This window comes from Myotis myotis, unplaced genomic scaffold, assembly GCF_014108235.1.
Source record: "Myotis myotis isolate mMyoMyo1 unplaced genomic scaffold, mMyoMyo1.p scaffold_m19_p_1, whole genome shotgun sequence".
Classification (NCBI taxonomy): domain Eukaryota; kingdom Metazoa; phylum Chordata; class Mammalia; order Chiroptera; family Vespertilionidae; genus Myotis; species Myotis myotis.
The window spans coordinates 62385824-62457912 of NW_023416313.1; the positions used below are offsets into that span (position 1 = coordinate 62385824).

Sequence of the window (72089 nt, forward strand, 5' to 3'; positions counted from 1 at the left end):
TAGTGGAGGTACGGTTAATTACCCTTTTTGTCTTTTATTAGATAGGAGTATTAAATTAATTAGTTTCACACACATTCTTTTACATGTTAGAGGAATACCAATTTTAGTGGAATTTTTTATATAATCATGTTCACTTCAACAAGTGTTTTTGTAATTGCTCCTTGAGTCATCTCTATGATGTCTACGTTAAACTGTTCGTCAGATAATTCTAACATCTCTGTCATCTCCGTGTTGGCATTTATTGACTTTTTTTTTTACTCATTTTCTTAATTAAATACGAGATCATCCTGGCTCTTGTTATGATGAGTTTCTTTTGACTGAAACTTGAAAATTTGGGGCATAATATTAAAATAGTTTAGATCTAATTTAAACTTTCTGCTTCTGCTGGCTTCTCTGACATTGTTCTGCACTGGGGTGGGAAGCACTCCTTGGTCATGACTAGGATCAGATAAAAGCCCAAATTTTCCAGTTGGCTTCCAATGAGCCCGAGAAGAAAGGTTCTTAAATAGTCTCAGGTCAGGGTGAAAGCCCCACAACCTCTAGGATTCCACTGACTTGGCCCTGGTTGAGAGCAATAGGATTGCCTCACTGCTGCTGCCTATGGCCTTTACTGACACCTACTGGCTGGTGATGAAAGTTCTCTCTACTAGGTCTCTGGTACCACCACAGCAAGGAGGGAAAAGCCCTCAGGAGAGTTTGGGCTAGTACCCCCATCCATTACTGCTGGTGGGCAGGCCGAGGTTTTCATGCTGTTATCTTTACTGTCACCACAGCCGGAGTCTCATTGCCATCTAGAGCAGTGATGACGAACCTGTTGAGCTCGGCGTGTCAGCATTTTGAAAAACCCTAACTTAACTCTGGTGCCGTGTTACATATAGAAATTTTTTGATATTTGCAACCATAGTAAAACAAAGACTTATATTTTTTGATACTTATTTTATATATTTAAATGCTATTTAACAAAGAAAAATCAACCAAAAAAATGAGTTCACGTGTCACCTCTGACACGCGTGTCATAGTTTCGCCATCACTGATCTAGAGGGATGAAAGTTCTGGCTCCCTACTTGTCCTTCTCTGACTCCCCTGTAGCACAGTTTGAGGCATCTTGGTGAAGTTAGAAATTTGACTCCCTGTTCAGATTTTGCTGCCATCGATATGGGAGGGGCTGTAGATTTTGCGGTTTTGTTTGGTTGCAGTAGAGTGGGTATTTTCTCAAAGTTCTGTGTCTTCCTAGGCTTCCCATTTTTTGACCTTTTGACTAGAGAAATCCTTGACTAGTTAGGTCTTATTTTTTTTTATTGTGCCTATTGAAAATTCTGGGTTACCTTCTCCATCACCTATCTTGGATACATAAGGCAAAAAAAGAATCTAGGAACTTATAACTGTGTCATACTTTGGGTCCTGAGGTCCCTACCAGTCTGCCTTCTTCCCTACACCTTTAAGAGTTTTCTAATATTTGTTTTATATACAATGTTCAGGACTTTTAGGTATACTTACTGGGAGGAAGAGGGAAAAGTATGCATACTCCATATTCCTGGAAGCACAAGTCTTCTTCATTTATTTTATTAGTTCTCAACCTCTTGTCCTACTTCTCTGTGTGTATAAGAATAATAATATGAGATTGTATAATTTTTATTAGGTACATCATAATACACTCTAGAATGAGTCAAGAGTAGTCCATATTAACCATTCAATGTAGTACTTCATAGTTGGGCACTTATATAAGTCCACTGGATGACTAAGAGCCATTTATTTACTTATTTATTTATTGGAATATAAAGTAATGAGGACAGTAGTAAGAAAAGGCTTCATGGAAAAAGTCCTCAGCTGTGTTTAGTATTTCGGTAGTTTTGATGAATTTTCATAGAATTTTATTTTAATGTCACGTAATATTTCATTCTAATTCCTATAAACTATATTAAATGATAACCAATGTATAGCAAAGGAAAATGTGTAAAATATTCATAATCAGAAAATACTAATTAATTATTTTAATCATAAATAAAATTATCCCTAACCTGGCTTCCTGAACTGATAACACTAGAATTGTGAGGGGAAACCAAATATATATGACAAGATGAATATGGGATACAAATACATGAACCATGTCATGCCAAGTGTAAATCATTTATCGTTAAAGGTGGGATTGCAGTCAAGCTTCACCTCTTGCAATCTCAGGTAAGTCAGGGCACTTAGCCTGTCTGACCTTTATAAAGGTAACTTCCTTGAAATATTGCTGTAAAGATCTCAAGTGGTATTTTAGCTGTGTGTGTGGTTGGTGACATTTGTGGGGACCTCTTAGTTCTGGGAGCAGTGTGTTTAAATTGCTCATTTGCTTATCCCTAGTCCACAATCTCAGAAAAAGAGCTATGCTTTTTGTCATTTTATCACCATTAACTACCTCTATGAGTGAGGACTGGATTAATTAAATAAATGCTATGGGTCTCAAGTAATTTGTTAATCATCCTCAAGTATTGCTGGAATCAAGAAAATAATTTTGTAGTTTTTTGTTTGTTTTTTTTTGGGTTTTTTTTGTTTTGTTTTTTTGATTTTTTTTTTTTTTGAAATCTCCTTATCTTCAATGTCTATATAATATCACAGTGTTTTGGGGTTAATCTTTGTGACATATCCACATGTATTAGCTATCTCCAAACAGGAACATGACCTCTATATTTGTGATATTTGCTGTCTGACCTATTTTAACAGCAAGTTCAACTAATGAACATTAGGCAGAAATCACTGTCTTTGCACAATTATCAAATGAACAAATAAAAGTTTTATCATCTTAGCCCATATATTGAAAAATAGCTTATATTATGCTTCTCAAAAATGATAAAAATTTTTGCAATTTGTAGCTTTGTTCTAGAACCCATACAATTTGCACTATATGTAAGTATGGCTCAATTTATGTTTTAGATATTTTCTTTGAAAATAATGTGGGTTTTTAAAATGTGTGTGTACTTATTGTTAAAAAATACTTTAGTAACTTTAGACATTTTTCCAGTTGGAAGAATGTAAGTAGAAAAAGAAATTTTCTACAATATATACAATCATGTCTTACAAGAAAGTTTACGCAGACCTTTGTGACTTCAAAACAACCTTAAGATACATTATTAACATCTATTTGTTTATTTCAAAGAAATTACAAGAGGAAATTTAGCACAATGTACCTGCTTAAACTGATAGAAACCTGAATCTAGAAGCTTATCAAATTATTTTCAATGAAGGGATAATAATGTTCTTGCCTTAATTTTTTTTATTCCCACATAATATATATATATATATCTATATCTATCTATATATATATATATATATATATAGCTTTTTAAAAATTTTTTGTTTTATTGCTTAAAGTATTACAAAGAGTATTACATACGTCTCCTTTTTTTTCCCCCTTGACCTTCTCCCAGCCTCCCCTACCCCCTCAGTGTCTTGTGTCCATTGGTTATGCTTATATGCATGCATACAAGTCCTTCGGTTGATCTCTTACCCACCCCCCGCACCCTCCCCGGCCTTCCCGCTGTAGTTTGACAGTCTGTTTGATGCTGCTCTGCCTCTGTATCTATTTTTGTTCATCAGTTTATAATGGTCCTTATTATCCATAAATGAGTGAGATCATGTGGTATTTTTCTTTCATTGACTAGCTTTTGCCTTAATTTTTTATAAAATGATTCTAACATTACATTTTGGACATATATAAGCTTTACTATCTTTTGCTATGTATGTGGACTATCTAATTTAAAACTGCAAATTATATTGAAAAGATAAATGGAATAAATAAAACTTCTGTTTCAGTGCTAGCTATGCCTGTAGACTAGTGTTTTTTTGTTTGTTTTGTTTTTTATCTTAGACTAATCCTATTTTTACCAGCTTTGTTAAGGTATAATTAATATGCAACAAAAAACAAACAAAAAATCACTACATATATCCTCTATAAAATGAAGGGTTTTTGCTCACTCAATAAATATAAGCACACATTTTCAAAACGTTTTCTAACTCTAAATTATAACGTTCAATGAAGAAATAAATCATACTTTCTGATATTAATCATAATAAATATGTTCTAAATCAATGTAAACAGGATACATATCTGCAAGCATTTATTTACGGTAATTTCTCTCTCCAGAATATATTCCCAGCTTTCAAAGATGTTAATGACAATTGCCCCCAGAAGACAGATTACAAATATTTTGTTTCAAGCAATAAATTCATGTGATATTGAGACTGATATCTAAAAATTATGAACACATAGAGAAAGTACAAATGGAGGTGCAGAGTAATTAAGTCATATCTCTAACACATTCCATCATGTGGAGGCAGTTACAGACTGTATTATCAGAACACAACACATTTACAGCAATACCAGTGCACCATTTATGATGAAATCCAGTGTGACTGATAGTGCTAACCATATTAGAAACAAGGTGACTTTTTTTAAAATGCATATTTATCTGGTGTAACAAGGATATTTGTTCTGTTGCCATAATCAAGGTATGTTTTCTTTTTTTCCATTGTGGTTTTTGCTAATGTATCTTACTTTGGTGATTATCTTAAGTACTTTGCAATGTGCTGCCTTGTTAAACATTTTTAATTAACTGTCTAAAAACCTTGCTGGAATAATATATTAATAGCTCATCGAAAGAAATTAATATATTCAGTGCCTCTACAATACCTATTATACCTTAACAAGTGCTCCTTGGCAATTTATAGAAAATTAATTATCTTGCCAAAAGAATGCAAAAAAGTCAAATAGAAGACTAATTGAAATCATTATAACCTTCTTGTATAACTATACATATGATTGGCTAAGGAGAACAACTTGTAAACTGATTAATTATCAGGTCAATAATTCTCTATATTTATAATATCAAATAAGACATCAACTGTTATCAAAAATATACGTGGAACGGACACTCAGAGGAGGCGCAGTGCTGAAGTCAAATTCTGAGGTGCGGAGTGCGCGGAGCGGGCTGGCGGCAGAGGGCGTGGTTGGTGTTTTCAATCGGGAGGGAGTCGCAGACTCTGAGCTCCAGATCCGGGCGAGTCTTTAGGGACCCAGACTCAAACGGGAGAAGCGGGACTGTCTGGCTTCGGTCAGAGCGAGTGCAGCTTTCTCTCTGAGCTTTGCAGCGGGTGCTGGGACTCAGAGAGGCAGAGCCCCTGGGGACAGGACTGAGAGCCGCCATAACTGCTCTCTCTGGCCCACCCTGTTGATCCTGTGCAACCCGCCCCGCCCAAGCCCTGCACAGAGGCATTTGCCGGATAGCCTCAGGCAAAGGCTAGATTAGCACCTCCCTAGAGGACAGAAGTTCTCTCACTGCTGACACAGCTGATTCTCATAGCCACTTGGCCTGGAGGTCAAACCCTCCCTGGAATTAGCTACAACAATCAAGATTTAACTATAAGACTGCGAACAAAGACCACTAGGGGGTGCACCAAGGAAGCATAACAAAATGCGGAGACAAAGAAACAGGACAAAATTGTCAATGGAAGATATAGAGTTCAGAACCACACTTTTAAGGTCTCTCAAGAACTGTTTAGAAGCCGCCGATAAACTTAATGAGATCTACAAGAAAACTAATGAGACCCTTGATGTTATATTGGGGAACCAACTAGAAATTAAGCATACACGGACTGAAATAACGAATATTATACAGACTCCCGACAGCAGACCAGAGGAGCGCAAGAATCAAGTCAATGATTTGAAATGCGAGGAAGCAAAAAACACCCAACCGGAAAAGCAAAATGAAAAAAGAATCCAAAAATGCTAGGATAGTGTAAGGAGCCTCTGGGACAGCTTCAAGCATACCAACATCAGAATTATAGGGGTGCCAGAAGATGAGAGAGAGCAAGATATTGAAAACCTATTTGAAGAAATAATGACAGAAAACTTCCCCCACCTGGTGAAAGAAATGGACTTACAGGTCCAAGAAGCACGGAGAACCCCAAACAAAAGGAATCCAAAGAGGACCACACCAAGACACATCATAATTAAAATGCCAAGAGCAAAAGATAAAGAGAGAATCTTAAAAACAGCAAGAGAAAGAAACTCAGTTACCTACAAGGGAATACCCATACGACTGTCAGCTGATTTCTCAACAGAAACTTTGCAGGCCAGAAGGGAGTGGCAAGAAATATTCAAAGTGATGAATACCAAGAACCTACAACCAAGATTACTTTATCCAGCAAAGCTATCATTCAGAATTGAAGGTCAGATAAAGAGCTTCACAGATAAGGAAAAGCTAAAGGAGTTCATCACCACCAAACCAGTATTATATGAAATGCTGAAAGGTATCCTTTAAGAAGAGGAAGAAAAAGGTAAAGATACAAATTATGAACAACAAATATGCATCTATCAACAAGTGAATCTAAGAATCAAGTGAATAAATAATCTGATGAACAGAATGAACTGTTGATTATAATAGAATCAGGGACATAGAAAGGGAATGGACTGACTATTCCTGGTGGGGAAAGGGGTGTGGGAGATGCGGGAAAAGACTGGACAAAAATCGTGCACCTTTGGATGAGGACAGTGGGTGGGGAGTGAGGGCGGAGGGTGGGGCGGGAACTGGGAGGAGGGGAGTTATGGGGGGAAAAAAAAGAGGAACAAATGTAATAATCTGAACAATAAAGATTTAATTAAAAAAATATATATACGTGGAATATGCATTAAATCCTAGTTTTCTGAGTACTTTAAATCATATTTTCTTGATATATTTTTCAGTTAACTTTGTTTATACATAAAATATTCTATTACTATCATTGTCTATATTAAAAAGTTTGAATTAGGTGAAGTTCTTTTAGAGTGACCTATCATTTTTCACTTTTCTGAAATCCTTTCTCTCTTATACCCCCCATAGTTATCGTCATCTGTTCTCACTTTTCTTTGTCCCATTAAAAATATGTATGCTTGCATCATATTATGGTTTTCTGAAAGGTTGATATTGCATCCTTTGACATACAGTATTTAAGCAGTCTAGTTACTACATTTGTTATAACTTAATGCCTAAATGAAATTTAAATACTTATCTTTTTTAGATAGCATTTATAGACTAATGCTAAAATTGTTGATTGGAACAACTGTTAGGCCTGTGAGAGAGATGTTTCAAATACGAAGGCCCCTCAATAAAAACAAACAAACACCAAACCCTCCTCCCCCCAAAACACACTAGCCTTTGTTAAATCTATCCTGATGTGACAAGCCCTAGGCTAAGTGCTTTAGAAGAAGAAAAAGTCAATTATTCTTCATGTAACACCTATAGGATTTATCCTACTATTAATAAACTAGAGGCCTAGTGCATGAAATTTGTGCTGGGGTCCCTCAGCCCAGCCTGCCCTCTCTCACAGTCTGGGAGCCCTTAGGGGATGTCCTACTGATGGCTTAGGCCTGCTCCCCATGGCGGGTCTAGCCACGGACACTTGGAGCAGGCGCCCCGTGTGTGTGTGTGTGTGTGTGTGTGTGTGTGTGTGTGTGTGTGTGTCTGTTGGAGGCCTGCCCCCAGCCACATTGGAGGCTCAGAGCAGGTGCCCCGTGTGTGTGTGTGTGTGTGTGTGTGTGTGTGTGTGTCCACTGGGAGGGGGCCGGCATGGCCAGGCCAGGCCCTGAGTAGTACCATCACTGCTGCCACTGTCGTTAGCGTCTGGGATGCAGGCATGGGTTGAAAAGACTGAACCACACCCCAGGCCTCTCTGAGCCTGAGTTTGTTCATCTGGGAGTTGAAGCTGGAGGGGCCGGGCCCTGCACTCTAGGCCCTTCACAGAGACATCTTTTTTGCCCTCAGTCATCTTTCCCTTTCCAGGCCTGAGGACAGCAGTGTTCTTGTTTTGTTTTGTTTTTTTACCTTTTTTTTTTTTTAAGAAGGTGGAGATTTCTAGAAAAGACAAAATTACAGAGACAGAAAGCAGACCTGTGGTTGCCTGGGGCTGGGGCAGGGTTGACTGCATATAGGCAAACAGCGTGATGGAAGCTTGAAAATGGTTTGTCGGTGGTTGAGCTGCTGTGGAAATTCACACATCAAACAATATGCCTGTTGTGGGTGAGTTGTATGGCATGTAAGTGCCTCTTTGAGAAAGCTGTGTAAAGGCATACATCTAAAAGGGAACCCTCTTAAAACCACAGCTGGTGAGGGATTACCACCTTCTAGGAACTTGATAGAAAGTGTTCAGTCAATGGTTGTGAACTTGAAGAAGCTGGAGAGGGCGCTGAATTGGAAGCCTTTATGTGACCTGGGCAGGTCTCAACTCTGTCTGGGTCTGTTTGCCCCTCCGTGACATCCCGAGCTGATGCCTTCGGAGGGCTGAGAGGTGCGGGGGATGGCCCCTGCGGTGGCTGCCCTGCCCAGCGCTCTGTGCTGAGACCCTCGGGCTGTCCCAGGGCTGTTGTGCCTTTGCCTTTGCCTTTGCCTTTGCCTTTGGCACAGAGCACCTCTGCCTTCCTGCCTTTGTGCGGAGAACTTCCTCCCGCCAGCCCCTGGAGCAAACACACAGAGGGAACAGCTGGAAAATCCAGATTAGCCTGGCCTCGTTTTCCCCCACCCCTGGCTCCTTCCCTTGACTGGGACCAGAGAAGCAACCAGGAGACTGCCCCGGAGAAAACCCCTCAGACCAAGGGGCCCAAGCAACCCCTGAGTGCTGGTACATGTGGCAGGCTAGGCTTTCCTCTCCCCTCGAAGCCATGTAGGCTCAGAGCAGGTGCCTCGCGGGCGTGTGTGTGTGTGTGTGTGTGTGTGTGTGTGTGTGTGTGTCCGCTGGGGGCCTGCCCCCAGCTGTGTCTGAGGCTGGGAATAGGCGCCCCTCTGTGTTGATCCCTCAGGCTCCTGGATGTGCCTGTGTGTTGTTCTCTCAGGCTCAGAGCTGCCTCCTGAGCTGGTTGTGACCGTTAGGGAGTCTCAACCTCATTTGCATATTACTGCTTTTCATAGATAGATAGATAGATAGATAGATAGATAGATAGATAGATAGGGGATGATAGATATAGAATTAATAAGTGCAGAAATTCCGCCTCAGAGAAGTTAATTAAATCACTCAGGGTCACTTGTTAGTGAATGATAGTTTTGAGATTTTAACCCGTGTACTCAGTGTACAAAGATAAAGTACTTAATCACTTTCAATCAAGTTAAACTGTGTTGAAAGCTACTGAAGCTGCCCAAGGATAGAAACAGCCTTGCTTCCTGAGGGCTAATAGACTGATAGAGTTAAGCAGAAATTAAATAATGTTCATGCCATAGTTACCTGTGGATAGCATTTCAAATTTTGTCTTTATGGGTTCTTCCTTTCATTCCAATGATTGTCTACACTAAGTTAAATATCTTTTAAACTAAACCAGAAACATTCCATAGGAAAACTGGTGGTTAGAAACTCTTTACAAGTTGATAGGCAAATATATTTATAAAAAATAAATAGAGTAAGATCAGCTTGGGTACTCATGCCTATATTCACAAGTGTATTCACTTGAGGGGTTACTTTGATGTTGTGTAAACCTGTCATTAAACAATGCATATGCTGTATAGCAGTTTGCCTTCTTCAAAGGAATGTGTGTATACATTTGATACTTTATTTTTTTAAATATATTTTGATTGATTTCAGATAGGGAAGGAGAGGGAGAGAGAGAGAGGGAGATAGAAACATCAATGCTGAGAGAGAATCATTGATAAACTGCCTCCTGCACATCCACACTGGGGATTGAGCCTGCAACCCAGGCATGTGACCTGACCAGGAATCAAACTGTGACCTCCTGGTTCATAGGTCAACACTCAACCATTGAACTGTGCCAGCCAGGCTACATTTGATGCTTTAAATGCCTGTTTATCTTTCATATAACCCTCATAAAACTTTAATAATAAATGTTTAATGTACTTTCTGTTGCTATTTTCATACTCTAGTAGAAAGGAATATTTTGAAATGAAAACTATTTACACAAATATATCAGATTGCATATAAATTTATTTCTATTTATATATCTATATAAAGTTATGAATTGCATGTACCTAGCACCTCGTTAGGTACTTGAAAAAAAAGACATAGTCACAGGAACATATTTAATGCATAAACGTGTGAAATAATAAGTGAATTATGTTTTTGATATTTGTTAGAGTTAAGTGGAACAAAATTCCACTCTAGGTAGTTTATTTATTTACTAGAGGCCCGGTGTATGAATTCATGCATGGGTGGGGTCCCTCAGGGTGGCCTGCCACCACCCCCTGACCTGCTCCACCATCCCATCTGTGGGGCGATTGATCAGGGCCAGGCCCCCCACCTGGCTCCCTCAGCACCTGGGAGCCGGGTGGTGGCTCTGCCCCCCACCAGCGCTGCTGGTCGCAGTCTGTTGGGCAATCAGCAGGGCAATTGCCCCCGCTTGCACCGACCTTGGCCTGGTGCCCCCTGCTCACCTGTTCCACCATCCCGCTGTGGTCCCGCTCTCATCAGGACCCCATCGTGGCTGGCAGCGCCTCTACTGCCACCTGCTGCCAGCGCTGCATTGCAAATGCCCACCATGCTCCATGTCACCCCCTGGTGGTCAGTGCACATCATAGCAAGTGGTCATAGCAAGTGGTCAAACTCTTGAATGAGCGGACAATTTGCATATTAGGTTTTTATTATACAGGATTATAATCTCTAATGTTGAAAGTATTACATACGTCCCCCTTTTTTTCCCTATTAACTCCTTATAGTCTCACCCCCACCCCCACCCTAGGCCTTCACCACCCTATTGTCTGTGTCTATGGGTTATGCATATATGCATACAAGTTCTTTGGTTGATCTCTTCCCACCCATCTACCAGGCCTTCCCTCTGAGATTCCACAGTCTGTTCCATGCTTCTATGTCTCTGGATCTATTTAAGAAATAGAAAACTTGTTTAAGGATATTAAGAGATATTGATTGGATATTATTGTAGGATATTTAAAGTTTTAGGAAATCAGTGACATGGGTGAAGAAGATGCTAGTTGAATTGCTGGAGCAACTAACCAAATCACTCCTGGAACCTGCCTGCTAAGGAACTTTCTTTTAAGATCATAAACTTTTAAGCCCTAAAACCACATTTACATTGTCAGGAACTACTAAAATCAAAATTCAGTATCAAGCCCTGGCCAGTTACTGGGTGGTTAGAGCAGCAGCCTGCACACTGAAGTGGATTCTCAGTCAAGGGCAGGCACCTGGGTTGCAAGTTTGCTCCCCCGCCCTGGTCAAGGTATGTGCAGGAGGCAACCAATCAATGTGAGAGGTATCTTTCTCTCTCTCACTCTCTCTAAAAAAATAAATAAAAATCAATAGAAAAAAATATCCTCAGGTGAGGATAAACAACAACAAAAATAATCCCCTATCAGGAAATCACAAACATATATACCTAGAGACATTTAGGACACCACTATGATGGGAAAAAAAAAAAAGAGTTTTTGCTCTTGTCTCCAGAACTACATTGTATCTTTTATAATCAGGACCAGTAAAATGGATGTTTGTACCATCTCTCTGCTTTCCTGAAACCAATTACTGAGCTATAGTACAGCTATTGATGTGTTGTGTGAAACAGCAAATGCCTCAATATCCATATTTGCCAGGTGAAATAGCAAAAGAAGCTGCTCTATGGCCTTGATCTCATGTCTGTCTTTCAGTGCCTTGTATGTGCATGTGATCATCCCAATCTGTCACATCTACAAACCTGAATCCAAATAAGCTTGGAAATGTAATTTTTATCTTTCCTGCCTCTGTTTTCTAGGAAGAAAAACTAGAGAAGGGTGAAATGGATGTTGAATGGATGACATGGGACACTCATTCTATGTTATTAATAATGAATTATAGTCACATTCATTTAATTTGCCTTTACTTTCCTTAGTTTTGGGTTTCCCTCCAAGATTAAGAATAAAGTATATGATCCAGCAGCCCCTCTTCTGGAAAACAATTGCAGTGTCCTTCGATAGGCAGATGATTGAATAAAGAAAATCTGATATTTTTATATATAAAGGAATACTACTCAGCCATAAGAAAACATGATGCACTGTCATTAGCAACAATCTGGATAGATTTTGAGAATACCATGCTAAGCAAAATAACTCAGACAGAAATAGTCAAGAACAATATGATTTAACTCATAGCTATATATGTAATATATATCCCACATTCAAAGGCTATTAAATCTCATTGTTTACCCATATCTTCAGGAAAAAAAATCACTTCTACTGTTGTAAACAACCTGCTTCCCTATTTATAATGGCCTGGCCCTCTAGCAACTTCAGCACAAAATTATAGCTAATTTGCCTACAAACATCAGGTGGTCATAATAATCTGGCACTCAGTGTAAATAAAAGGCTAATGGGCAAAGTGTCCCCTTGGGAGATCAACCAGGAAAACCGGAGTTTGATCGCTCGCTATGATGTACGCTGACCACCAGGGGGCGGCAAGGAACATGGCAGGTGGCCAGCTGTGTTGGCCGGTCACTGAGGGAGTGAGAGAAGGAGGAGATGGGAAGGTGGAGAACCTGATTGGCCCTGATCGCCAGCCAGGCCTAGGGACCCTACCCGTGCATGAATTTCATGCACTGGGCCTCTAGTATGGGATATAAAACTGAAAGCAACAAATGAACAAACAAGGAAAACAAATTGCCTTATGATCTTGGAATTTATCCAAAGAAACTGAAAACAATAATTCAAAAGAATATATGTACCACCATGTTCACTGCAACATTATTTATGATAGTCAACATTAGGAAGCAGCCCAAGTGTCCATCAGTAGATGAATGGATAAAAAAGCTGTGGGACATTTACATAATGGAATACAACTCAGCTGTAAAAAAAGAAGAAACTCTTACCCTTTTCGATAGCATGGATGAATATGGAGAGCATTGTGCTAACTGAGATAAGCCAGTCAGAGGAAGACAAGTACCATATGATTTCACTCATATGTGAAATCAAATGAACAAAATGAACTAACAAACAAAATAAAGGGTGCCCCCAAAATGTATACACACTTTGAATAATTATTAACTCCAATGGGTTAAATCTAAAAAAAAGAGACATCAACTGAGCTATCAGCTATTAAAGTGTGTATACATTTTGGGGGGACATCCTGTAAAAACAGACTCAGAGAGAGTAGGCTGACAGTGTCCAGTGGGGAAGGGGGGGATTGAGCAAAAAAAAAAAAAAAAGACCAAAAAAAGAGAGAAAAAGCTCACGGACATGGACAGCAGTGTGGCAATTGCTGGGGGAAGAGGGAGTGGTAGGGTTGGTAAAGGAGAGTATAGGGAGGATAAATGATGATGGAAGGAGACTTAACATGGGATGGAGAGCACACAATACAGTGTACAGATGATGTGTGTGAGATTATACACCTGAAATTGTATAATTTTGTTAATCAGTGTCACCCCAATAAATTTAATAAAAAGAAAAGGGAAAAAAAACAAACAAAACAAACAAAAATTCATAGACACAGACAGGAGTATGGCGGTTACCAGAGGGAGGTGGGTAGGGGTAGTAAAGAGTAAAGGGAGTAAATATATGGTGATGGAAAAGAATTGACTTTAGGTGGTGGGCACATGATGCAATACACAGATGATGTATCATAGAATTGTACACTGGAAACCTATATAATCGTATTAACCAATGTTCCCTCAATAAATTTAATTAAAAAGAAAGACAATAAATTACATATAATGATGACTTATCATTTTGGTACTGATCTCTTTCAAACTTGCATTTCTCTTCTATTTTGTTTTCCCAAGTTCCCTGCCTTTGCTTCTGTATCATTAGAGTGTAGAAGAATTTAGTACCACATAAAAGCTGACATAAATAATGTAGATAAGTATTACCTAGCAGATAAAGGATCTCAGAGCCAGAGCAGTTTCGGTGCTGATGAAGCAGTTCAAACATGTTATCAAACGCCTAAGCTCTTCCTTCTTTGTGCTTTATAACCTGAAAGTGTTGAGTTTGATTCTCAGGCTTGCCTCTCATAACCTGAAGACCCAAAATGAATGTTGACGGAGCTTGTTGCCAAAGGTATAAATTAGGGGCAGCTTCCCCTTACATCTTGGAAAGTCTTCCTGTGAAACCCAGCAGCTCCCATGTCCTAGAACTGAGTGAAATGCCAGAGTACTTGTAAAGAAACACTTGGAAAGCCATTGCATTTTTGCGTGAAAGAAAGGCTGCATGCTTACTTGGTTCTATCCTGTATCCTTAAGATCATTATAAAGCTTGATGTGGGTAAAATGCATACTTTGCACAAATCAGCTTAACAACTCAGCCCTTTGTATTAATACAAATCACTGTGCCTAGCATAGTTCTTTTTGTTTGTTTGTTTATTAATCCTCACCTGAAGATATTTTCCATTTATTTTTTAGAGAGAGTAGAAGAGAGAGGGAGAGACACAGAGAGAAAAACATCCATGTGAGAAAGACACATCAATTGGTTGCCTATTGTATGCATCCCCACAGGGGTCATAGATCAAACCCACAACCCAGGTATGTGCCCTTGCCTGGAATTCAACCCTTCAGTCCAAGGGCCAACGCTCTATCCACTGAGCCAAACCTACTAAGGCCTAGCATAGTTTTGATGTAGAGAATATGTTCAGAAATGCTTCCATATTAATTGCTTATAACCTAAGATAATTGATCATTTTTTGTCAATAGTGTAGATAGTAGATGAATTTCTACATATGTACAGATGTGACACAATTGAACCTCTCATATAAAAGCATATAATAACACATCTATTTTTTATTTGTTATTTTTAATATTTTACATGTATATGTATAACACTAACATACAGTGAAAATTTATATATATGTATATACACAAAATATTAGCCTTAAAATTATTTCTTAAATAAGTAATTTATATGTAGTACACCAGTAGTTTAAAGTGACTACTGCACTGTGCTACTTGTTTTATTGAGTAAGGAATGACTTTCTTTTTTCTCTTTTTTTCCTATGCCCTTTTAATAGAAACTTTCAATACCCGGGACTCTAGGAATTTTGTGTCATTTTGGTTCAATGCTCATCTAGATTCAGATATGATGATGCAAGGTTTTGTGCTGTTTGAAGAAGCTGGGGTTCATCTTGTGTGATGCTTTGAAAATGAGAAGAAAGGGCTTTCCTATATTTGGAAGTGTCCTGGCAATGAGCAAAGGGTAAAGAAAATCACTGCAGAATGCTGTTTGTTCAATTCAGAAAGCAGTCTGCTATTTTATGAGCCATTTTTATTCTTTGACTGGCTTCCCTGGAGAGATTCAAATAAAGAAGTTTGAAATACACCAGGTTGAAAGGCTGAATATGTCAAGAGTATGGATCACTGAAGCAAGATCTTCATCTTGCAGCTTAATTTTCTGGCTAGAGCACTTTACAAATGAAAGGAGACACTCATGATTACTGCTGATGCCTCCGACTGCAGGCACATCAATGAGTCTCCAAGGGGTTTGAAATATTTCAGCACATTGAACATCAATGGGGAAGCCTCTCTTTACAGAACAGGTGCTACAGACCTTACCAAATTTCCAAATTCCTCCTTTCAGTAATACAATATATACCTTTTTACATTCTACAGCAGGAGCCATGGCAAGCAAACCGTACACAGATTTTGTCATTTTATGCAACGTGAAAACCAACAGCTTTACTGCACAGTATGGGCTTTCACATAGGCAATATACAGCTCTGCATCCTTTGAATATTTCTATTTCTTATTATTTTTATGTTGTTAATTCTCCTGTAATTTTTCAAGCAGAATGCACATGTACCGAATTCTATGGCGTTTGGCAGCTGAGGCGATTCAGTAAGTGTGTGCCATAAATATGTAAAGTTCAAACATATTTTTATGCAAATTGTACTGATAGACAATAAATGTACTTTTCAACTCTACCAGAAAGATCCTGGCATAGAGTAGTGAGTTTGAAGTTCAATGTAGGAAATTAAAAGCTTTAGATTCATATGAGTGTTTTCATCTCTCCTCCAACTAAAAAATAATTACTCTGAAAAACATGTGAGGCAAGGTTAGATAGTGAGATGTTACAATGGTGAGATGAAAGAATATTTCCCCAACCCGGAATTATGTTCTCCTTGCAAAGAAAGGGAATTGCTAAGTTTTGTCAGGCAAATGCCCCTTTGAATTTTAGAATTTAAGTCTAAATAAATCCATAAAAATAAATATAAGCCATGGGCAGAGACTTTGAAAATGGAAGATGACCAGTAAGAAATGGGAAACCACACATAAATAACATTTTGATAGTATTGTCACAAAATACATATGAGACCCAAAAGAATGAGTCATCTAAAGAAGTGAATAGGACTACACTGTGAGCTTTTTGCAAAGCTCAGGTATAAAAAATGGCATGTGCAAAGTGTAGGAGGAGGAAATCAATATAAAAGATAAATTTTAAAATAATATACAACATCTAATAAAGATGTCAGGAAAGCTATAGGTAAAACAAGAGATGAAAACAGAAAGATAGGAAATGGTTAGAAGATAAAGCATTAAAAAGGACTGCTCTGATCCCTTGGGATCAATGGTAAAATGTTGATGATGAAACGGGAGAAAGTAGAAGGCCACTGATATTTTCTGCCATTCAATGGATTATCACTTGTTTTATTCATTTACATATTTGTTTTTTATTGTGCACACACTCTATGCTAGACAAAATATAAGGTTCTATCTGGGAAGAATAATGCTCATTCAAACTGAAAATATAATAAAATAAACATGTATAAAATAAGTTTAAAATGTATCTTTAATGACTAGTAATAGAACACATAACTTCTCAAGATCATTGTCTATTATTATAATACCAGAGGCCTGATGCACAAAATTCGTGCAAGGGGCTTGGCCCTCACAGCTCTGGCCAGCCCTCGCAGCCCTGGCTTTGTCAGGAAGGTTGTCCGGAAGGACGTCCAGAAGGTCGTTAGGCTGTTTGGTCTAATTAGCATATGAGCTCTTTATTATATAGGATTATTTAGAGCCAGCATTTACCTAATATTATTTGCCTTGAACTGTGCCAAAGTATTAAATGTATTACCTCATTTAAGCTTTATTTCAAATTGTTAACCTAAGTTCAAAATGAGGTACAAAGAGGTAAATTTCTAAAACTGCTGTTTTCTTCAAAGCAAGGGTCTACCTCCCTTTCATTTTCTGGGTCTCCTCCAATCCCTGACCTTACTTGAGGTCTACCTACCACTATGGAAACTACAAAAACGATAAACTAAAAGCAATAACACAATCGTGGGGAAATTTAATATTACCGTCACTGTAAAAATATTGAAAGATGCAGAAATGGTCATTTCTATATCAAAACACATTTTTCTCTGGATTGGCTGATGAAATAAAGGATAGTTCTAAAAGCCTGATGTTTGAGAAATAACTTTTGACTTGCTTCAGGGCCCAGTGGAGAATGGGACACCATTCGGCCATAGGACCTAAACTGCCTCTTTTGAATAAGATGCATATTGTACACCTTGCCTAAGGTCGGCTTGCCTATTAGGCCTTCATAATTACGTAGGGACAAAAATGAGTCCAAGCAGATAACAAAGGCACAAAGTAAAATTCACCTTCTCTCACTCCATGTAGGCCTGGATCCTGCCACATTGCAGCCACAATTTCAGGCCATAAATATGACCTCCTGCAGAGTTTCCTGTAACCCTCGCAAAGAGAAGGAATGATTTTAAGCCTGGCTTACCACTGGCTCTGCATGATATGCTGCCACCAGCTCTAAGTGGACTGCTGCGTGCCTGTCCCATTCAGGATTGTCCCTTGAGGAGAGTGGAGAGTCTACCTTTCATAAGGCTACCTTGTCCACTTACCCTAGAAGAGAGGGTGGCTTCATATAAGGATATATTATGGCTTATGCTTGGTGTCTAAGCATAAGGATGACCCAAATTATCAGGGACTTGTGAAGAACAAGACTGGACATTTAGTAACAAGGAGATTTTAGAAAGAGGTATGGGACTGTATTTCTGAATGACTCTTACCCCTGTTTTTTATATCTATGCTAGCACCACAATCTTCAGATACTAACAAAACATTTGTCATTTTCTAGAACAAAAGATATAAATCAGTGAACTGATGCCTTTAGAGTTTGAGTCTTATGTATCATACAGAGATCCAGTAAAGAATAATGTAATGACTTATTTATTGAATTAAAATACATCCTAGATTGCTCAGAATAATCACTGTAGTTAGCTGTTGAGTAATTATCAATAGTGTCCTCTCACTGGTAAAGATGGTGATTTTTAATGGCAAATTATGTGGTACCCTATCTAATAAACACATGTTTAGAAGCATCTAGGTAAGAACATTTTATATTGCTATAGAGAGTGCTAGGTTATAGTGGAAGACTACTGTAAACTTATACAGGTGACAATGGGCTATATAAAGGTTCTCATCCCTCAGAATGAAAGTTAGGTTTGTCTTACCAAAAAAGGAACCCTGGCCAGCAAGATACTACTAACCAGTAAAGAGTACATGCAATGGACAGTGAAAGGGGGCATTATGCATCAGAGCTATTGCTTTGTGACCAGTAGCAAGAACAAGAACTCTTTGGTCAAACCTTTGTCAATCTTTCATCTTGCTATATCATGAATAGTAATGTTTTAACTAATATTTTTTCTGTCAATATTATATAAAAACAATGTCCAATGCTGGATATCTTTACAAATTAGTTCATGAAGTGCATAATATTTAGAAGTAACTTTAACAGAAGTAGAGGAGATGCTGATACCCTGAAATTGGAGATCAAAACAGAAGTGAATTCCTTTCATTCTCCTTAGGAAAGGATGTTTGCATTTTGTTTACAGGGGCCTTGTTTTCATTGTTGTTATTTTCAGATGTACTTGTGAAAGACTAAATATATATGAATGTTACTTCTCCAGAAAATGGACATTTTTTTTTTATTTGAAATGCATGCATTCCCACTTTGTATTGGGGATGGGGCATCTATTGAGACTCCTGCCTCCCTGTATGAAAGTTGAAATGGGTTATGTAATCCTTGGTCCTTAAGGAGCAGGCACCTGATCTAGCTTGGCAATAGTTGCTCCAACTCAGTGTATTGACTATTTCAAACAAACTATGCAATCATGTAAAAACAAATGGATATTTATTTTAAAGTGTAATAAACTCCCAAGCAGCAGTATACAGAACTGGAGTACTCACTGGTAGCAACAATAGCAAATTCTCATTCCAACCAGGGTATTGCCATGACCTGATCTTGGCTGTTGCTCCTGCTCCCATTGCAGCTTCCCATGGAATCTTTGAATGGTCAGATGGTTTTTCAATAAATCTCCTCTTTCCTTGGATTAGCTAGAGTCGATTACTTTTTGTTTACAATCAAGAAATCTGACTGGGGGAGACAACCAAGATGGTGGCATAGGTAAACACATGAACTTGCTGCCACGCACAACCACATTAAAACTACAACTAAAAGACAAAACAAATATCATCCAGAACCACAGGTAGGCTTGCTGAGTGGAAATCCTACAAATAGAAGGAAAGAGAAAAGTGCATTGAGTCCGGTAGGTGGTGCAGAAGTGGGGAAGTATAGAGGTATGGAGGTGCATGCGTGAAAGGGGCTGGCAGCTGGTCTTTTTCAATCAGGAGGGAGATACAAGCTCCCGACTGCTCTGAACTCCGGTTCTGGGTGAGAATTTGGGGGCCCAGACTCATACGGAGAGAAACTGGACTGTCTGGCAACAGGCTGGAATGTGAGGGCAGCTTTCTTGCAGAGGTGCTTACAGTGTTCATTGTTACTGCTCAGGGCCGCGGGACAAAGACTCTGGGACCGCTCTGAGGCAGAGCAGACTGGCACCATTGCAGTTTGCTCTGCCCTGCTGATTCCCTGAGACCCTGCCCCACCCAATTTACAACCCCACCCAAGCTGTGAGCAGAGGCTTTTGCATGTGAATGGCCTGGCCTTTCTCTGCCTAAAAACCTGTAAAACTGTAGCTGGGCCAGAGAACCCCAGAACTTCCAAAAGAAGGCCTAACGCTTCTTAGCAGTCTGCATTGCTTCACAGAGGCACCTCATCTGGCCACCTCCAAACTCCAGTCAAAGAGGAGGAATTTGCAGATCTCTCTGTAGCTCCTGCTGGGTGGCCTCAGGCAGTGGATGACTTTGTACCTCCTTGGAGATCTAAGAGCCAGTGTACCCAGTGGTCAGAGTGAGACCATCCAGATTACAACTCTTCACATCCATAAGAGACACACTCAGGGGGCAGACTCAGTGAGCACCAAAGCCCCACTGAAGCAAGTCCTGCCCCATAAGGGTGTCTCCAGCACAGAAGTTCTCCCACCATAGACACAACTGGTCCTCACAGCCAATTGGCCTGGAGGTCAATTCCTCCCATGGATACCAACAGCACTCAAGGCTTAACTACAACAAGACTGTGCACACAGCCCACAAAGGGGGGCATCAAGAGTGTCCACCTCAGGTAATTGGGGAGGCTGAGCCACTGGGCCCTAAAGGACACCTAGCACACAATGCCACTCTATCAACACAGGGAAGCAGCCAAAATGCGGAGACAAAGAAACAGGTCATGAATGACAGAAATGGAGGAAAGCAAACTACTAGATATAGAGTTCAAAACCACGGTTATAAGGTTACTTAAGAATCTTCTAGAAATCTCTGAGAAATATAGTGAGACCCTCAAGGATATGAAAAAGGACCAATTAGAAATTAAGCATACACTGACTGAAATAAAGAATAATATACAGAGATCCAACAGCAGACTAGAGAATCCCAAGAATCAAATCAAAGATTTGAAATACGAAGAAGCACAAAACACCCAACTGGAAAAGGAAAAAATAATCCAAAAATATGAAGATAGTGCAAGGAGCCTCTGGGACAACTTCAAGCGTACCAACATCCAAATTATAGGGGTGCCAGAAGAAGAGAGAGAGCAAGATATTGAAAACCTATTTGCAGAAATAATGACAGAAAACTTCCCCTACTTGGTGAAAGAAATAGACTTACAAGTCCAGGATGCACAGAGAACTTCAAACAAAAGGAATCCAAAGAGGACCACACCAAGACACATCATAGTTAAAATGCCAAGGGCAAAAGACAAATAGAGAATCTCAAAATCAGCAAGAGAAAAAGTTAGTTATCTACAAGGGAGTACCCATATGACTGTCAGTTGATTTCTCAACAGAAACTATGCAGGCCAGAAGGGAGTGGCAAGAAATATACAAAGTGATGAATAGTAAGAACCTACAACCAAGATTACTTTACCCAGCAAAGCTATCATTCAGAATTGAAGGCCAGATAATGAGCTTCACAGACAAGAAAAAGCTAAAGGAATTCATCACTGCCAAACCAGTATTATATGAAATGCTGAAGGGTATTCTTTAAGAAGAGGAAGAAGAAGATAAAGGTAAAGATAAAAATTATGAACAACAAAGTGACAACAAATACATATCTATTAACAAGTGAATCTAAAAAATCAAGTGAATAAAAAATCTGATGAACAGAATAAACTGGTGAATAGAATAGAATCAGAGGCATAGAAAGGAAGTGGACTGACAATACTCAGGGTGAAAGGAGTGTGGGAAGAGACTGGACAAAAATCATACATCTATGGATGAGGGCAGTGGGTGGGGGTGTTAATGGCAGGGGGTGGGGTGGGAAGAGGGGAGCTATGGGGGGGAAAGAGGAACAACTGTAATAATCTGAACAATAAAGATTTATTTTTTTAAAAAAATAATATAACCATGGCCCGGCCAGCATGGCTCAGTGGTTGTGTTGACCTATGAACCAGGAGGTCACGGTTTGATTCCTGGTCAGGATAAAAAGAAAAAAGAAAAAAGAAAAAAAAAAAGAAATCTGACTAATACATAATTGTGGTAAAAATAATAAAAATACATGTATAGATTTTTCTACTATAAGCAAAAATTTCACATAGCTTTAATATAGTAGCTTACATACGGTAAGATCTAATGCTTTTAGCTGATCCAAGAATTAATGCAAAGAAAAAATATAATGTATCTTACAGAAAGACTAGTGAAAATATAAGCTATGTTAATAAACATGATACACAAGAAAGATGCACTAGTTCTAACAACCCATCCAGGATCAGAGATTAGAAGTTACAGAGCTGATGATTTCAGCTAAATACCATATAGGCTATTGAATAAATTGGCTTTAATGGAATTATCTCACATGGGGGAAAGTGCAGTGAAATGAGACTTTGTTCTAGATCTTATTCCCATGTCTAACATTAACTGTCCACGTGATTTTCAGCAAATAACTTCTCTAAATACAGTGCCTTTACTTATATTATAAAAACCTATACGGCTAAAACCAGTCTTCTCATTTTATTGGTTTCTTATTTATGAATTAAATAAATCTTTGACACAAGCTCACTGTACTTAGTTTTGTAAGAGTTTTTAGATTAAAAAAAAATTATCCTTTAACAGTAAGATGTCCATATGGACTCTTCTATAGCCAATTAAACTGTATAGCCCCATAATTACATCTCATGGACTGTTTAAGTCCAGGAGAGTATTTTCTTGATTCCAGAGTAAATCGCAAACAGCAAAAGAATTTTACTTCTGCTGCCTCTCTCATTCTGTATTTTCTTCAGATTCGGTATTTTTTTTTCTGTTTTTGGCCAAGTTTAGTTTTTATTCTAGTCTGAATTTGGCTTCATCATAGGTGGCAACAGTATTTGGGAATTAGATGTTATTTTTCTGATTATTGGTGATTTCTGTTGAGAAAAAAAAAAAAAAAAAAAAAAAAAAAAAAAAAAAAAAAAAAAACCCAAACATGACCTGTCAGGTGAGAGATGACTGAGGATTTGTTTTGTTAATCTTTCTCTGATCATCTTTTGCAATAGATCAACTCCAAGATGTCCACTAACAATTCTCCCATCACTGTATCCCCCTATTATTTCTTTGTTCAAGAAGTGGAATCCTTTAACATCTTTTTGAATCTGGCCTTGTGACTTGCTTTAATCAATAGCGTGTGGAAGAGTGTAACTCACCTGTTTTGGGCCAACCTGGTGTGATGTTTGACAGCATCCCTTTTGCCCTCTTGATGCAATAGTTCAACATTCAACAACTCAAATTACCCTGCTAGAGAGGGAGATGCCAAGCCACATTTGTCCCAGCCACTTGCTTCTTAATTCTGTTTAATATGGTAATTATGCATTTAGGTTATGTTAAAAACAATAATATTGCAATTATTCATTTTTGCCTATTTTAGAAAGTATAAAAGGAAGCGTGTGACTATAGAGGGTTTTATTATGTGGGTTCATGGTCCTTGCAGTTTTGCTGAAATGTTTATGCATGACAAATAGTTCCCAAAAATCAGCTTAAAGTTGTTGGTTATTTTCCTTAGAGACAAGTTAGTTACTTTGATTAAAACTTATAATATGAGGGGTTGAGACTATGATATGAAAAATAGCAAAGAGTGAATATATAAAGGATAATGAAGGCAACTACTCCTGACATTAATATCATAATGTGAATATGATAATGCTGTCATTTTAAACATACTTTCTTTTTATTTATTTATTTTTTTTGGTTGATTTTTCTTTGTTTTTTTTTTTGGTTTTCTTTTTTTTTATTGCTTAAAGTATTACAAAGAGTATTACATATGTCTCCTTTTTCCCCCCACCCTTGACAATTCCCTGCCTTCCCCTACTCCCCAGTGTCTTATGTCCATTGGTTATGCTTATATGCATGCATACAAGTCCTTCAAGAAGTGGGATCACAGGGTCAAATGGGAGTTCCATTTTTAGTTTTTTGAGGAAGCTCCATACTGTCTTCTATAGTGGCTGCACCAGTCTGCACTCCCACCAGCAGTGCACGAGTGTTCCTTTTCCTCCACATCCTCTCCAGCACTTGTCATTTGTTGATTTGTTGATGATAGCCATTCTGACAGGTGTGAGATGGTACCTCATTGTTGTTAAACATACTTTCTTCTATTTTTCTTATAATTCATTTTTTGCTACTTCATATTCTTAATAATTTTTATTCATTCTCTTCCATTTATATGGAACAGCTAAATTAAATTAAACTCCTGTATGCACTATAAAGATAGATGCAATGACTCACTTGGACTTCATAAAAACCTTTTTCTTATTTCTAATGAGAATTTAATTTTTGCTCTTTAAAAAGAGGAAAATTATGCTTCTATATCTTTGTTTTGAGCACTAAAACCAATCTATTTTCTTGAATTTACAAATAAAAAATTTAGGCTTAAGGAATTGCATCAATTTTCAAATTTTCCACTTGAAATCTTCAGTAGAACTATTTTTTCCTCTATCCAGAAGGTCATTGCCATTGACCTAGATCACAGCTTCGGGGGCGCTCCACATGGAGCAGTGAGGCAGGAAAGGGACACTGATCTAGCACCCAGTTCAGCTGAATCAACCTTGGCTATCATTGGAGTGGCAGAGTCGCAGCCAGATGGGCTCACATCCAATTTTTTTTTGAAAAAATATATGTTTTCCTTTAATCACTGTAGCTATTAGAAATATCAAAGGTCTGATGGACACAATTTCTGCTTAATAAGGTCAACAAGTCTGCATGATTTTGGTGAGCACTAGTATATGTTTTTATGCCTGGCACTTTCTAATACCTGCCCTTTTCCTGAGCAGTGATAAACATATGTAATATTACCATCGAAAAGATGCTTATTTCAAATTCATTGTCGATTACTTTTCTTTATAAATAATATATCAATTTCTTTACAATACTTAACTCTTACTATAGTTCACATGATATGTATTTCTCTCTTTGATCATAGAAACAGACAAGACATTTTTCCACAGGGAGGCATCAGTCTTCTGGATTGCTTATTTGATTGCTTTAACCTTTAACCAGTAAACATCTGGCAAACCAAGGCATTGTTGCAGTACTAAATCTGAAAGCTTTTGTTTTTTAAGTTTCTTTTCATTCTGATTTTTAAAAATCATTACTTTCTATGGAGAGGAAAGAAAAAGCTATTACTATAGAAAAGCATGATTACACATTGTGAATTTTTAAAATATGGAGCGCAAATCTCAACATGAATATAGATGCCTACACTATCAGAATAGTTATATTTGGTTTTGTTTTTCCAGCTTCTGTTAAAATATTTTCACACTCATCACTTTAATTTTAAGTTATGTCAACCAGAGAGACTTTCTCATAAACTGAAGTTCTCATTTGGCTATATTTCACTCACACTGAAGAATAACAGAATATTGACTAATGGTCTACTAAAATCACAAATGCATATTTGTAAATCTAAATTAGTGCTGTTTAATGTGCGTATGTTACATTTATGTGCAAATGTATGACCTTACGTATCTCTATTCTTACAGCATATCTTTATCTACCTGACTACCTATATCCATATTTGTGTGTGTGTACATACAACACATAGACACACACGCACATACTTCCAGTATTCCTTTCTCTGTCTATAATGAAATTACTAGATATAAATGAGAAGGCACTCAATTATACTTTGAAACTATTTCTAGATGTCATTATTAATCATTGTTTAAAAATCATTCCTTTACATATATATTTCAATATGCACATATATGTATATGTATATATGTGTGTATTAATATTCTCACTAAGCATGCTAGACACAAACAAGTTGCTTAGAATCATAGGTATGGCCAAAGAATAACTGTTCCCTTTTTTGTTACCACATTCCCCGAGGACTCTATTATTACTTCCACTGGGACCAATTTAAAACTATACAGCGCTCTTCTCATGGATTGAATAAGGCAATGTATCACTGTTTAAGTGTGCTACTCAAAAATTTGGACCCCAGAGGGAAAACTAGGAAAACTGAATAAACTAAACCAACCATCATTCCCACCAATATTCTTTTTACTAAGTTTTAGAAATAACTTTTCACTAATTTATTTATAATGTTTAAGATATTAAAAACAGGGAGTCAGGAGATTCAATTAATATTCTTTACATTTTTTCCCTTTGGGAAAATACTTAATATTTGTACCATGTGAGATATTATATTATAGTAAACCCAATAAAGAAAAAGCAATTTTATTTAAAAGCAGATACTAACTAGCACATGCAAGTTATTTTGTTATCTGTTTTATATACATAAAACCCTTAAAGGATCATAATAATATTATGAATTTAGCTATTTTTCTACTTTACCAAAGAAGCAGAGATTCCAATGGTATTGAATCACTTTCTGACTCTAAAATTAACAATATCCTAAGAAACATAACTTGTTAATTTCTGCATATTCCTATCTTTACACAATAATTGCCTTACATATTTTATATGCATACATCCCTTTACATAGTTAGCAATTATTTAATGACTATTCAATAAAATGCTAAAATTCACTTTACTGAGAACAAGCAGCAACCTCCTTCGCATTGTCTTTGCAGAAATATGACTCCAATATCATGCTCTGTCCCCTTTAATTTTGTTCATAGAACTGCTTTCTGAACTTGTCATATTTATGTTATGTATTTGTTTTATTTATTTTTTTGTATTTATTGTATGTTCTCCACAATAGATTTTAGGCAATGTGACAACACAGGGACTGTGTATCCAGTGCTTGGAACAAAATAAGTATTCATGAAATACTTAGTGGTAGACAGAGTAAATGAAAGAGTGTGTAAATCAGTCCTAGGAACTGTGATAAATGAAGTTAGATTGTTTTTTAACTCTGTAACGGTGCTTTGCTACCAGCTGGTAGACAGCAATTCTCAGGAGCTCAAATTGCATAAAACCAGGAAGTTTTAAATTAAAGGTCACCTTCTGGTATGCGATCCACACGTACTTAGTTCCAAAAGTCTGGTTTAGGGGGAATTATGATATTCCAAAGCTTTTCACTAATTTTCAAAATTGCTCATCTTGTTTACCAAATATTAAAAGTTGTCTATGGAGACTTATAAAATGTCAATAGCTCCACCTCATCTTTAATTCAGGATTGTATCAAACCCCAAATCTTGCTTTGACTCTAACAAAATTCTGCATAAATTAAAAATATAACTGCACTGGTTTTAATAAACAAGAATGAAATAATGAAAAAAAATCTTGTTTTATTGTTAAACACCTCTGAGTATACAAGTAAGCAAAATTAAATCATTTAATGAAATAAAAACAAACAAGGCCTATTTCTACATAATAATGTATCATGTGCTGCAAAATTCATAGTTAAGCCACTTAGATATATATACTTATATTTACATAGTACTATTATTAAAGTGTCATAATTCAGTTAATGCTCACGTGAACACCTAAAACTTGACATGGCAAGTGCCATCTTATTGGGTCATTTTGTAATAAAATGCTAATTGAATGCTTACCAGGTACCACAGTGAGCAAAAAAGACATGTTACCTTTTATTCTCTATGATAGAAACACATTAACCAGTGACACAGATAAACCAAGTTGTTTTAAACAGTATAACCCAAAAAAAGCACAGAAAAATATATAATCAGGGGAAATAATTTTGTCTGAGAGTTCAGGGATGCCTTTCTAAGAAAGTGATTTTTTAACTTAAACCCGAAGAATCAGTAGAAATTAACTGGGAAAGAGACCCTGAAATGATTCTGTATTACGGAAAAAGAAATCAGCCTAGCCAAGGAAGAGAGCTGAGAACCCAACCTTTCTAACATTTCTAACATAATGCAATCTTATACAGTAACAAAGGGAGTAGTTGCAATTCATTTATTTTGAGTAAATGAACAAATTAGTCAACAAAGTGGATGGTTTTCTATGTTAATTAGACTATTTGTCTGGCTATTGGAACAAATAACACTGGCAGAAAGTAAAGTATTGCAATAGTTGTGCCATAGAACACTTGTATGCCAGGAGACTATGGACTTGGTACCTCAGCTACTTGCCCAGCGTGCTATACAGATAGCATTTCTAACTGTGCAGTGTAGGAAGCCATCCATTGTCCTCACTAGCAGAGAAGTGCAAACACGGATCTCGGAAATGCTGGTGAACCTTGAACCCACGGCAAGGGCCAGAGTTATGCACCGATTGCCTAGTCCAGACAATGGGGGCTCAAGCTATTTCCTGAGTAAATCCTTCTAATATTTACTGACCTATAAGATAGTCTGTCTGTTACTGCAATTGCCTGCCTGACTAAGAACTAGATGTGTATCCAAAGTTGAATAAAAGGTTGGCGAGGCCTGGGCACCAGTGGAAGTCCTTCCCCTTGAGTTGGGCTTGCCTGCCTGGCCCCCAATATTTCCAAATTATTTCTTGTCTCATCTCTTTCATTTGTGTGCGGCCCCTCTTCCAGATCCTGAACCCTGAATCACGCGTGACGTGGGGGAACATTCACAGTGCCACAATGTGAAAAATGGTGTGAAGCACTGGCTTATACAAGATAGAGTTTTATTTACCTCTTAAATAACAATCTAAGCATTATCACTCCCGGGCTGTTACTGTAGCACCTCAACATCCAGGATCCATGACCATTTAATAATCTCACACTGACATCTATATAAGCACTGCCTCAGACAAATGGTCTGAGATGGCACATGGCTATCTATATCTGTACTGCGAATTGAAGGCTCATCCCTACCCTGTATAGGTATAGTGCAAGAGTTGCACACATCACTTACAGTCATATCATATAGGCCATAAATGGTCACTGAGCATGATTAACTTCAAAGGAATCTGGGAAGTGTACTCTTTCTTTTGGGCATCTTGCTCCTAGCTGCAATCAAAGGGTTTGTATTGATAATGGCTCATTTATCCCACAGGCATTATTGAGTGACTTCTAGGTATCAGTGCTTTTCTGAGTAGAGATCCATTAGAGACCTACATCAGTGAACAAAATTAAAAAGTCTACACTTAGTTTTACATTCTAATAGGGAAGACAGACAGTAAATACTAAACATCAAAAAATAGGTATGTTAAGGTGTTTTCTAGAAGATTATGAGTACTATAAAAGGATAGAGGAAGTAAAGGCAATCAGTAGTAGTATGCTGGCAAGTGTTTACAAATCAGTTCTGGGGGGAAAAATCCTGATTTATAGTGTTGTCCAATTTCCATGTTTTAAATACTCCCACCAATTTTAAGCTACCAATGTGATGTCAACCTACTTGAAAATTTTCCAAAATGTTGATTACTTAACATAAGCTTGCAAAAGTAGGCTCCCGCATGTTCCTGAAATGTGAGATTTTGTGATCAGGAAAAGATTTAAAAAAATATTACATCTGGATATAAGAGAGACAAGTGTCTCCGGGAAGGAAGTAGCTAACAATTAAAGAGTTGTCATTGAGGTATAATAAACAGAACAGCATGGCTTGTGCCATGTAAATTAAGGGGAGTGACATAGGAGATGAAGTTAAAGAGGAAACTGAGGCCAGATTATGGAGAGCTTCTTCTTCTCCTTCTCCTTCTCCTTCTCCTTCTCCTTCTCCTTCTCCTTCTCCTCCTTCTCCTTCTCCTTCTCCTTCTCCTTCTCCTTCTCCTTCTCCTTCTCCTTCTCCTTCTCCTTCTCTTCTCCTTCTCCTTCTCTTTCTTCTTCTTCTTCTTCTTCTTCTTCTTCTTCTTCTTCTTCTTCTTCTTCTTCTTCTTCTTCTTCTTCCAGTGGACTTACAATTTTCTTTCTTTTTTTAAATTAAATTTATTAGGGTGACATTGGTTATTAAGATTATATAGGTTTCAAGTGTACATTTCTATGATACATGGTCTATATACTGCACTGTGTGCCTACTACCCAAAGACATATCATCTTTCATCTCCATTTATTTGGCCTCCTTCACTACCCCCTCATCTCTCTTCCCTCTGGTAATGACCATGCTGTTGTCTGTCTATGAGTTTTTGTTTGTTTTTCTTGTTTGTTAGCTTGTTGCTCTCAGTTTTATATCTATATATGAGTGAAATTATATAGTTCTTAACTTTTTCTGATTGCCTTATTTAGCTTAGCATGCTATTCTCAAGGTCCATCCATGTTGTTGCAAATGACCATCAGCAGATGAGTGGATTAGAAAACTGTGGTACATATACACAATGGAATACTATGCTGCAGTAAAAAAAAGGAACTCTTGTCTTTTGCAACAGCATGGATGGAACTGGAGAGCATTATGCTAAGTGAAATAAGCCAGTCAGAGAAAGATAAATACCACATGATCTCACTCATTTGTGGATTATAGAGAACAACATAGACTGATGAAAAGGGACAGACCCAAAGACTGAGAAACAGCAATCAGGCTTTCAATCCCCAGAAGGAAAGTAGGGGAGGGCGGGGGTAAGGGGAAGAGATCAACCGAAGGACTTGTATACATGTATATAAGCCAAACCAATGGACATGGACAACAGGGGGATGGGAGCATGAGTTTGTGTGTGGGGGGGAGGTTGGGGGTTAATGGGGGGGATGAGGACACATTTGTAATACCTTAACTAATAATAAAAAAAAAAAAGAAATAAAAAAAAGAAAGAAATGGTTAGGAAGCCACTGAGGAGATTTGAGCAGAATGGCATTATCTTACGAATAATATTTAAATGAATATTATTTAAATATTTAAGAATATTTAAAATGATTTCTCTGGGTGATTCATTGAAAATAGAGTATAGAGAGCATTTAGAAGGGATTAGTAATAAGGTTAGTATAATAATTGAATTAAAAGATAAATATGGTTTGGGCTAGTGTTGGATCAGTGGATGTGAAGATAAGTGAGGACTCTGTGTTTAGAACGTAGAGGTAATAGGATGTCATGAGTGACTAAGGATTTTGATTTCAGCAACTAGATGCATGGACAAAACTGTACATGGTCTGGCAACCTAAAAACTAAGCTCTTTTTCTCTCTATCTCCCTACCTTTATTAAATATACAGTGACAAAATAGAAATAGTATAACTATAAGAAAAACTTCCACATGGAATAAGGCATAATAGAGAACACGTAGCACTCAGTCATCCAAAGCACCTATCACATCCTGCTGAGAGGCCTGCAAACCCCTGAGCAACAATAGAGAAGATGCCTGGGTTGGTCCATATCATAGCCTTGGGGTCTATTTTCTGTCACGTCCTCCCCTATCCATCATCTTCATTGCGAGGAGTTTCTTCCTTACCTATTACTCCCTACCTCCATAGTCGAGTTGGCCAATGGACAGTATATGCTCTCTCCTTAAGGGTTTAAATTATTCCACAACTTACTTCGTGTTGGTACAATCTCTGGGACCTAGGAGTGATTTTGACAGTCAAACAAGTTTAGGTTTTTGGAGGCTAGACATATAATTTTGGTTGATAATGTAGTTCCTTGAAAACATAGTAGGTTTTGTGTCTATTTACTTCTGTACAGTACCATAAATGAAGAGACACAGGCAAGGTTATGTCTAATCCTGAACAGTTACCTTACTCCTGTTCTGTGCATTCCTTATTCCCCATTCCTTCATGGAGGCTACCTTGAAGCTGTCTGAAATAAAGGCTTAGGTAGGATAGAAATCTGAATTGCTCTGTCTGAATTTTGAAGTTTAGCTGCTTTTCATTGCTTGCAAAAGAACTCATATTTAGGCCTGCAATGTGTCTCTCACATTGATGCTTCTCTCTCTCTCTCTCTCTCTCTCTCTCTCTCTCTCTCTCTCTCTCTCTCTCTCTCTCTCTCCCCCCTTCCTCTTTCCCTCTCTTCCACTTTCTCTAAATATATATATATATATATATATATATATATATATATATATATATATATATATATATCTCAGTGAAAACAGTATCCTGGAGTGAGGATTAACAACATCAAAAAAAAAAAAAAAAAAGAGCTCTTATTGATGTTGTTTAAAAGCGTGAGGCCACAGCCTTACTTGCTTCTAATGTTGCTTCTTCAGTCACTTATTATTACTTTGGTTTGGTTTACACAAAAAGTTTGCTTTATTAACCTCACTAGAGTTGAAATGATCAGAATTTTGTTCAAAATAGATTATAGGTTGAGACTAATACAATCTCCGTAATCAAAACTGCAGTCTCTAATATCTCCCCCTGGAAATTTAATGTCTCTGTAACTGGACCTTGCTACAAATGTTAATAAGAAACCAACACTTCCCAATATTATGATTTTTTTTATTACTATAGTATCCACTCAAGCTACAGGCTTTTTTGGCCTGTGTTCTGACTTCTGAAATTTCCATTATCACAGAAAGGTCTGGTGGAGAAGGCTGGTTACTCACGTTCTGCTTTGCACAACAAAGGTAACTGACCTCTGGCCAGCAGCACCTGTGTCCTTGAGACCTGCCACATAGACACCTTGTAACAGCAGCCCTACTTTTGGAACCAAATTCGTTTTTTTAAAAAAAATATATTTTATTGATTTTTTACAGAGAGGAAGAGAGAGGGATAGAGAGTCAGAAACATTGATGAGAGAGAAACATTGATCAGCTGCCTCTTGCACACCTCCTACTGGGGATGTGACCACAACCAAGGTACATGCCCTTGGCGGGAATCGAACCTGGGACCTTTCAGTCCACAGGCCAACTCTCTATCCACTGAGCCAAACTGGTTAGGGCTGGAACCAAATTCTTTATAATTCTGTATATACTTACAAGTGATATAATCATGTAAAGCTAAAAATAGATTTTAAATTTACATGTTTATTTATTTCCCGCACAATGGCACAAATGAAAATTCTCCAGAGATAGGAACCCAGTCTTCTGTGTTTTTGTTCTGTTATCATCAGGATGGTGCCTTGTTTACATGCTCAAGGAGATTCCTTAGCAGAATCTTCCAGTCAGCCAGAAGTGGGAAAGGTCAATAGTACACCCATTTCCTTAGGTGTACACTTTGAAAGTTGCAATTCACCTCATGTTCTATTTGTTGGAACTCAATCATAAGGCTACTCCAGGCAATCAAATGTGCCTGAAAAGTGTGTATTTATTTTTGATAGATAATTGCAGTTAAAATTTAAGACTATACTATTAAAATTAAAAAAAAACACACACAAAATAAATGTTAGGTCATATGCTTAGTTTCAATATATTTTTTTCTAGAGTCTAGATAAGTTGATGTGCATTTTAAATAGAGTTGATGCAAACAACCCATCACTTAAAAAGAATGTTGCAACTTCAGGATTAAGAGTCTAGGCCAGCGATTTTCAGTCTTTTTCATCTCTTGGTACACATAAACTAATTACTAAAATTTTGTGACACACCAAAAAATATATTATATTTTTGCCCGATCTGACAAAAAGTTAGGTATAATTTTAATTAATTCACACTGGATGGCTATTGTTGTGTTGTCTGTTGCCACTTTTTTATTTGATAATCTAAAGGAAAAGAGGTCATTGCCCTGATTAAATAGTCAGGTACTGCATATTTTAAAAATTCTGAGGCACACCAGTTGAAAATCGTTGGGCTAGGCCAAAGTGTCAAATTGCTTAGTTTCTAAATGGATTTTTACCACTTACATCCAGTACAACATTTATGAAATTATATAATTATTTTAAGCCTCATTTTTTAAAATCTGGAAATGAAAGTAATATATAGTAATATGTATTTTTTCTCCTTTAGTTTGTAAGAAACCAAATAAAAAACATCTAATATATAGAGAGCATGAGCACTTATTATGTGCCAGCTTAATTTCCATGCATTAGTCATTTAATCCTCAATTTTTGTGCATGAGAGACTGCTGTAATGATTGTTTTACAAACAAACTGGTCAGCACACCCAGTGTCACTGGGGTTTCAGAGCTAAGGGCTAGAGTAAGTGCCTGAACTTCCGTGTCCTCGGCTCCAGAACTTGCACTCGTACCCAATACACAGTGCAAAGGATTTAGCACAATCTGTACATATATGTGCTACACTGTTATTGCTATATGTGCTAGGCAGAATAACACCTTCTCCCACCAACATGTCCACCTTCTATTCCCAGAACCTGTGAATATGTTAGATTACATTGGCAAGAACAAATGAAGGTTGCAGATGGAAATTGCTAATCAATCATCTGATCTAATCTAATAAAAGAGAAACATGCAAATTGACTGCACCTCTGCTACTCCCCAAGCCACGCCCACCAGCCAATCAGAGCAACTATATGCAAATTAACCCAATCAAGATGGCGTCTAGCAGCTATGGAGCTGGAGCAAGCAGGAGGCTTGGTTGCCCCGGTGATGGAGGAAGCCAAGCTTTCCACCTGCAGCTGGCCTCCACTCAAGGCAACAAAGTTTCAATTATAGAAGATAAATAAATCCCAGATACCTGCTTCCAGCCAGCCTCCACTGGAAGCCTGGGTGGCTGGGGGCTGTGGCCAGCCTGTGAACAGCCATCAGCCACTCACCCAGGCTGGCCAGGCACCCCAGGGGGAACCCCTACCCTGAAGGAGCTTGGAAAGCTTGAAAACAGCCATCAACCCCTCATCCAGGCTGGCCACACCCTCATGGGGTGAGGTTCCCCACTGGGGGGCTTGGCCAGCCTGAAAACAGCCATCAGCCCCTTACCCAGGCTGGCCAGGCACCCCAGTGGGGGCCTCCCACCCCAAAGGGGGTATGGCCAGGCACCCCAGGGGGGACCCTTACCCTGAAGGGGTGTGGCCAGCCTGCAAACAGCCATCAGCCCCTCACCCAGGCTGGCCAGGCACTCCAGCGTGACCCCCACCCTGACCTGGGACACCCTTCAGGGCAAACCAGCTGGACCCCACCTATGCACCAGGCCTCTATCCTATATAATAAAAGGGTAATATGCAAATTGACCCTAACAGCAGAATGACTGGGAATGACTGGTGACTATGACACACACTGACCACCAGGGGGCAGACCCTCAATGAGGAGCTTCCCTGTGGTGGTCAGTGCGCTCCCACAGGGGGAGCTCTGCTCAGTGAGTGCTGGGAGCCGGTCCATCCTTGCTGTTTCAAGGGACCTGGCATATATGGCATACTGTACTTAATATGTTTGCTCACCTTCTTGGCACTATGTGTTTTAACCAAGGTTACCTCTCTGAGAAAGGTTGTTTCCCCAGATAGGGATTTCCCCCTGAAGTTAGGGAGGGAATAAAACCCCTTAACTAAGTGCCAGGTGGGTAATTAATCACTTTAACTATGAACAATCATGCTTAAGCTACATAATCTTTACTCCCTGGAATGGAGATAAGAAATGCCCTAACCTTGGGAATAGAGATTGATAGGATTGGAATCAACTGGTATAAATACAGATGTAACAAGACAACAGTTCACAGAACTTAGAAGACAGAACCAAGAGAACAGAACCTAGACACAGAACCTGCACAGAACCTAGAGACAGAAAAACTTCGCTGGAGAGAACATGGCAAAAGATCCTGGACAGAAACTGGCCACAGAACCTAGAGACAGAACCTAGCGAGAGAACATGGCAAAAGATCCTGGAAAGAAACTGGCTACAGAACCTGGATAGAACATGGCAAGAGAACCTGACTAGAACCTGGTGACTGAACCTGGCTAGAGAACCTGGATAGAACCTGGCTGGAGAACCTAGCAAGGGAACATGGACACAGAACCTGGCTGGAGATCCTAACCAGAACTTCACTGGAGATTCTGAGCAGAACTTCGCTGGAGATCCAGACCAGAACTTGACTGGAGATCCTGGCTAGAGATCCTGGCTAGGCTGCTGATCAACTGAACGCTGTCTCCGTGTCATTCCTTCTTCGCCGACTCCGTCCACTCCTTTGGGTACCCTGGACCCGCTGGGGTTGGACCCCAGCAAGTGAGAAGCCAGGCTAACGGCTGCCAGCACAGTGCTGGTGGTGAGAGCCTCTCCCGGTTCCTCGGCAGCGCCAAGGATATCCGACTGCATCCTTATATATATACTTTTATCGATTTTAGAGAGGAAGGGAGAGGGAGAAAGAGATAGAAACATCAATGATGAGAGAGAATCATTGATTGGCTGCCTCCTGCATGCCCCACACTGGAGATGGAACCCACAAACCAGACATGTGCCTGACATGGAATTGAACTGTGAGCTCCTGGTTCATGGGTTGATGCTAAACCACTTGAGCTATGCCAGCCAGGCAACAGTCTCTCTATTTATGTATATAATTAGCTTTCCTTTTTATGCTACTATTTTTGTTTTGCTCAGAATGTATCATAAAATATCTAATTTTATTAACTGATCAATAATATTTTAAATAAAATATTAATTTTAGTTATAAAACATGTGTGAAATGAATACTGAAAAAGTATAGTTGTTATCTTTTGGGAGGATGATTTGCTCTTTCTTTATGTTTTTATGGTTTTGTTAAAGATTGATGCCAATTTTCTACATAATCTCAAACTTTCTTGAAACTTAGAATCTTCTTAATATATTATTGCATTATTTTTCCCATGTATAATACTTTTAACTGTTTATATTTCTTTTTCCCTTATGAAGAATTACCATTTTTTCAATTTCATTAATCATTTCAAGAAAACAACTTTTAGATTTATGAATCAAATATTCTTTTTTGTTGTTTTTGGTGTAATTGTAAATTAATTTGAGTCTTTATCTTTATTAATTTCTTCTTTGTTTTTCTTATACTAGCTTCGCCAATTAAATGGTTCTTTGAAAATATGAACTATGTTCATGAGTGTTAAACATTCGCAGTCTGAATGTCTCACATAGACTTTATTTTGAATTTTCATTTTAATTATCATTTTACCAAACATAGAATTCCAGGTTAACAAAGAACATTTTCTCACAATTTTTAGGGCATTAATAACCTAATATTTTAAGAAAATATAATACTTATTTTTCTTTTTTTAGAATTTTAATGTTTTTCTCTGAAACTAATTTTTTTTATTTGCTCCAGGCATTCTAACATTTTATTAGATATATATATTTTTTAATATATTTTATTGATTTTTTTACAGAGAGGAAGGGAGAGAGATAGAGAGTTAGAAACATCGATGAGAGAGAAGCATCGATCAGCCACCTCCTGCACATCTCATACTGGGGATGTGCCCACAACCCAGGTACATGCCCTTGACCGGAATCGAACCTGGGACCCTTCAGTCCGCAGGCCGACGCTCTATCCACTGAGCCAAACTGGTTTTGGCCATTTTATTAGATATTTTTGTTAAATACATCTTTATTCCATTTGGACAACTCTTTCAATTTAAAAATTTGAAGAGACTTTCTTTCCCTATGATTGCTTTCTTTTCTCCTGTATGTGAGCTCTGTTACTGTTTTTTAAAGTTCTATAACAGTGATGTTGTAACTTCACAGTCTATCCTCAATGCACCTAACTTTTTACTCACTAACTTTTAGTTTTCTTTGTTTGACACAGCCTTGTAGAGAAAATATTTGATCTTCCAGCTCAGTAACTTATTCTTTAATAATACTAAAATTTTGTTTGACTATGGCATCATTATTATAGCCACCTTTTTTCTAATTGCAGAGAATTCTAAGTATTTCTTTTCATAGCTAAATTGTTATTATATTATTTCTTTATTAATCTAATATATAAATGTTTCTTGTATTAACTTTTTTCTATTTCTGAAGTTCTTGGAGTTTAAAATTGTTCTGCTTTATAAGATTAATGACTCTTTTTTGCTTTTTTCCTTAAATGTTTCATCATTCTTGGTTCTGTCTAGATATCAAATATAAACACCCCATCCAAATTAATATCCTTTTAGCAATCAGTACAGTAATATTGAGTAATAATATTACTATTAACAATATTAATAATATATTACAATAATAATATTAATAATATATCACAATTTCTAAAGAAACATTTTAATTTCTAAATAAACATCTATGATACATATATGTATATGTAACAGTTAATAAACTTGTTTTTAGCATGAAAAATTATAGATATTTTACAAGTAACAAAATTATAAAACAAATTGTTAGTGAAATTGATCAATTTTTAAAAATAGCTCTTATAAACTTATTTGGAGTGTGTGTGTGTGTGTGGTGTGTGTGTGTGTGTGTCAGGGCTCATGGGTTTATGGTAGCTACCTAATGACTTTGTGCAATTATTTGCCATTAGGAACCATATGAAATTCTTCCAATAATTTATTCATTAAATCGAAAGTTATTAGATTATTTGTTGCCTCAAAAGGTAGATAATTTTTCTTAATATCAACAATAATGTTCATGGTGCTAAGGCATTTTTCCCTCTATTTAATTTAACAGCAATTATATTTAAAATGTTCAATCCAGTCTGAGATGTTTTTTATTTTTAATATATCTATTATTAAAAAAAAAGTCCTAAAAGTAGTTTATTACCATGCCATATTTAATCAAATGAAACTTAATCCCATGGAACTAGTGGAACATGGCATTTAAGAGACTGACTTCTTAACAGGATGTTTACATTTAAATTTCAGCTCTCCCACTTATCTTTTAAGTCATCTCTTTGTGTCTCAATTACTTCATCTGTAAATGGGGATGAGATAAAATTATAGTACTCTTTTGACCTAATGTAAATTTGTAGAATCATCTTGCATGGATCAAATGCTCTGTAAAAATTAGCTATTCCTTTTATTCATAAAGTGAAAATCTAATAATGGCTATGAAGGATGGGAATTTTGATGGTTCTTGCCAAACCACATTTAAATGGGAGCCAAATTCAATAGGAATAATGAAAAGGAGAAATCATAACCTGAGACTACTCTGGAACCTGGACACACACCTGGGAGCAGTCCCTTGCTTTGAGTCCTCTCTTCTCTAACTGAGGCGCTTCTCTGTTGACCGACTTCCAGGAGGCCAGTGCCTGCCATAGCCTTGTTACTGTCATTCCACCTCCTCTCCCTCCCTCTACTTGGATGTCTTCATTTCCTAAAGCAGTTGTGTAGGAGTGTTAGCCCGAAATGGCAGCCATACTGTATGAGGGCTGGAGAGGCACCAGCTGTTTGTTTCCTAGATGCCAGTTTGGACCATGATCCACTTAGGTGCCAGTCTTGCCCCTTGTCAAATAATTGCACAAAGTCACTAGGTAGCTACCATGAACCCATGAGCCCTGACACACACATACACACACACACACTGCAACTTTCATCAAGATGCAACCTGTCATGTGAAGGGTTGAATGTTATTGGTGCATGTATGGGAGCTGACATGAAATTGGTTGGAAGGCCAGGGGGCTAATTGTCACAAAAACAAATACACGGTGCCTTCCTGGCACTTTTCAGGGCAAGACTGGCATCTAAGTGGCTCATGGTCCAAACTTCTGAGGTCCCTGGAATCCCAGTGCCTTTGGAAGATGCCTTTTGGTATAGGTACTGAACCACAATTGAAGTTGGTCATATGGAGCATGTCCTAGTATCCTGTAACAAGCCAAGCATTTTAGTTGCTTGATCCTGAGACTGTTCGGGATGATCTGGGAAATGGATTTTGGTAACTGGGGCATTGGGAGGACCATCTGGGTCTCAGGTAGGTTATTTACCAATCAGTGTGGAACTATTTCAAATTTTAGCAACAAAATCATTTTGTGCCAGTTAAATGTCAGCCTTGACTAACAGTATATGTTCATTTGGAGTTATGTGTGGAGCGAGAAGAAGAGCAAAAAGGAAATTGCTGGGGGTAAATAGGCTACATCGGAGTAAAGATGGCTGTGACACTCCTCTCACTGTGCGGTGAAGTCTGACGTACCTCCCCTGTGGCTGCACTGAGTGACACTGAGTGACTTCCTTGATCAATAGAATGGGCATATGTGCCGTCTGAGACCTTTAAGTCTGAGCTGTAAGAAGCATTGTTGGCTTCTCTTTGGGTCTTTGAAAATGTTTGCTCTGTCTATCCTATAACTCCATACTGTGAGGAAGCCCAAACTAGTGATGTTAAGATGGAGAAACAGAGATGACTGATCCGTTTTTTGGTGTCTGGATGCCCCAACACAAGTGCCAGACATGTGAGTGCAAAAGCCTTTAAATGAGCCCAGTGCCAACAACCATCCAACTGCAAGTGTACAAGAAATCTGGAGGGAGAACTTGGTTTAGTTACTTCTTTGTTGGTTTAAGTCATTTATTTTGATGGAACACTGTAGGCAGTGGTTCTCAACCTTCTGGCCCTTTAAATACAGTTCCTCATGTTGTGACCCAACCATAAAATTATTTTCGTTGCTACTTCATAACTGTAATGTTGCTACTGTTATGAGTCGTAATGTAAATATCTGATATGCAGGATGGTCTTAGGCGACCCCTGTGAAAGGGGTCGCGACCCACAGGTTGAGAACCGCTGGCCTAGAGAATCTTCCTAAGATAGGTTATAGAGTTTTTATTTTCATGACAAAAAGTCAATATTATTCCTCATTATTTTATAAGGATTTGTCCAGTGGTGTCTATCATCTAGTTTGCTGATAAAAAGTCTAATATTAGACTGTTACTCAGGGCTTCATAAGTGACCTTGTTGAATAATCTTTTGAAAGAATTGAAAGAATTAGAGTCATCTTTATGTTTTTGGTTTTGTAAATTTTCACAGCTCTGTACCTTATATGTGTTATTTTTTATTAATTGGGTTGTATATCTGATGACTCTTTTGAATATTTGTGTAACTCTTTCCTGTTAAATATCTTGGATTACATGCTTTGTAATGTCTTCCCTGTCATTATTCTATTCCCTTTTTAATGATACTTCTATTAATAGGATATTTAAATTTTTAGATTGATTTGTTCTCTCTCATCTTTTCTCTTGCTTTTTGTTTTTTATCTCACTTTTTCAGAGTCCCTTAACTTTATTCCCTGTGCCTCCATTATATATAGATAAAATTTCAACACTTACAATTTTGTTCTTCAAAAGCATTTGTTCTCTGAAGGGTTACTTTTAACAGTATCCTGTTCATGCTGTATATTGATAGCATCTTTTTGATCTCCGTAGGGATAGTAACTAGAGTGCCTCTGTATTTGTAGGTAAAGCTTTCTTCTCTAAATTTGATATGTTTTATTCATGGTAATTTTTTTTTCTGCTTTTGTCTCTCATATGGGTAGCTTACTTCAAATGTGTGGCAATCCTTACTTTTTTATATAGTAAAAAATCATAGTAAGAAAAATATGATCGGAGTCTATGAGTATGTGGGACAGAGCTTTGTTAATTAGTAGTCCTCATAGCTATGGTGGGTGGTGATCGGGATGTGTAATCATTATGTTGGGAGATGTGAAAATATGGAGCTCACCATGAAGTGCCAACTCACAAACTGGCCTATTTCTCTAAGGTTGTTTATTCAATTTCTTTAGAGACTTTTTTCTTAGCCTCATGCTCAGATGCTGGCACCCATGTAGAGTTGAAGCAGAGTTGAAGGGGTCAATTCATCTCACAAGATTCTGAATAAACCCATTGGCTCATTACTGCCCTCCATCAGCCTTGGGGGTTCCACGAGCCTGATGCCTTGGGTATATCATTGGATGCTATGTTCTCCCATTCAGTGTGTTCCCTTTCTTTGTTGTTGATGTTTTCTTTTGCTGTGCAGAAGCTTTTTAGTTTGATGTACTCCCATTTGTTTTGTTTTGTTTTTTTTCCTTTATTTCCCTTGCCCTAGGAAATACATTTGCAAAAAATATTGCTGCAGGAGATGTCTGAGATTTTACTGCCTATATTTTCTTCTAGGATTTTTATGGTTTTGCAACTTACATTTAAGTCCTTTATCTATTTTGAGTTTATTCATGTGTATGGTATAAGTTGGTGGTCTAGTTTCATTTTTTTTGCATGCACTTGTCCAATTTTACCAACACCATTTATTGTAAAGATTGCCTTTTCTCCACTGTATGCTCTTGCCTTCTTTGTTCATTACTAGCTGACTATAGAGAGGTGGTTTGACTTCTGGGTTTCCTGTTCTATCCCACTAATCCATATGTCTATTCTTATGCCAGTGTCATCCCTATGCTGCGATCTTCACAAGGGTTCTGAACTATTTTACCTCCTAGGTAAGACAGAAGGAGTTGGAGAGTGAGACTGGAGGTCAGTATATTCCTTCCCCCACATCAAAAGCTAGAGAGGCCTGGAGTTGGCCCTTTCCCTTCCCCCAGTTTGGCCAGGCTGTGTTAAAATAGATTCACTCACTTGAGGGCAAGCATTTGCTAAGGAAAACAGAGTATTCCTGACATATTTGAAATGGCTAATTCCACTACCCCTCCTTTATCAGAAACATGAGGGAATTTTTTTCCTCTCTTCACCCTAAGAAACTTGTGGGGCTTCCAGAAATAAAATTTAATGAAAGAGATGGACTTCAGGAATTTTTATTTCTCAAGCTGGTCCACGCTTAATCTCTAGCAATTGGTTAATTACCTTTTAAGTGTTGCTGCCAGCCTTCAGCAGTGGTTTCTGCTCCTACAGTTAACTGTAATTCTCTGTGTTTACCTTTCACTCCAAGTTTTGGTGGTGTGGTCTGCCCTGTGTCTTCAATTTTGTGATGTATCTAAAAACAGTTGATTTTTTCAGTTTACTCAGGTTTTTTTTTTCTTTTTTGTTCTGTGGATAGGAGAGATAACTTCCAAGTTCTTTACATGTTGGATCAGAAACTGAATGCATCCTATATTATCTATAATAATAAAAGTGTAATATGCTAATTAGACCAGACGACCTTCCAGACGAAGCCAGAGCTGTAGCTGTGGGATTGAGGAAGCCACCGCGGCTGCTTGGGGGGGATCCAGGCAGCCACCACGGCTGTGAAGGCCTACTCTTGCACAAATTTTGTGCATTGGGCCTCTAGTCTTTTATAAAGTAGAAAAGCATAGCAATTCCTACCAGTCTCATTTTTCCATGTGTAAACTTAACAGATCCTTGGAAATCAAGCATTGAGGAAAATGTAATGCAATGTGGCTTTGTGAGGAATGAATTCTGTCAGAACAAAAATATATGTTTTTTAAAGGTGCAAGGATAACTCTTGGGATTCAAAGCCACGTGTACCTGCCATTTCAAACTCTTCTTGCATATACAGGGTGGGGCAAAATTAGGTTTACAGTTGTTCATATGGAAAATAATACAAACATGAATAAATAAAATGCAAGAACAAACTTTGTTTCATGTTTTCACAATGGTAAACCTACTTTTGCCACCTTCCCCCATATATGGCAACTCACAAAGAAACTGGGAAAAACTGTATGGGTTTATCTTATGATAGGTAGCCATCTAGTAAGAAGAACCTGGACATGTTTCAAAAATAGATACATTATTTAGTGCAAGTCTGGTGGATATCATATGGTAAAGCTCTTTGGAGATAAGTTCTGGTTTTGTTTCTATTTTCAGTAAATGATGCAATATATGGAATAGAGAACGCACACACATCCTTTTCTTAAATTATCAAGACGAGTGGAAAGTTTTCAACACCTTAGAGATATAAATAAAAATGTATTTTCATATAATAAGAGTAAGCAGAGTTGAACCTATTAAATTTTACAGTGTCATTTGTAGATTGACTTACTTATGGAATAAATGGATAAAATTATATATTGACAATCTCAAGATAGTGTTCACTGTCAGGAAATCCTAGCTGCAAGTCTCAGAACTGCCTGGAAATGGCATGCTGACTCTCTAAAATGGGCACATAGTCACACCTACATCAACTGGATAGCATCATGCTAAAGGGAGTATTTCAACTGGCTAAAGATTGAAAGGAGAAGTTTCAGAAGAGGGAGATAAAGTCCTTTTTTAAAAAAAAATTTAAAACACCAATAGCATAGATTTTGATTTAAAAATAAATTCTTGATCAATATTTTTTAAAATTTCTGCTTACTGCTTATAACACTTTCATGTACATTAAAATGTATATTAACATGTTAACAGCTTTAAGAGGTCATATTGTAAAACTAGCTATTTAACTTTTATTTACCCAGCATCGTCCAAATTTATTTGATCATAGAAGGTTTATATTGTAATTTTTAGTTATTAACTCTGTGGCCTACACTGTTGGAGATATTGTTCCCAAATTATTATATATGTTTTACTACTTATTCAAGTGCATAAAATAGTATAACTTTCATCACAGGCCTGATTTTAGAAAATTACTTTGTATTCTCCATTTGGAGAAATTAACCAGTAAAATTAAAATGTGTAATTTTTTATTGATATAGCTATTCTGAATGTGGCATCTTCATTTGTCTTTAGAGCATCCTGCAGACTGAGACATTCATATATAAAATTGATCAGAATCCCCCAGATAGCAATTGCAGAAGTTTTGCATTGTATAATTGTTAGAAGAAATTAGATCCTCTACAAATAGAAGATGAGGTAAGCTTGTTACTTTCTTAACAGATGACAGATAAAGAGCCAGTTTCAGCAATAGTTTAATAAGTAATCTGTGGGGTCAATGATGTATCAAACATGGTATTAATAGTTTTTTTTCCTACCTCCAATTATCAAAAATTATTACAAGACAGGAAGTATCAAACAACATTGTCCAAGCAGCAAGTCACACCCCATAACTGAATCTGACTTCCCACTTTACTGGGCTGCCCCAGAAAGAGAAGTGTGTGCTGCTTTCCTTCCATTTCACATTATCTTCTGAGATGCCACGTACATCTATGGTTTTATTTTCCCCTCTTTCCAGGAAAATTCAATTCTTAAAATGATGTCCCCTTTCCTAACTTATACAGGTCACTGGCGGGAAGGCTCAGGAGGTATGAATGACTATATTGAGAGATTTATACACTACGTCCATAACCCAGGACTCACTTCTAAAAAAACAACACAGTTTAAAACAGATATGTGAGCAGGTCTATTTACATGTTCTGGATAAATATTTCCTCATAAAACTGAACCACAGAGCAGAACAAATAACATACACATACATTATGACTATGCTTTTCTTGTTTCAAAAGGAGAGAAGAGACAAAAGTATTTAAATATTTTATTCTCAACTACTGTCACTCAGTTACATGTCAGTGTTATGTGACAAATTAATCTATCTGGTTTCATCAACTTTTTCAAATTGTTTCCTATCAACATTATATTTAGGATACCAAGAAAATGATGGCAAAATATTTTTAAGTAATATATTACAGTTTAAATTAGTCATTTGCTTAGATAAATTTCAAAACAATCAAGATAATTTCTTTAATAAACTTGAAGTAATCATTTTAAATTTAAAAATAGAAAAGAACAAGAAAGACTGCTGTTGTAAGGGTCAAAATGGGGGTTGGGGAATATTCATCTTTGTTTTTCCATCAGTGCAATAGAGTTTGAGTTCCTTAAAGTATAGGAATTTCACTAAGACAAGGTGCATCTGTTTCTTCTTTAGGAGAAAAGCATTTGTATGTTAAAACCTTTGCAATATTGGAGGACCTTACTATACATTGGTAAACCAGGTGACAAGAATATTAGATCAGAAACAGCAGCTTTGAAACCTGAGCAAGTGCACCCTGCACCTCTAAACCAACTTGGCTTAACGCAACTTCGCTGAAGCCAACTCAAGACTCACCACTCCTGGATCCTAGCATCCTCTTCAACTCCGGATAGGTGACCTTGCAGAAAACTTCACAGGTTTGGTCACAAGCTGGCATGCAGATGCACAGGAGAGCCAGGCACGGCGAAGACTCACCTTGCCAGATGCCTGAGCACTCTGCATTTAGTGGGCAGCACGCCGGGTGCAGGTGTGGATGTCCTGGCTGGGAAGGTGGCCAACGATAAAGTAGGAGCCTCCACTATGATCTGCTTTGTGGTGGTCGCTCTTGGTTCTGTGTTGGCTGGGCTATGCTCTGCAGAGTTCGGTGCCTGGGTTCCCCGATCTGGTTCTGCATGTCTCTACATCTGTGTCACTGTGGGAGAACTTTGGGCCTTCACCACTGTCTGGAACCTCATCTTCTCTTCTGTCATTGATGAAGCCAGTGTGGCCCGTGCTGGGAGCTCAGCTTTTGACAGCCTGATGGGAAACCACATGTCTCAGACCCCGCCGGTAGCATCTCATTGCATGATCCCCATGCCCTGGCACAATATCCAGACCTCTTTGCTTTGGGCCTGGTGTTATTGCTCACTGGAATGCTGCTTCTGGGGCTGAGTCCGTCTTGGTTACCGAAGTGTTCTCAGTGTTGAACCTCTTGATTCTGAGTTTTGTCATTGTCTCTGACTTCATTAAGGGGACCTGCACAACCGGAAGCTCACAGAAGAGGACTGCAAACTGGCCCAGGAAGGACTCCATACCTTTAGCTTGGGCTCTCTGATCTCTGGAGGATTGGGGCCTTTCAGCTTGAGAGGCACCTGTTTCTGTGCATTTGCTGGTTTTGACTATATTGCTACCACTGCGGAGGAGGCTCAGAATCCCCAGTGTCCCATCCCCATGGGCACTGTGATTTCACTGTTTGTCTGCTTTTTGGAGTATTTCGGCATTTCTTCGGCACTCATGCTAATGATGCCTTACTACCAGCTTCACACTGAGCGTACCTTGCCTGAGGCATTTCTCTATGTTGGATGGGCCCCTTCCCTCTATGTTATGGCTATTGGATCCCTCTGCGCTCTTTCTACTGGCCTCTTGGGCTCTATGTTCCTCATGCCTTAGGTGATCTATGCAACGGTGAAGGATGGCCTTGCTGTTCCGTGTCCTTGCCTGGATCCCCAACGGCACACACACACCCATCGCAGGCACTGTGGTCTCTGGTTTTATTGCAGCATTAATGGCATTCCTCTTGGAACTCACAGATCTTGGGGACCTCATGTCAATTGGGACCTGATTGCCTACCCTATTTGTGTGCTCATATTCAGGTATTGGCCTGGCCAGGAGAGAAAGACTGAGGAAGGTGAACTGGAGTTGCAGGAGGAGAGGATTCCTGAAACAGAAAAGCTGACCTCACAGGCACCGATTTATCCACACAACTCCACCCCCACTCCACTCTCTGGCCCAGGTGCTTATGTTGGCTCCTCACTGCTTGCTCTGCTCCAGAGTGTCCTTTGCCTGGTGCTGGCCCAATGGTCAATGCCACTGCTTTCTGGAGATCCAGTGTGCACTGCAGGGGTTGTGCTACTCCTGATGCTGGTTACTGGGGTCACTGGGTCATCTGGAGACAGCCACAGAGCTCCATGTCCCTTCACTTTAAGGCTCCCTGCTTTGCCTCTCCTCCCACTAATGAGCATCATTGTGAATGTTTATCTTATGATGCAGCTGAAAGCTGGTACTTGGGCCCAGGGTTTGGTAGGTGATCAAGTTTGCTGTCTATGAAATCTAGCACAGCCTGAAAGAGGTTAAGAGTGATGAACCCCTACTCGAGTCTAGGACCCAAACTGTAGACTTTGATCTCAGCAGTGCCTGAAAGCTGTCTGGTGTCCCCACACAATAATGGAGAAAACGCCTGACCACTGGAAAGCTAGGCCTCCAATGGAATGTTGTGGGGGGAGCGGGGGAAGGGCACTAGTAGAGCTCAGCTCTGTAGAGTGAAGGATGCTCTTTGCTGTTTCTTGTCTTTTTGTTTTTGTTTTTTTTAAATCCTCACCCTAGGGCAGTGATGGCGAACCTATGACACACGTGTCAGAGGTGACATGCGAACTCATTTTTTTGGTTGATTTTTCTTTGTTAAATGGCATTTAAATATATAAAATAAATATCAAAAATATAAGTCTTTGTTTTACTATGGTTACAAATATCAAAAAATTTCTATATGTGACACGGCACCAGAGTTAAGTTAGGGTTTTTCAAAATGCTGACACACCGAGCTCAAAAGGTTCGCCATCACTGCCCTAGGGCATGGCCAGAAAGAGGAAGGGAGAGAGAGAAAGAGAGGAAGAGAGAGAAACATCAATAGGTCAATGCCCACCCCACTGGGGATCAGACCTGTAACCCAGGTATGTGCCCTGGTCAGGTATTGAACTGGCAACCTTTCAGTGCACACGATGATGCTCGACCAACTGAGCCACTCCGGCCAGGCTTGTCTCTTTTTTTGAACTTGTCTACTTTTTGATTGCATCTGTAGCTGCTTTACTGGATTTAAAAAATATATATTAAAGGAATTTAGAAAAAGAAAAAAATTAATATTAGATCAAAAAACAGTTTTAACACTAGGGAGAAATAATACCTATAGGACAATTTCCTTTTGATATTGCTACTGATATAACACATACACATCACAACAGGGGAAAAATCAAACCAAATAATACTTGTCCATTTGTACAATTAGTTTTAGTCTACTCCTAAATAATAGTGAACTATTTCCATTTCTCCTCACCTGTATTTTTAAATTTACCACAGAGAAAAACATCAATTATATTTTTAGTATAGTTAGGCAAAAGAAGAAAAAATTCTAATATTTTGGCTGCTGGGTTTAAAGTGTTGTTTTCTTAGATTGTTTTAATATCCTAATATTTCAAATGAGGAGTGATTCTTTGTACATTAAATAAAATATTAGATTAATAGCATGTGATATCTATTTGAAACACATCTGTGGATTTGTTGTATATCAATTAATAGAAATCCATTGTTCATTACTATTTGTATCCTTAATACCTAGCTAAGGTTTTAGTGATGATGCAGATACATGAATAGTTTAGGAATGAAGTTATTTAATGGAAAGGCTCTGTCAGCCTTACTTGCTCTCAGTGATTCACTCTCACACTTGGGCCCATTTGTACTCAAGATTAAGTCTATAGAAGGCAGGGAAAAACCCCATAAGGCCTATCTTCCAAAGCAGTAACAAAAGTACTCTGGTTGAATACATTAGCAAATTGGATGTATATTGGTTTACCTGTGCGACATTCTACAAAATCTCCCTTTCAAAGTGACTGATACAACCATCTCTTTCCTGTTGTTAAATACAACCATGGGAGAATCTTACTGAACAGAATAAATAATGTGGAGATTCTAAAACAATTTTATAGATACTCTGTTTCAATTTTATAAGGCAAAATTTTGAGCCTATTTGTTTCTATCTAGCTTTTATCACAGGTAACAAAGGAATAGCCATAATTATATGTTGTATCACCTTAAGAGAAAATCAGCTCATTTTTCAACAAATACTTGTGGAATGTCTACTCTATGTTCTGAACCCCAGGGACACAATAATTAAGAAATCAAATCCCTCTCTTTAATGATCTTGAATTTGAATTGAGAAGAAAGAGGTTCTGAAAAAACAAAACATAAATCCCAATATATAACTAAATGTGAGAAAGGATAAATATTATGAGGATAATGGAAGGTATTGGTATTTTAGATAGGCTAGGAATGGAATAACAGTCATAGACCTCAGGGGATATTTGATATATTCTAGAAACAGCATATAGCCAGTGGCATTGAAGGTCAGTGAGTAAATGGGAGAAAGGCAATAGAAATGGGGCATGAGTTAGAACCTTGGACCTGGTCATTTATGTTTCTTTAGTGGAACATGTTAAGTATTTTATAATTTATTTGGATATATGTGGTTTTGAGCAAACAAATGTTATGATCATAATTATGTTTAAAAAGTTGCATTTGGTTTCCTATGTAGAGTAGAGAATAAAGGGAAGTTAAGAGTTAAAGCAAAAATATAAATCGGGCTTGGCCAGTGTAGCTCAGTGTTTGAGGGTCAACCTATGAACCAGGAGGTCATGGTTCAACTCCAGTCTGGGCACATACCCCCATTGTGGGCTCGATCCCCAGAGTGGAGTGCAGGATGCAGCCAATCAATGATTCTCTCTCATCATTGATGTTTCTCTGTCTTTCTACTATCCCTTCCTCTCTGAAATCAATAACATATACTTTCAAAAATAATATCAATTAGAAATTATTTCAGTGGTATATGTAATCCAATAGTAGCAGGAGATGATCCATTAAGCAATGGTCAGATACTGGGTTAAATTTTTAAAGTAGCTATCAGACTATATATGCTAAAAGGTTGGATTTTGGATATAATATAAAAGACCAGATCAAATGTTACTCTAGGTTTTTTGTCTCAAAAAAATTGGAGAAATAAAATTTCCATAGACTGAGATAAGGGAGGTAGCAGATGAAGCAGGTTTCGGGACAAAAGATCTGAATTTCCATTTTATTAAGATATGGTTCCAAGGTCTATTAGTCATCCAAGTAGATATGTATAGTGGGCAGTTAGATATATCTAGCTGGAGTGAATGTGATAGGTCTGTGATATAGTGTGATATTTAAAATTTCATGATATCCATTAAGAAAGGGGTTAAAAAAGCGGGTTGTGAGCAGTCTAACATTTAAATACAAAGAAAAATCAGAAAGGACACTAAATATAAGCTGGCTAACTTTTCACATCATTGTTTATTTTGTATTAAGTGTTTCGGTAACTCTGTCTTTTATTTAATACTAGAGGCCCAGTGCACAAAAATTTGTGCACTTGGGGGGCGGGGAGTAGTCCCTCAGTCCAGCCTGTGCCCTCTCAGAGTCTGGGACCTCTCGGGGGATGACCACCTGCTGGCTTAGGCCTGCTCCTTGGAGGATTTGGCCTAAGATGGCAATCAGACATCCTCTGGAAGCCTGGCAGCCCTCGGGGGGTGTCCACTTGCCAGCGGGGAGCAGACCCAAGCTGCAGTCAGACATCCTTAGTGCTGCTGAGGAGGCAGGAGAGGCTCCCACCACCACTGCTGTACTGGCAGCCATCAGCCTGGCTTGTGGCTGAGCAGAGCTCCCCTTGTGAGAGCTCCCTGACCACCAGAAGGCAGCTCCTGCATTGAGCATCTGTCCCCTGGTGGTCAGTGTGTGTCATAGTGACCAGTCATTCCCAGTTTTTCTGCTGTTAGAGTCAGTTTTCATATTACCCTTTTACTATATAGGATAGAGGCCTGGTGCATGGGTTGGGGTCAGCTGGTTTGCCCTGAAAGGTGTCCTGGATCAGGGTGGGGGTCCCGCTTGGGTGCCTGGACAGTCTGGGTGAGGGGCTGAGGGCTGTTTTCAGGCTGGCGGGTGACTGAAGCTCCCAACCTCTCTTATTTCTTTTTTTTTTTTTTTTTTATTCTGGGATTTATTTACCTTCTATAGCTGTCACTGGAGCTGAGAGCCGGCTTTAGCTCTGAGATCCAGCTCCAGCTCTGAGATCTCGGCTGCTGAAAACAAGTATCTGTGGTTTGTTTAGCTTCTATAATTAAAACATAGTTGCTTTTGGAGCTCAGAGCCAGGCTGCAGCAGGCGGGGAACCTTGGCTTCCTCCATCGCCGGGGCAACCAAGCCTCATGTTCACTTCAGCTGTGTGGCTCCTGGCTGCCATCTTGGTTGGCAGTTATTTTGCATACCGCCCTGATTAGCCAATGGGAAGTGTATTGGAGGTATGGTTAATTACCCTATTTGTCTTTTATTAGATAGGACTAGAGGCCTGGTGCATGGATTTGTGCACCAGTGGGGTCCCTCGGCCTGGCCTGCACCCTCTCGCAATTTGGGATCTCATGGGGGATGTCAGAGAGCCAGTTCAGCCTGATCCCCACAAGCCAGGCTGAGGGACCCCACCGGTGCACAAATCCATGCACCGGGCTTCTAGTATGCATATAAGATCTTTGGTTAATCTCTCCCCACCTTCTTCCCTCCCCCTCTCCCTCTGAGATTCATCAGTCTCATGTTTCCATGCTTGTGGTTTCTGCTCCTGAATTGAGTGTCTGCCCCATGGTAGTCAGTGCACATCATAGCTACTGGATAGTCCACCAGTCGGTCAGTCTGCTGGGCAGCCGGTTGCTTAGGCTTTTATATATAGAGATTGTAAGTAATATATTTGATCACATTAATTCCATTTCACTCCTGAAACCCCACTTCTAAGCCCTCTTTTTCCCCATCAGAATTGCTATTTGTGCTTCCCAGCTATCATTTTGATATTTTTCATCATTTCTCGCATCGTGGATTTTTTCCTTCATTTCCCTATATTCTTCTTGGTTTATTCTCTTGTTTCATTGTATCACCTAAGAAAGTTTTCATGAGAATTAGTTATTTTGAGAAATTTAATGTCTGAAAATTATTTTTTGACCCTCAACTTGTATAAATACATTTAGATTAAAAAACACACACACATTGTACAGGATTTTGAAGGCTTTTTGCTGCTCTTTTCTACATTACACTATTACTAACAATGTCATTCTAAATCTGGATACCTTGTAGATGACTTTTATTCTTTTGGGACTTGATGGTTCCTTTTCATTAAGAGTGCTAGAGACTCAAAGAGGCTTTTAAATCTGGAGTGGAGACACATGCTCCTAAATTTTAATTTTTTTCTAACATTATTTATTTGACGATTTTCCACCTAAATTTTTCTCTTCCTTTTCTAGTGTCCTATTATTAGATATTTGTTCTTGCTGTAATACTCTGATTTTCTTACAATTTACTTTCTATTTTCAATAACATTTAATTGTGTTATACCTCAGTGTTAGCTTTATCATTAAAATATTCTAGTAATTTCATTTTCTATTTATATGTTTATATCCCAAGAACTTTTTATTATTAGATAGATCTTATTTTATAATAGGATGTGATTTTTTAAAAAAAACTTTAAAAATTAAAGTATAACATGCATATAGAAAAATACACAAATATAAGAGTACAGTTCAGTAAATATTCACAGTTTGTGCATGTGTGTATAACAACCACATGCATCAAGGAGTAAAGGATCACTGCAAAGCCCTCTCGCCTCCCCCACACAGCAACTAGTCACTAACCTCCATCTTCCTGCCGCAGGGGAAATACCATTTTGACTTCTAAAAAAAACAAAATTATCTTCAGCTCTTTCTGAAGTTTACAAAAGCAGAATCTTACTTAGGCACTCTTTTTGTCTATTTTACTCTATAGTGTTATGACATATATTTGTTGTTGTGTAGCTATAAGTAGTGCATTATTACTGTTGTTATTTACCACCTAAATGTACAACAGTTTGCTTATCCATCTTAATATTAATGGGCACTTCTTTATTTATTTTCAAGCTATTTGAAATAATGATGCAATGAAAAGTCTTATAAATGGCCCTTCATGGACATATGTATGCATTTATTTTACACATATATCCAAGAGTAAAATCACTGGGTTATAGGATAAACCATAATAAATACTGTCAAGGAGTTTTCCAATATGATTATTCTTAATTTTTACTTCTACTGGAAGGATGTAAAAAATTCTATTTTCTTCATATTTTTGTCATAACTTAGTATCGCCAGTAGTTTAACTCTAGTTATATTTGTGGGTGGTTTCTTACCAATTTAATTTATTCTTTGGAGAAGTTTACAAAAAGATTGTCATTTCTTAGCTAAGGATGGATTTTATTATTTTGGCCTGTACATAAAAATGCAGTGATTGCATCACTCAATATTCTCAGCAAAAGTTAATTATTAAAAAAGAATGCATACTCAGTTATTCCAGTTTACAAAGTTTCATAAAATACAAACTAATCTATAAAAATAAAAAGCAGATCAGTGGTTATTTGAGGATGGTTCAGGGATAAGGGTGAGAGGGAGAGATTATAAATGGTCATAAGGAAATTTGTTGAGGGTATGCTGATGAATCATGCTGATGTTTTTTATCTTCAATATGTTTGAAAAAAATTAAGAGACTTTGTTGGGTATAGAAATCTAAGATGGCAGTTTTATATTTTTTTCAACATTATGAACATTACATATCTCATTGACTACTGCTTTATTATTTTTGTCAGCAATCTACCATCTATTCTTGCTTCTTTAAAGATAATGTGTCTATTTTTCTTTAACTTCTTTTAAAATTTTCTCTTTTTTCCCCACTTAAAATATTAAATATTATCATGATTCATCAGTTCTGTGTTATTTTTTGTTTTTTGGGGGTGTGTGACCTGCTTAGGATCATGATATTTATTAAATTTGTGGCACAAAGGTATAGCAATCACAAGTTTGGACAATTATCAGTAATTATGTCTTCAACAATTAATTCTATTTTTAAATAGTTTATTGAGGTAGCAGCCCACTCTCTGGTATTTTATTATGGCAGCCCTAGCAAAACAATGCACTCTCCATAACCTCAAGGCCAGATTTTAATAACAGCAAATCTCATGGCAGATTCTCCCACACATGCAGACAATTATTAAACATTTATTATTAACAGGGTATATTAAGTCTCATATCTCTTTTGGGTGCTTTCATCACACTTTACTTGAATGTGCTGTACTACATGCAGATACATTCCAATGTCAATATTCATTTAACCTTATAGTTGGTAACAGGCAACCAGAATCTTCAGACCCAAACACAGCATGGGTTTGAGAACAAGATTCTGTTGCCATCTCTGAGGCTAGAAGACTTGTTATATTGCTACACCAGTACATGCAATGGATGGGTGTGTCTATAAAATATTTTTGACAAGCCACGTGTCTTGAATACTTCGACTACTCCCCACCAGCTCTCCAAGCCATTGCATCGTCTCTACGATACCCTTAGCCCTTTTGAATACTTCTGAATTTATTAATGAGAACCTATTTCTAATATTCATTAAACTAATTAGCAAGCCACTAATGAAAATCCATTTTGAACATTTTAAATCACGTTTATTGTTTGAGATTGGAATAACCAAAATATTTGTAATAGCTACTTCTAGAGTGTGGGTTTTCTGATTAGAATACTAGCTGACCACCCCTGAGGCATAAATTCCTGATTAGGGCAAATGATTGCCCTATGGTGCTGCCCAAATTAACACAGCAAAATATATATATACATATATATTTTATTGAGGTATTTTAATATTCAATAAACTCCATATTTAAATGTATAACTAAAATATATACATTTATACATACATACATAGAAAATAATCACCACAATCAAGATAAGGATTATAGCCATTTGTATCCCTCCCTCCCATCCTTCTGCCCCATGCATCCCTTGGAAAACTGATCTGTTTTTGTTGCTATATATTAGTTTGCATTTTATAAAACTTTATAAATTTCAATAATAGAGTATATATTCTTTATTATCTGCATTTATCTCCTTCAGTAATTATTTTGAGATTCATCTATGTTGTTATGTTTACAAATTGCTTTTTTTTATTGCTAGGAAGTATTCATTATTTGGAGATATCAGTTTGTTTAAGTCTTCATCTATTAATAGTCATTTGGGTTGATTTCAGATTTAACTATTGTAAATATAGCTGCTTTGAATGTAAGTGTACAAGTTTTGTAGGAGACATGTTTTATTTTCTTGGGTGAATATCTTGGAGTATAATGGCTGAATCACATAGTAGGTGCTTGTTTAACTTTTTATGAAACTACCAGTTTGGTAAGTGATTGAACCACTTAATATTCTCACCAGCAGTTAATGAGAGCCCCAGTTTATAATCTTACCAAAAATTGGTATGGCCAGCCTTTTGATTTTATCTACTTAATCCTGTCTAATAAAGAGGAAATATGCAAATAAACCATCATGCCATCACAAAGATGGCTGCTCCCACAGCAGAGGCTGGAACCTGAGGCTGTGTGGTGCTTGGCCGGGGCAGGGGACCTGAGCCTGCTCACCCCGCCTGATGGGGATTGACAGGGGACCTCAGGCTGTGCCCCCCATCCCAGCGCCAGGCCAGGGGATCTAAGGCTACACCTCCAGTCTGGCGGGGCTTGATGGGGGACCTCAAGGTGTGCCCTCCGCCCAGGTGCTGGGCCAGGGGATCTCAGGCTGCTCCCCTACCCCAGGCCAGGGGACCTCAGGCCATGTCCCCATTACAGCACCAGGGGACCTGAGGCTGCATCCCTCACCTGGTGGGGCTTGACATGGGACATGAGACTGCATCCCCCACCCAGCTCTGGGCCAAGGGACCTGAAGCTGCGCCCCTGCCTGGTGGGGCTAGACAAGGGTGGGGTTGGCCAGCTGGGTCTGGGTCTAATGAGATTTTGAGGCACCACAGGTGGGCAGGGACTTGACTCTGGGTCCCACCACGTGCCCCAAACTCTGAAAAGAGGAAGATTTTCTTATACATTTTACTAATTTCTGACACTTCTATTATAGAGAAAGGGAAAATAGCAATATAAAAATATTTCCTCTAATTAATTCCCTTTTAATGTGTTAATTTCTGACACTTCATCTCTGACACTTCTATTATAGAGAAAGGGCAAATAGCAATATAAAAATATTTCCTCTAATTAATTCCCTTTTAATGTGCACGAATTTCGTGCACTAGGCCACTAGTCTATATATATATATATATATATATATACCTAAGCGACCAGTTGCTTAGGGGATCGGGCCAAAACCAGCAGTCCGACATCCCCTGAGGGGTCCTGGATTGCGAGAGGGCACAGGTCAGGCTGAGGGACCCCACCGGAGCATGAATCCGTGTACCCAGGCCTCTAGTATATTTATATTTGTATCATATTGTGGTTTTAATTTGCATTTCTCTAATGAGTATTTTGAACATCTTTTCATATGTATATTTGCTATTCATGTATCTTTTATGAAGTCTACATTCAAATATATTATCAGAATTAAATTGTTTACTTATTCTTGAGTCCTGAGAGCTCTTTATATATTCCAGATAAAAGTTTAACCAGGTATGCAATTTGCAACTATGCAAAAACATATATAACAGATAGACACAGACAACAGTATGGTACTAGCCAGAGGGAAATGGGGTTGGAAGTAATTGGATGGGGATAGGTTGAGGTGGGCAAAGGGGAGAAAAATGGGGGTGGAAAGAGACTTTGCTTTGGGTAATGGTTGCACAATGCAGCATGCACATAATATTTTGAGTTGTACACTTAAAATCTGTATGGTTTTGTGAAACAATGTCACCCTAATAAATTTAATAAAAAAGTCATTATGAACCATCCCCCCCAAACAATAAATTTTAAAAATTACAACTACCTTCTGTCATGTGATTTATCTTTTAATTATTGTGTTTTTAAAGAGCAGAAGTTATGTGTTCTAGTAATTCTATAATTTTAGGTTTTATATTTAGGTCTATGATAATGGTTAAGTAAGTTTTTTTTTATACAGTGGGAAGTGTGAATTGCAGTTCCCTCTTTTTTGTTTTGCTTTACATGTATACATACAATGATTTCAAAATCATTTATTGAAAACTAACCTTTCTCCGGTAAATAATGTCTAACACTTTGGGGAAAAATCAATGCTATATTAGTGAATCGACTTTTGACCCTCTTTTCTTCCATTGGCCTATTTGCCTTTTTTTAAACCTCACATAAGGGTATTTTTCCATTGCTTTTCAGAGATAGAAGAAGGGAGGGAGAAAGGAGAGGAGGAGGAAGAGGAGGAGGAGGAGAGAGAGAGAGAGAGAGAGAGAGAGAGAGAGAGAGAGAGAGAGAGATTGAGAGAGAGAGATGGAGAGAAACAGACACATCAAGTTATGGTCTCTGGCCCATGCCCTACCTGTGGGCAGGGAGGGAACCCTGGTACCTGCACTTGACCTGGAATCAAACCCATGACCTTTAGGTGTATGGGCCAACAATCCAACCATTCAGCCACACCTGTCAGGGTTATTTGCCTATCTTTTGTACCAATTCAACACTGGTATGACTATGGTAGCTTCATAATAAGTCTTGAAATAAAGAAATATTAGTCCTTCAAATATATTCCTTTTAAAGTTGTTTTGGGTATTTTAAAAAATGTATCTTTATTGTTGAAAGTATTACAGATGTCCCCTTGTTTTCCCCTTTGACCCCCTACCTCCTTTCAAGCCCTAGTCCCCCTCCAGGACTTCACCTCACTATTACCTGAGTCGATGGGTTATGCACATATGCATAAATTCTTTGGTTAATCTCTTCCTGCCCCCATTCCCTTTGTATTTCTATGTGAATTTTAGAATCAGCTCAGCAATGTCTACAAAAAGAAATCCTGCTAGGATTTGACTGGATTTGCATTAAATCTATAAATTGATTTGCAAACTTGACATCTTAATAACCTTGAGTTTTCTGTCACTTGCATACAGTATCCCACTCTGTGTATTTAGGTCTAAATGTTTTTTCAGCAATGTTTTATAGTTTTCAATGTAGAGATCTTGTAAAATTTTGTAACACTTATCTCTAAGTATTTTGTGTTTTTCATATTATTTATTTAATTTAAATGTCCAGTAGTTTTTGTTATTTATCTAGATACACTTGATTATTTTATATTGATCTGGTGTTCTACAACCTTGCTAAGATTGCTTATTAGTTCTGGTAGATTTTGTGTGTGTGTGTGTGTGTGTGCGTGCATGTGTGTGTGTGTGCGTGTGTGTGTGTGCGTGTGTGTGTGTGTGCGTGTGTGTGTGTGTGTGTGTGTGTGTGTGTGTGTGTACTCCATTGGATATTCTACACAGACATTTGTTTCATCTACAAATAAAAACAGATTTACTTCTTTTCCAATCTGAGGGCTTTGTACTTTTTCATATCTTATTGTACTGGCAAGAACACCAAATAGAACGTTGAGTAAAGAGTCATGACAGCAGGCATCATTTTTCCATATTCTTGATCTCAGAGGAAAAACAGCAGTCTTTCCACACTAAATTGATGTTAGCTGTAGGTTTTTCATTAAGACTTGACATCTTAATAACATTGAGTTATTATGCACTTTATGGCATTAAGGAAATTGCCTTTTATTCCTCATTTTTCTAGGAGATTTTATCAGGATTAAATTGTTTCTTAAGGTATAAACTGAGGCTATCTATTTGAGCCCAATCTTTTCCCAGATATATAAATTGTTTCAGTGCTAAAAAGTCCCTCTAAGAACTGCTTTAGCAGGATCCCACAAATGTTGCTATACTGTGTTATTTTCACTTGATTCAAAATGCTATCTAATTTCCTTTTTTTGTATCAATCAATGAGTCACATAAAATTTATTTAGAAGATTTTATAGCTATATTTTTATTTGGGAATTTTCTAGATGTGTTGTTGTTAATGTTATTCTCATTCATTTCTTTGTCAGGGAACATAACATTTATGATTTGAATTATTTTTTTAACTTCTACACATAGCTAAATTGTAGATTCCTTGCCTTTGTTATATTAATAACCACACTTCTAATAATTTGATATCCTTTTAAACTGTGTTTCAATTAAATCATTAGTTGTTCTCTCTTTTGTTCTGGTATTTGTTCGCATGTGTGTATGTGTATACACACACACACACACACACACACACACATACACACACGCTTAAATTATTCATTGCCACATTTATGTAGACTTAACAGTAAGAGTAAATGGACACATTTAAACTTCTGTTTGTGAGCAGAAATCCTTTACCCAATATCAATTTAAGGCCACAGATAATCAGGTCCTGTCTCATTTTAATCCTTATTTTTACTTTATATTTTGTAGAGTTTCCCTTTGTCCATCTTTGGTTCTAATTTTCATATTCACTTTTGTGCCTTTACTCACATTTTTGCTATATCTATAATCATTTTCCTTGACTATCTAATGTCCATGCAATTTCTAGGTAACAAGTCCTTCCAATTTCATGAAGAATTTTTAATCTACGACTCTTCTTGTTGATGTTGTCCTATAACCTTTGTGACTGTTATAGTTGTGGGTAGAAGTTGCGGAAGTAAGATAGTGCTGCTAAATATAGTCTAAGAATTGTAGTTCTCTGGCATCACTATGTTGCAAAGGACATTTTGGGAAATTTCCCTATTTTTTTAATAATTTCATATTAATGAGGGGGGTATGGCCATTTAATTGATGGGGGCCAGAGATGTTATAGGTTAAGCAATATGTAGGACAGTCCCTAGCAACAGCAAAGATGTTTCTGGGCATCTTTAACACTGTAACATCCTAGAAGATATGCATGTTGTAGTTGATAATCACTTTATAATTTCCTCTGCTCAATACCACGTGTGTTTTATACAATTTTGATGGATTTATAAACTGTAATTTTACAATTCAGGAATGAAAATATTATGAAAGTCAAGGAAGATTGAATTTTGCTTAGAAAGTATTACTTCTTTAATATTTCAGGAAATTGCATCATTAATATCACCATATTTCATGGAATTCATATAGCCAGTGCAACACAACTATATCAGTGTTTATTTATAGCTGTTGCATTCAAATATGCAATCAAAAGATGAAAAATTCTTTCATTTTTTGGAAACATACAGCATTTAAAGTACACAACCATCCTATATAATAAAAGCATAGTATTCAAATTGTCCCCTAGACTGAGAGGTTGTCTTGGAGTTTGACCAGAGGGTGGGACCTGCTGGGGGAAGGGAGGGAGGCCCCAGCAGCATGCAGGTGGCTGGGGGAAGGGAGGGAGTACCTGGCTGGCAGCCAGCAGCCGGCAGCCGCTAGGGACCCTACCAGTGCACGAATTTCTTGCACTGGGCCTCTAGTTAGATATAAACACCTATTGTACATTTTGTTTGAAAAAGCTATTTTATAATATTTTATGTTACCACCCTAAATGTTTGAGTGTATTGGTCCACTTACAAGAAATTTATTCTGTGGGGATTACATAATGAAAAACCCAATTTTCTAATTTTAGATTGATATAATCCTAGATTTCTAACACACAATTTCTTTATTGAGTGAATTTACTCTCTCAAATTTTTATCTTTTCCCTAATTTTCTATAAAGACTATGGTGCTTTAAGCACTGGAGGCTAAATGTATGTTTCCACTTGTGGTATATTTCAAAGGAAGAAATATGTTTTCCATAAAATCTCATTTTCATTGCACTTCACATGATATAAACAGACATTCTTTAGTCACCACATTATAAGCAGTATAGACTAAGAAAGTAAATAAAATATCAGTGTTCAATTCATGTAATTAGATATAACATTGTTTTGCAAAACTTTTGTTTTATTCATATAAAGAAGTGAACTCATGAATAATTAATTGTTAGTGACCTGGGTCAGGATGTAATATATACATATATGTTTAGTAATAAATGTATATTTAGTCATAAATACATAGATGTTTATAGACACACATAATATTGAAAGATGAAGTTCTAAAGAAGAACTCTGTAGGAGTAAAATTCCACTTATAACACAAGAAGTATTTCACATTATTTCACAAAAATTAGCTTCCAGAGATTGACAGTTTATGTAAAAACCTATTAATTACTTGTTTGGGGTTATGATTCAACTTCATGTTTATAATATCAAGTGTTCAGATTTTTGGTGAGGCTAGAACAAAGAAAGCATGTGCTTTTAATTACATACAAGCGTATATGTTATTGCACAGAAAACCTCCCTATGACTTTGAAATTGCAGTGTTTTTATCCTCATTATTTTTCATAAATACCTCTAAATCTTAGGGACTTTTTTAGGTCTTATCTCAAATTTGAGTTACCAGTTTTAGCCATCTTCTAATAAAGAATCATACTTTTAAGGCTATGGCCCAGAAATGGGTTTTAAGGTCTTTTTTAAAAGATGAAATTGGAAGCCTTACTTATCCCCTTCCACATTATCATTCAAGAACAAAGGCCATTTCCTATCCCCTTTTATCTGTACTTAACTGACACCTCAGGCTCAGCTGTTCAACAAGTTACTGTGGGGAAAAACAAGAATGAATATATCCATAGCCTATGTCCTCATGATGTTCATGCTTTTAGAGAAGAAAAAATGTATATAAAATTGAGGGGATCAAAATAATCTATTAAAATATCTATGCAGGTAAATGAAATAAGAATTCACAGCAGAGAGGGAGAAGGCAGAGGCTCTGAGAGAAAACGGAAATAAAGAAACCACTCTGATTATGAAACCAAGGCCATATTGTGAATCATGGAGTAAGAATTAGAAGGATGGAGAAAGAGGTAGAATTATTATAGAGTTCCAGGTACATAATCAGCCTCATAAAAAGTATAGCATGAATCTGTAGTGCTTAAATGGCTAGGGGAAAACATCTTTTTGGCTTAAAAAATGCTTACATTTCCTAATATCAAGTGCATACTTTCCTGATATTACTTTTAATGCATGTAAGATGTTTTTCTTATCTCCTTTATACGAAATTCCCAGAAAAAAGAATCATTGTTATTGAGATAGAAAACTCTAAGAGTTCTTTAATATTTATTATTTATTACATTGGTACATTTTCACCTTTGTATATTGTTGTTTTTCTTATTGTAAGAACCTTCTGATGGTCATGCTCTCTTTGGTAGTTACTTTATTTTTGTCCTTTCTATTTTCTATTTCTCTAAAGCATCATTAAGAATGTGCTTCCAAAAAGTGTGCTTCGAACACTCATGGCACAAAATACAAAAGGACTAAGGTCTAAGTAGGCAGCATTAAATTCAGTGAAAAATATGATCAATGTATAAATATTACCATATTCATAGAAAGCTAACATTAACTCTAACTCACTCACTTCCTGCTATTTTAAAGGGCTGATTTTATCAACAGTATGTAGGTTTTTATTTTTTACAGGCTGAGTATTACTGGACAAGTCCTTTTGCAGTTTCAAGCCGATAAAATTGGTTGTAATCTTTCAAATCTGTCTCATGTGTGTACCTGTTCATTGATCCAATGCCTTGCCTTATGGTCATACCCACATTCAATAGTCATCATTATGGAAATAACAATGTTTGCCCATTTCATCCAGTCGATACAGCAGATGCTAATAGAACAAGAAATCACATAGGCTTTCATGCATTCTTCTGGGCTGACTGACTGCTTTGGACTGGGGAATATATTTATGAGAGCATTTTCATTCTTTTCTCCACCTGTTTTAAATCTTCAAAGAGCTCAAACCCCTGCTCCATCAGTTTAATGGTTCAATATGGTCTCCTTTATTATCCTTTTCATTTATATACTACTCAGAAGAACTTGCCAATAACTTGAGAAGTGGTGTCAAACTGCTGTAAAAACTCTGAAATGCTCTGGGATAATACCCTTCAAGAACTATAGGGTGGAACACATTTTTTTGAAAAAAAAAAAAAAAGTATTTTGTCAGATAATGACATGTAGGTGTTGATGATATTGGCTAAATAAATTCCTAAGGCTTAATTGCATTCATAATTATTCAAATTCATGTGGTTATATATTTACAATTTTGGAGGGAAAGGAGACACTAAATAGATGCCCACTTCTGAGCAAATATTATGTCATCCTCTTTCTCAAGATTAATTTATATAAATGGAATCTTACAGGGGCCTGGCTTCTGTCCCTCAGTATAATTATTTTGAGATTATGCATTCATTTTTGTGTATCAATATTTTGTCTCTATTGCTGATGAGAAATAAATTGCATGAATATGTCACATGTTGATGGACATTTGGACTTTTTCCAGTTTTGAGCCATTACAAATCAAGCTGCTATTAATATGCATATACATGTCTGCGTATGGACATATACTTTCCTGTCACTCAAGTATTGGAAAGACAGACTAATAGGGTAGTGGTAGGTTTAACATTAGCAAAAGTTAACCACTTTTTAACTTTTTAAAAGTTAACCGCCATCTGTTTCCAAATTGATGATACCACTTTACAGTTCCATAAGGAGTGTATGAAATCTCTAAATGTTTCATGTTCTCACCAATACTTGACATAGTCAGTCTTCTTAAATTTAGCCATTTGAATAGGTTTGGAGTGGTATATCAGTGTGGTTTCAATTTGCAGTTCTCTAATGACTAATGATGTAGATATAATTTTGTGGGCTTCTTGGGTAAAGTGTCATTCAAATTATTTCACCATTTAAAAATTTACGTTCTGTTTTCATATTATGTTTGAGAGTCTTAACATTTATAAATGACTAGAGGCCCAGTGCACAACATTTGTGCACTTGGGGAAGAGAGGGTTGTTCCTCATCCCAGCCTGTGCCCTTTAGCAGTCTGGGAGCCCTCGGGGGATGTCCAACTGATGGCTTAGGTCCGCTCCCCGCAGGGAACAGGCCTAAGCTGCAGTCGGACATCCTTAGCGCTGCCATGGAGGCGGGCCGCTGCGCTTGCCAGCCATCAGCCCAGCTTTTGGTTGAATGGCGCTCCCTCTGCAGGAGTGCACTGACCACCAGGGGGCAACTCCTGTGTTGAGCGTATGCCCCCTGGTGGTCAATGCCCTTCATAGTGACTGGTCATTCCACTGTTTGGTCAATTTGAATATTACCCTTTTATTATATAGGATTCAAGTTTTTATGACTTCTAAATATTTTTTCCCCATTTATGGCTTATCTTGTCATTCTTTTAGTAGGATGTTTCAAAGAGCAGAATCTTCTTAATTTTGGTGAAGTCAAATCTAACAATTTTTCTCTTTGAATCATGCTCTTGGTATCATAGCTAAGAAATTTTTGCCTAACTCAAGTTTTCTCCTATGGTTTTTTTGCTAGATGTCTCATAGGTTTTGGTTTTACATTTAAATCAATGATATATTTCTTGTTAATTTTTGTATTTTTTACAAAATACAAACATTTGGGGAAGGGGTGGATTCCCAATTACTCTAGCACTGCTTGTTGAAAAAGTTTATTCTTTCTCAACTAAGTTGTCTAGGCACTTTTGTCAAAAATCAGTAATCCGTATATGCATAGGCCTATTTCTAGACACTCTGCTGTTTTTCATTGATTTATTTGTGTAAAATTAGCAAATAACACAACTTCTTAATAACTGGTAGCATTGTAATAAGTATTGAAGTCAGGTACTTTTAGTCCACCACATTAGTTCTATTTCAAAATTGTTTTGGCTATTTGGGTCCTTTGTATTTCCATGTGAATTTTAGAATTATCTTGTTAATTTCTATAAAAATTGTTTAAAGGAATTTTGATGATTATTTTGTTGAATTTATGAAACATTGTTGAATGCCCATTTGTAGTCTGAGGTGATAAATCTAAACCAGTAATGAGGGGTTGAATTCATTTTGAGGAAATAGTCTATTTTAAAAGTGAATTTTATATGAATAGACATTTTTCCAAAGAAGATATACTAATAGACAATAAACACATGAAAATATGCTCAACGTCATTTGCCATCTGAGAAGTGCTAATCAAAACCACAGTGAAATATCACTTCACACTAACAGGATATTTGTATTTGAAAAGACAATAGCAAGGGTTTACAAGGATATGGAAAAGTCATACACTCACTCCTGGTGAAAATGTAAAATGCCACAGCCACTTGAAAAAGCCAAGCATTTCCTCAAATGTTAAATGTAGAGTTACCATATGATTCAGCAATTCTACTGCCATGTATATACCCAAGAGAAATTAAAATATATTCTATACAATACCTTATAGATGAATGTTGATAGAAGCATTATTCCAAATAGCCAAAATATATAAATAACTCAAATGTCTATCTGATAATTACATAAACATAGTATAGTTGTGTTCATACAAATTAGACATCTGATAAGGGCAATATATCCAGAACATATTAAGAACCCGTACAAATCAAAAATAAAAAGAGAGATAATTTAATTAAAATATGGACAAAGGATTAGAACATCTCCAAAAAAGATGTCCCAATAGCCAATAAGATACGAAAAGATGCTCTACATCAATAGCTATCAAGAAATGTAGGGGAGAAACCAAGATGGCGGCATAGGTTAACGCCGGAGATCGCTGCCTCAACCACTTCAGAGATATAACTAAAGGACAGAACGGACATCACCCAGAACCACGGGAAGGCTGGCTGAGTGGAAATTCTACAACTAGGAGGAAAGAGAATATCATACCCAGCCTCAGAGGAGGCGCAGTGCTGAAGTGAAATACTCAGGTGCGGAGTGCGCGCGCGGAGCGGGCTGGCGGCGGAGGGCGCAGTTGTTGTTTTCATTCGGGAGGAAGTTTCAGACTCTGAGCTCCAGATCCGGGCGAGTCTCTGGGGACCGAGACTCAAACGGGAGAAATGGGACTGTCTGGCTTCAGTCGGAACTCGAAGGCAGCTTTCTCTCCGAGGTTTGCAGCCATTGCTGGGGCTCTGAGAGGCAGAGCCCCTGGGGAAGGAACTGAGAGTCGCCATAACTGCTCGTTCCGCCCGCCCTGTAGATCCCCGGGGACCCGCCCCGCCCAAGCCCTGCACAGAACCATTTGCCAGATAACCTCAGGCAAACGCTAGATTAGCACCGCCCTAGAGATCCAGCACAGAAGCCCTCCCACTACAGACACAGCAGACTCTCATAGCCAGTTAGCCTGGAGGTCAAATCACCCGGTATTGCCGACATCAATCAAGGCTTAAAGGCAACAAGACTGCGGACAAAGACCACTAGGGGGTGTACCAAGAAAGCATAAAAAATGCGGAGACAAAGAAACAGGACAAAACTGTCAATGGAGGATATTGAGTTCAGAACCACACTTTTAAGGTCTCTTAAGAACTGTCTAGAAGCTGCCGATAAACTTAGTAAGGCCCTCGAAAAGACTGGTGAGACCGCCGATAAATGTAGTGAGATCCTCAAGAAATCTAATGAGACCCTCAATGTTGTGATAAAGAACCAACTAGAAATTAAGCATACACTGACTGAAATAAAGAATATTATACAGACACCCAACAGCAGACCAGAGGAGCACAAGAATCAAGTCAAAGATTCGAAATGCGAAGAAGCAAAAAACACCCAACTGGAAAAGCAAAATGAAAAAAGAATCCGAAAATATGAAGATAGTGTAAGAAGCCTCTGGGACAGCTTCAAGCGCACCAACATCAGAATTATAGGGGTGCCAGAGGATGAGAGAGAGCAAGATATTGAAAACCTATTTAAAGAAATAATGACAGAAAACTTCCCCCACCTGGTGAAAGAAATAGACCTACAGGTCCAGGAAGCGCAGAGAACCCCAAACAAAAGGAATCCAAAGAGGACCACACCAAGACACATCATAATTAAAATGCCAAGAGCAAAAGACAAAGAGAGAATCTTAAAAGCAGCAAGAGAAAGAAACCCAGTTACCTACAAGGGAGTACCCATACGACTGTCAGCTGATTTCTCAACAGAAACTTTGCAGGCCAAAAGGGAATGGCAAGAAATATTCAAAGTGATGAATACCAAGAACCTACAACCAAGATTACTTTATCCAGCAAAGCTATCATTCAGAACGGAAGGTCAGATAAAGAGCTTCACAGATAAGGAAAAGCTAAAGGAGTTCATCACCACCAAACCAGGATTATATGAAATGCTGAAAGGTATCCTTTAAGAAGAGGAAGAAGAAAAAAAAAGGTAAAGATACAAATTATGAACAACAAATATGCATCTATCAACAAGTGAATCTAAGAATCAAGTGAATAAATAATCTGGTGATCATAATAGAATCAGGGACATAGAAAGGGAATGGACTGACTATTCTTGGGGGGGAAAGGGGTGTGGGAGATGCGGGAAGAGACTGGACAAAAATCGTGCACCTATGGAAGAGGACAGTGGGTGGGGAGTGAGGGCGGAGGGTGGGGCGGGAGCTGGGAGGAGGGGAGTTATGGGGGGAAAAAAAGAGGAACAAATGTAATAATCTGAACAATAAAGATTTAATTAAAAAAAAAAAAGAAATGTAGGTCAAAATCAAAATTAGATACCTCTTCATACCCACTATTATGGCTAAACAAAATAGACAGACAGTAACAAGTGTTAATGAAGATGTAGGAAAATTTTACAATATCACTAGTAATGCTATTGTAAAACGATGCAACCAGTTTGGAAAACAGTTTAGCAGTTCTTCAAAATGTTAAATATTGAGCTACCACATAATCTAACAATTCCACTCCTAGGTAAATAGCCAAGAAAGAGAAATAAAAACATGTTTGTTTGTTTTTTTTTTAAAAAAAAAAAACAACTTTGAATATGAATGTTCACAGTTGACTAATTCATAATAACCAAAATTAGGAAGCCTAAATGTCCAGCAATTGATGGGTATAAAAATATAGTATTATTTCTACAATGGAATATTATTCAATCATACAACAGAATGGAGTACTGTAACATGCTTTAATGTGACTGAACATTGAAAGCATTCCTAAGTTAAATACCCAGTCACAAAAAGCTACATTTTATGTAATTAAATGTATATGAAATTTTCAAAAAAAGGCCAAGTCTATGGAACTGAAAATAAATTAATGACTGCCAAGATTTATCAGGGATTAGGGGGTTAGGGTAATAACTAAAGGGTATAAGGTTTCTTTTTGTGGTAATGAAAATGTTTTAAAATTGATGATGGTGATGGTTGCATGGCTGTAAATATACTAAAATCAATGAATTGTACACTTCAAATTTGTGAATTCTATGGCATGTAAACATATCTCAATAGAAGCTATATATATATATATATATATATATATATATATATATATATATTGCTATAGAATGACACATATTCGAAAGTGTGGGAAATAGGTGGTATTATATAGACACTAGATAATTAGACAGCTCCCTAGAGGAAAGGATGTCTAAGTGGTAACATAAACATTGGGTTAGAATAAATGGTTGAGGATAGGACAAGGATAGACTTTTGCAGAAAGGCAAAATAAAGGAAATACATATATATATATATACATATATATATTCCAGGTAGGGAAAACACCAGGTTCTAGTAGTATTCAGGAGTGATAAGTTTGCAAGTGAAGGAAACTGAAGAAACTTAGTATCTAGGGTAGAAGTAAGAGAAGTGGCAAGTGAGTCTAGAGAAGATCACAGACAATCTTATAAATTACATTTGTGATATTTGGATTTATTTCTTAGCGTTATTAAATATTATTAAAACCTCTATTAGAGGCTGGACTTATCAAATATACCTGATTCCATGTTGGTTAGTTTAAAATAAAACTTATATAGAACCTTCAAGAATGAAAATTCTCTACAAGAAAACTTACTCTTTTTTTTTCTTTTTTTAACTGGCTACAGCTGATTTTGGTCATGATGTAGCACTTTTACTATACCTATGCCTATTATTTAAAGCTAGAGGCCCGGTGCACAAAAATGTGTGCACTCGAGGGGAGGGGGGGGGTCCCTCAGCCCGGCCTGTGACCTCTCGCAGTCTGGGACCCCTTGGGGGATGACCACTTGCTGGCTTAGGTCTGCTCCCTGGGGGATTGGGCCTAAGATGGCAATCAGACATCCCTCTGGCAGCCCATGGGGTATGTCCATTTGCCAGCGGGGAGCAGACCTAAGCTGCAGTCAGACATCCTTAGAGCAGCTGAGGAGGCAGGAGAGGCTCCCACCACCACTGCTGTACTGGCAGCCGTCAGTCTTGCTTGTGGCTGAGCAGAGCTCCCCCATGTGAGAGCGCACTGACCACCAGAGGGCCACTCCTGCATTGAGCATCTGCCCCATGGTGGTCAGTGTGTGTCATAGTGACCAGTCAGTCCCAGTCTTTCTGGTGTTAGCGTCAGTTTGCATATTACCCTTTTACTATATAGGATAGAGGCCTGGTGCACAGGTGGGGGCCAGCTGGTTTGCCCTGAAAGGTGTCCCAGATCAGGGTGGGGGTCCCGCGTGGGTGCCTGGCCAGCCTGGGTGAGGGGCTGATGGCTGTTTGCAGCTGGTCGCACCCCCTTCAGGGTGGGGGTCCCCACTGGTGTGCCTGGCCAGTCTGGGTGAGGGGCTGAGGGCCGTTTTCAGGCTGGTGGGCAACTGAAGCTCCCAGCCTTTTTTTTTTTTTTCTTTTATTCTGGGATTTATTTACCTTCTATAGCTGTCACTGGAGCTGGGAGTCAGCTCCAACTCTGAGGCTGTTGCTGGCTGAAAGCAGGTATCTGGGTTTGTTTAGCTTCTATAATTGAACCATTGTTGCTTTCGGGCTCAGAGCCGGGCCGCGGCAGGTGGGGAACCTTGGCTTCCTCCATCACTGGAGCAAGCAAGCCTCATGTTTGCTTCAGCTGCGTGGCTGCCGGCCGCCATCTTTGTTGGCAGTTAATTTGCATACCCTGCTGATTAGCCAATGGGAAGCGTAGTGGAGATATGGTCAATTACCATGTTTGTCCATCATTAGATAGGATCCTAAGAATTTCCATGGTAGATATCTTGTTAGTTCACTGGAAGACATGTAATCAACTCAAAACCCCATGTCCTTTTCTCAATTAGTTTGAGTACCTAAAACGTAAGGGGAGAAGGCAACATTTACATTTACAAAGATGCTCATTTGATTTTTATTTGTTCTATAACCTGCCTGACATTACTTTATCAGAAAAAAAAAGATTAAAAAGACTACCTTTACTTTTGTTTGAAGTTGGGAATATTGGTTTTTAAAATACTGGTTCATTGATTATCAGGTGATTGGTAGCCATCATTCAGTATGAAAGACATGTAGCTGATAATATTCTGAAGTGTTGATTTGGCTTTCACCTTTTCCCATTCACCCTGAAGCTTTATTTATTAATTTAGTCACACAACAAAAGAAGGCAAGAAAATGATTTCATTTTAAAAGTCAAAACATTTTAGTTTTAAAATCCTAAATAATGATTTAGAAGTTAAAATTTATGCCATAAGTAATTTAGAAAACTAAGCATTCAGAATTTAAAAAAAATTTCAGTACCTTTTACTGCCTCACTTTCAACCAACATCCCTGTAACCGGATAAAGTTTGTCTAGAAAAGTTAAAGAGAAGTAAAATAAGAGTTTAAATCTTGTGATTCCCTAGAGAGGAACTTGTCTCTCCTGTTTAAATCCTGAAGTGAGTATGACAGCTACTGATAGATTTTAGTTTGGGAAACTCAAGAGCAGATGGAAGCCTGAACCACCTATTTTTAGTTTAGGACTCAGGCATCATCAAGAATCAGAATCCTCCTGCTCCCAGCTGGTGTGAGAGCATCAGGCATGAGCTCTACAGGGAGTCAGCTCTGAGACAACTTGACAGAATCCCTGTTTGCACCCACCATGATATGTTTTCCTCTGCAGCTAGGAGCACACAAACATGGCACCTCAATCCAGGAGCCCTGGAAGGCTACTGAAGCAAGTTGAAGCAATGTGTCAAAATGAAATGATGATTTTTGTGGAGCCACCATCAATGAGCAGAAATGAATGAGGACTTCATAGTAGAAACCATCAAAAATACATGGCCATGACCTTTGTTAGACATATCTTATCTTCCACGAATAGAACTTGGCCTTGATTAAATCCCCACAAAAATAACCCCATGAATTAAAGAGCAATTGTTTACATTTAATATTTGGAACCTGGTAGAATTGAGGCTCAAAAAATGTAAATTTTATTGAATGACACAAAAAAAATCATAAATTTTAGGCAAGAGTTATGTGCTGAGAATTATAGCCATTAAATCAATAAAAATCACTACTATTCACTGAGTGCTTACATGGTAGCACGTATTAAATTAGCTGCTTTACATAGGTTATCTCAAGGTTGCTAATAGTTAGGCATAGCCTAAAAATGTTCCCCCTTCAGCAAATGTTTTTAATGACAGACTCATTCCACTCTGATAATGAAAGTCGGTACTGGTATACCCTGTTATAGTTCTTAACAGCATACACCTTCAACAAATGTTGGATTAATAATTCTTATATCTGCCAGGTTCAGATCTAACAGTTTGAGGGTACTATTCAGACCATAATTAACTTAGTATTCACATCCTCTGTCTTTTAAAGCCACTTCCCATTAGCAAGACCTTTATGACTTCCCAGCACAGTTGGCAATGATATTATTTCTATCAAGCAAAAGACAATAATATGTTAGAAATATTAACTGTAAAATAAATAATAATTTTAAAGGCTTTATCCTATCTTAGGGCTATCCTTAGTCTTCAAAATAGTTCATTGGCCCCATAGGCTTAGATGATTTTTATATTTTTGAAAAGGTAATTAGACAGAGAGGAGAGTATTAAAATAACATTTTCTTTTCCTAAGGCACCCCCTCAAACCTCACTCTGAACGGGGAATGTTCTTGAGGTCTTGCCCAGCAAGAACTAACAGGAACCATACCACATTCAGCTGTGACCTTTACGGTATATTTCTAAAAAGTAAATTCGGCCTCCATCCTTGCCAAAAGGGATAAATAAGGGTTACAGTTTTGACCTTAGCTAACAGTGGAGCAGCCAGAGAAGCTGACATAAAAAACCATTTGCTTTTAAGAACATTTCTTTCATGCTTGTCAGATCTAAAGGTGGGCTGAGTGAGGGTGGAGATGCTGTAACAGAAAGGTCGACTGGGAAGGTAAAGGGTGGTTTCTTTTCTCTCATTAAGCTAGTAAAGTGCTAAGGGAAACTCACATATCGAAAAAAGAAAAACAATTGTTTCTATTGATCTCACCATTATGTACAGTTTCTGTCTCCTGAGTACTTGTGAGTGTGCGCGCGCGTGTGTGTGTGTGTGTGTGTGTGTGTGTGTGTGTGTGTGAAATCATTGCAATAAGGCTAACATTACAAAAAAGAAATGTTAAACCCCTCAGATATGAAAAAATCCCTAGGTATTTTTCTTGACCTTGCAAAAGTAAAAAAGCATGAAATAGTTTGCCAAGAGGAACAGATGTTTCTGTTGTGTATTTCTTACTCTCTGGGCATGTTTGGGAATTTTAAATATAAATGTTCAAACAGGCTGCAAACACACAGAAAGTTTGGGGGAGAATGAGGTTCATTTAGAAGATTAAATCTGATTCATAACTTTGGAAAATGGACACTTTATACATATTAACCTGCATG

At 37.8% G+C, this 72089-nt stretch overlaps 1 pseudogene; it reads left to right on the forward strand.

Annotated features, from left to right (window-relative positions):
- The first annotated feature begins 2077 nt into the window (after nucleotides 1–2077).
- Nucleotides 2078–47016, forward strand: LOC118653071 (annotated as a pseudogene).
- The last annotated feature ends 25073 nt before the right edge of the window (nucleotides 47017–72089 follow it).